General features: G+C 35.7%; 6 protein-coding genes across 7 annotated transcripts; 3 read left to right on the top strand and 3 right to left on the bottom strand.

Moving 5' to 3' along the window:
- Positions 1 to 518: 518 nt before the first annotated feature.
- ABCI10 (ABC transporter family protein) lies at positions 519 to 7,496 on the bottom strand. Its single transcript, XM_088944802.1, has 6 exons — positions 7,217 to 7,496; positions 6,946 to 7,114; positions 6,674 to 6,760; positions 5,407 to 5,532; positions 5,187 to 5,309; positions 519 to 820 (listed from the first exon to the last, which is right to left on the bottom strand). Exons 1-6 carry the CDS (start codon positions 7,285 to 7,287, stop codon positions 608 to 610), a joined length of 789 nt encoding a protein of 262 aa, XP_088800928.1. The 5' UTR covers positions 7,288 to 7,496; the 3' UTR covers positions 519 to 607.
- A 182-nt stretch (positions 7,497 to 7,678) lies between these two features.
- Positions 7,679 to 10,952, top strand: NDHO (NAD(P)H:plastoquinone dehydrogenase complex subunit O). Its single transcript, XM_088944803.1, has 6 exons — positions 7,679 to 8,040; positions 8,117 to 8,172; positions 9,205 to 9,270; positions 9,498 to 9,539; positions 10,269 to 10,328; positions 10,655 to 10,952. Exons 1-6 carry the CDS (start codon positions 7,818 to 7,820, stop codon positions 10,682 to 10,684), a joined length of 477 nt encoding a protein of 158 aa, XP_088800929.1. The 5' UTR covers positions 7,679 to 7,817; the 3' UTR covers positions 10,685 to 10,952.
- Positions 10,953 to 12,015: 1,063 nt separating this feature from the next.
- Positions 12,016 to 14,566, bottom strand: LOC148851783 (dihydroneopterin aldolase 1-like). The gene is made up of 3 exons (XM_088944804.1): positions 14,347 to 14,566; positions 13,635 to 13,839; positions 12,016 to 12,305 (listed from the first exon to the last, which is right to left on the bottom strand). Exons 2-3 carry the CDS (start codon positions 13,829 to 13,831, stop codon positions 12,104 to 12,106), a joined length of 399 nt encoding a protein of 132 aa, XP_088800930.1. The 5' UTR covers positions 13,832 to 13,839; positions 14,347 to 14,566; the 3' UTR covers positions 12,016 to 12,103.
- A 9,047-nt stretch (positions 14,567 to 23,613) lies between these two features.
- LOC148851784 (sequence-specific DNA binding transcription factor) lies at positions 23,614 to 26,901 on the top strand. Its single transcript, XM_088944276.1, has 5 exons — positions 23,614 to 23,994; positions 24,180 to 24,309; positions 24,469 to 24,669; positions 25,891 to 26,058; positions 26,284 to 26,901. The coding sequence occupies exons 1-5, from the start codon at positions 23,861 to 23,863 to the stop codon at positions 26,722 to 26,724; spliced, it is 1,074 nt and encodes a 357-aa protein (XP_088800402.1). The 5' UTR covers positions 23,614 to 23,860; the 3' UTR covers positions 26,725 to 26,901.
- Positions 26,902 to 27,049: 148 nt separating this feature from the next.
- On the bottom strand, positions 27,050 to 35,602 carry LOC148851785 (DNA repair metallo-beta-lactamase family protein). Of its 2 annotated transcripts, XM_088944275.1 has the most exons (5): positions 35,248 to 35,264; positions 35,043 to 35,148; positions 32,699 to 33,331; positions 28,781 to 28,992; positions 27,050 to 28,231 (listed from the first exon to the last, which is right to left on the bottom strand). In XM_088944275.1, the coding sequence occupies exons 4-5, from the start codon at positions 28,982 to 28,984 to the stop codon at positions 27,098 to 27,100; spliced, it is 1,338 nt and encodes a 445-aa protein (XP_088800401.1). In that variant the 5' UTR covers positions 28,985 to 28,992; positions 32,699 to 33,331; positions 35,043 to 35,148; positions 35,248 to 35,264; the 3' UTR covers positions 27,050 to 27,097. The 2 variants fall into 2 exon arrangements, with proteins under 2 accessions (XP_088800401.1, XP_088800400.1); XM_088944274.1 differs by lacking the exon at positions 32,699 to 33,331 and having other exon boundaries at positions 35,248 to 35,602.
- An 18,645-nt stretch (positions 35,603 to 54,247) lies between these two features.
- LOC148851786 (receptor-like protein 1) lies at positions 54,248 to 62,649 on the top strand. The gene is made up of 6 exons (XM_088945708.1): positions 54,248 to 54,530; positions 54,743 to 54,901; positions 54,985 to 55,170; positions 55,277 to 55,444; positions 55,551 to 55,715; positions 60,881 to 62,649. Exons 1-6 carry the CDS (start codon positions 54,248 to 54,250, stop codon positions 62,647 to 62,649), a joined length of 2,730 nt encoding a protein of 909 aa, XP_088801834.1.
- The last annotated feature ends 8,937 nt before the right edge of the window (positions 62,650 to 71,586 follow it).

Consider the following 71,586-nt stretch of genomic DNA (forward strand, 5'->3'; position numbering starts at 1 on the left):
AGACACTCGAATTTCTTAGGCCTTTTAACCAGAAATGCTGAATTGGTGCTTATGTGGCACTGTTTTTCTAGGAAATGGCAATGATACCAAGCATACCCTAAGTGGGAAAATATCCTTTGGTTGCTCACGTTTCCACGTTCTATTGGTTCATTGGTTGGTCAATTGGAGTAGAAGTGATTAAATCTTAGAAATTCTTTTCAAGACCTTTCGTGTGCAGAAAGGTCAAGACAGTGGCATCAAGGCTGAGTAATTTTTTTCCTGTTCTATTAGCTCCTTAGTTCAGCTAATTCCTCAATCCATTTCCCTGTCAAGTGGAGTTAATAAGAAAGGTTTGTTTTGAGAAGAAAGAATATCTGTGTTGTGAGTCCCAGTCCCCAGCATGATCCTGGGTTTATGGACACCTGTTAAGATGAACCAGGACAGTTCATTGAACACAGTCTAATTAGCATGGAATCTTATCTCTTCGCATTTCATTTCCGGTTTTGAAGAAGAAAGGTACTCTATAAAGTAGAAGAAAATTGACCAGGAAACAGAAAGGGAGTTATTTTTTTCTTTTTTTTTTTTTTGCAATTTCCATTAAACTATATATACAAACTGAGAAGATATTTTATGAAGAATTTATCCAATCAACATAAGAAGCTTGCCTCTCTTTAATGAAACCCATGATGGTAGAAGCATCACTATGCATTATAACCCTCCCATCTTCCATGTAGACAGCACCATCTGCATACTCCAGTTCTTCCAAGCGATGAGTAACCCACAATGCTGTAACATCTCCAGAAACACCCAAAGAACTTTTAACAGCCTTTATCACCCCAACCTGATAAACAACAGAATCCCATTTTGTCAAACAAATGGTGGCAGTACCATGAAGTATTTTTATGTACTTGGCAACATAATTGGCTACTTGATCAAGAATTTCAAAGAGAACATAAATGGCGGATGCATCATTAAAGTGATAACTGTCAGTGTGCATGTATGGAGTTATACATTTCTAAAGTCCTCTGCTCAAAGAAGTAAAGATGTTAGGATACATGGTAGGATCAAATTGAACATGTAACAGTTTCTTTTTTTAGTACTCCCTATAAAGAAAACTATTTTAAGATTTACAAAATGATCTATATACAGTGACTATACAAAGTATGAAGCATCTCTTCTCTTATCTTACAATTTGAAACTTAGACAAAAATAAAAAATAAAAAAAAAGTTTTCCACAAGGTGGCAAATGAAAGGACTAACACAATAAAAAAATTGAATGTGAATGGTCACCTTGTGGATAAAAGCGACGAGATAAAGAAGGTAGTTGCGGATTTCTATAAGAATCTCTATTCCGAACCCATGTGGTGCAGACCGAGATTAGATGGTTTGCAGTTTTCTCATCTTTCAGTGGTTCAGGTAGCAGAGTTGGAGAAGCCGTTCTCAGAAGAAAGAGGTGTTAAAGGTGTTGAAGGAGATGGAAGGGGATAAGGCTCCAGGTCCAGATGGTTTTACCATTTTATTTTATAAAAAATTCTGGGAGGTATTAAAAGAGGATTTGATGAAGGTGTTGCTGGAGTTTCACTCTTCTGCTGCTTTAGAAAGAAGTCTCAATTCCACTTTTATCACATTGATCCCTAAGAAAAAAGGAGCCTTCAAGCTTAAAGATTATATGCTGATTAGCTTATTAGGGAGTATGTATAAAATCATTGCAAAGCTTTTGGCCTCAAGATTGAGCATGGTGCTGGGGTCCCTTATATCTTCTTCTCAAGGTGCTTTTGTTCTTAACAAACATATTCAGGATGGAGTGTCGATTGCCAATGAAATAATTGATTCTAGAAAAAGGAGTGACAAGAAGAGGCTTGTGTGCAAAATTGATTTAGAGAAAGCCTACGACCATGTTAATTGGGCTTTCCTAGATTATATGTTGAAGATGATGCATTTTGGTCAAACTTGGATAAAAGGTTTGTGTCTCCACGCCTAGATACTCAATTCTGCTAAATGGTCCTGCAAAAGGTAATTTTAAAAGCTTTAGAGGTCTTAGGCAAGGAGATCCCCTATCCCCTTCTATTCCTCATTGTTTTGGAAGGCCTGAGTAAGATGATTGATATAGCCATGGATTGAAGATGGGCTGCCTAGAAGGATTTCAAACAGCCAACAATGGGGTAGAAATTCCCCTACGTCAATTTGTGGATGAAGATACACTTTTTTTTTTTTTTGCAGTGCTAAAGCAGAGCAAGTAATCTATTTGAGCTACATTCTGTGTTGGTTCGAAGTGGTGTCAGGGTTAAAGATCAATTTGGCAAAGAGTGAAATGGTGGCTGTTGGAGAGGTTGCAAACTTGCAGTCCTTGGCAGATTTGTTGGGTTGTAAGGTAGGTGCTCTTCCCTCTTCCTACTTGGGGCTGCCTTTAGGGGCCAAGTGCACTTCTAAAAGCATTTGGTCTTCTGTGGTGGTGAAATTGTTCGGTAAACTAGCTTCATGGAAGGCAAGGTACTTGTCTAAAGGGGGTAAGCTAACTCTTCTAAGGAGTGTGTTGACCAGCATCCTTGTTTACTATATGTCTTTGTTTCAATTCCCTCAGAGATGGCTTTGAAGTTGGAGAAAATTATGAGACTTCCTTTGGGTGGGTTGGAAAGACTAAAATGTTCCATTTGGTCAATTGGAACCAGATTTGTAAACTTATCAAATATGGTGGTCTGGGAATTAGAAAACTGAAACATTTCAATCTGGCCCTTCTTGGTAAATGGTTCTGGAGGTTCCTCAAGGAGCCCAATGAGCTTCTGAGGCAAGTTATAGCACAGAAGTATGGTATTCACATTAACAGGTGGGATGCAGCTGAGTCTAACCTCTCTTATGGATGTGGGGTGTGGAAGGGGATCTATAAGGCTTATCCTCATTTTGTTAAAGGAATTAAGTGTAAGGTTGGGAATGGCACAAGGCTGAATTTTTGGCATGACAGTTGGTGCTCAGACTGCCCTTTGAAAGACTTGTTCCCAGAATTATTTCTCATGGCTGCTGATAAGGAAGCCAAGGTAGCTGAGCACTGTGTTGAAACTGTGAATTCTCTTCAAGAATCAGGAATCATTTTGTTAAGGCCATTCACTCTTCCTCCTGCATGCTTAATTCTGTCAAGTCCCTTCTTGAGAGCTGGAAAGTTGAAGGTATGAGCAAAAAGGGTAGGATCTTGTGGAATGCAATTCCTTTGGCAGTTTTGTGGTCCATTTGGAGGGAGAGAAATAGGAGGATCTTTGATCAAAAGCAGCTCCAAGTAGAACAGGTGATAAAATTCAGTGATAGATTATTTGAGAGGGTGGTTGAGTTCATATGCGGTTCAAAAGGGATGTATCAAGTGCTTGTGTAATGGTTAATTTTTTTGAAGGTTTCTAAGGTGGTTCTTTTGCACAGCCTTTGTGTAGTGAACTCCTTCCTGTATCCATCTTTTATTTATTTAATAACATCTTACTTTACCTCTTAAAAAAAATATTAACAGAATATGCCTCTGATGAGCACACAGCTAGTAGAAAGTTCTGAATAGACACAAAACAAACTGAATAATAACAAAATCTTTTCAAAGATGTTCCCTTAGATACTGAATAGGAATCCCCCTAGCATGAACATATAGCTGTGCACGACATTCCTACTAAACGTTGAAGAATAACCTATGATACCTGGATATCTATGCAACTGCAAGGTTGTGGTATTGTCTCAGATACTTCAGTTATTAGTATAAATTCCATGCCCAACATCTTGTCCAGTGATTTCCTGGTCTTATCTGAGTAAGATGAGAACAACATCCAAATATTCTGTAGTTTCTTCATTGATTTTGAATATATCTGAAGAATCTTCTGTTGAAATTTGGTAGAACAATATTCTTCATTCTTGCCTCTCACAATAGAAATATCATGGGATCTTGCATGAATACTTTAAATATTTCATTCTAGAGAGAAGAACATGGAAACTGGGAGAGGAAAGGAAGACAGATCAAACTTTGATACTAAATGATTGACAAATGGAGTAAGAACTTGAAGACAATAAACCACTGACCCATTTATTACTGATTATAAGGTCATGTTGGTTTGAAAGAAAAGGTAGGGAAACCTATACAAGGTTTGTACATGTTTCCCTACCTTCCCCTTCCTTTCCTTTCTTCTCTTTCAAACCAAACGCAACCCAAGTGACAAGGTAGCAGGAGGAACAGAAAAATTGAGGTGCACAGATGAGTTTTAGTCTCAGATCAATGGGAGAGTTTCCTGATGTAATTATTCAATGGTTAATCCATCACCTCTTTTTTTTTTTTTTTTTGATCAGTAAAATGGTTAATCCATCACATGGAAGATAAGAGGAATTGGTAAGACTTGACATATGAAGAGTTAAACACTTGGGAAGAAATAACCACTGTAGTTTGACACCTGGAAATCAAAATTTGCAGCTCGGTAGACTTCTTAGTTCCTATTACTTTCTCTAATGGTTGTGATGGAATTATTTAGTTTTTTCTTGAAACAATACTTTCTCAATCATATTGGAGAATGCTGGCATAATGCTTGACTGTTTCTGTTGACTATGATGACTATCAATTCTTGTTTCTTTAATATACAAAAAATGCATTAAAATGGGGGGAACATACTTCTTATGAGCTTAAGGACATCAATAGACAAAGGGAGAAAGTCTTGGCTTCTGTGCATTGACTTGAACTTCATTCTGAAATAAGAGAATAACTAGGGGTTGATATGAAAACATATAAGAACTCACTTAACATAACCACCAAGCAGAGATATGAAACATAACATAGGTACAGCACTACAGCTATAGAGAACTCCAACATGGTTTGGACTGAACTGATCACAAAACAGACAATTAGCCAATTGGGTTTTGAGCAACTACAATCTTATTTTTTTGGATACTAGAATTATGACTTTCGCAATCAGTAAAAAGGAACTACCAATTATTAATTGCTCAAGAACAAAGGGAGTTTATGAAACAGTCTTCAATGGATTTTCATTGAGGCCAATTGGGTTTTGAGCAACTACAATCTTATTTTTTTGGATACTAGAATTATGACTTTTGCAATCAGTAAAAAGGAACTACCAATTATTAATTGCTCAAGAACAAAGGGAGTTTATGAAACAGTCTTCAATGGATTTTCATTGAGGTTATCAATCCAAAAATTGACAGAGAAAATAAAGTTATGAAAAGAAAAAAGGTAATACCTGATCATTTTCATCCAAAAATGTTGTCAGCTCATCTAATAACAGTACTTTGCATGCTTCAGCTAAAGCACCAGCAATGGCAACCCTTTGTTTCTGCCCACCACTGAGAGTTTGGACTGGTCTCTGAGAAACACAATAAAAGGAATCTATCCATCAGTTTTATGTAATCTTCCAACATAAAAATATCAAAATAAAAAGTTGTTACACAACTGCAACCTACTCGCAAGTAATCAGACATGCCCACAGAATCTAAAGCTTTTGCCACTCTGGACCTAACTTCCTCTTTGGTCAGGTTGAACTTACCAAGACCAAATGCAACATCAGCTTCTACAGTAGGCATCACTACCTGCATAGGAGAAGCAATGCTTTTAATAATTTCATAAGAGACATTTTCTTTATAGTTTCAATTTCCAAAGAACTGATATCTTCCCTATGGACATTATAACTTCGCTAGAACCATAAGAGCAAGCTAAGATGCCACAGCCACACCAACCACAGATGTTTAAGTAAGCTAATCGAAGGGATAATGCTATACACTTCTCTTGAAACTTCTTCATTACTTCCAGATTCAAACTAATAGCCCATAATAAAGGCATAAATACATTTCAACAAGATGATCACTATTTCCCACTAAACATTACCTCTTCCTTTACCACAGTGGACATTTGAATTAGCAAGATATGTGCATGGAACATTCAAGGGTTTTAATTATGTCAAACTCAGTGCTACAACTGAAACAAATTGTGTTTTCATTTGCCCCATAAATTGTCTTTTAATTGTGTTTCCATCTTTAGTTCTGTCTCAAAATTGTCCTTGCAATTACCCCAAAAATTACATAAACTGGAAGGCTGCTGGAAATTGAATAAACATATAAATCGAATCAGGTCCTTGGCTTTGAGGTATTTTTTTTCTCTAGATGCAAGGTTTCTGCACTTTGGTGTTCTTTATTTCCTTTTTTTTTTTTCTTTTAGTGTTGTTTCTTTTCACTTTTTTTTCCCTTTTTTCTCCTAGGTCCAAGACTATTTTCTTATGTTTCTTCTGTTGTAGTGGGATACTCTTTAGGCTTTTCATAGGGAAGATGCAGTGGGATGTTGGTATGAGACATTTACTTCCTGTTTCATCTTTCTTGGATTTGTTTATGATATAAGCTATATAGTTCTCGTGCTGATTAGAAAAAAAGAACCCTAAAATTGGGAATACCAACTTTCATCTAATAAATAGTTTTAAGGAAGATAAACAAGAATATGAAAACACATTGTTTTTGGATATCCTTAAGAATTCATAATTTTGACCCAAGAAATGGGAAGAAGTATGGGTAATTCTAAGGAAGAAGACTACCCGTAATATCATCTGATAATACCATGCTATTCTTAATTTTCTTAACCTTTGAATACACATAAATCACAGAAAAAGGAAAAAGTATAAAAATGCTATCCAACTGTAAGAGGATGGAAGTGCTAGGAAGAATGAAAGACAAAAGTATCAACCTGGTGGTCCGGATTTTGGAAAACATAGCTCTTGGGCCTCTCCACATATATAGTTCCATGAGTTGGATTCAGTAGTCCAGCTAAGACCTGAACCATTGACACATCAGTAATTACTAAGTTTGGGTTGACACTTAGTGGCATTGAACCTATAGAAAAAATTCTGCAGATATTCCGTTGTTGAACATTTACAGAACTTTAGTTATATCTCTTCTCAATAAACTAACCAGTAGAATCAATGAAACCATCAATAGAGTGAAAATGCGAAGAAATACCTTTAACAGTGTAGATTTTCCACAGCCATTGGGTCCAAGAAGCATCCACAACTGCCCCGCAGGAATCCGAAGCGAGCAGTCCTTGAGAATTGGAACCCACTTCCCATGCTTCGTTGTAACTGAATAATTCACATTCCGCCCTTCAATGGCGAATTTCTGAGTATCAAAACTGCAACGCATACAAAAAGAAACAGAGAAAGAGAACTACATAAAAGGAAAAAAGAAAAAAAAATGCAAACTTGAAGTCTGAAACCTAGTTAACGTGCCGTACCTCGTAAGATGGGTAGGATTTAGGGGAGGAACATTAGAGATTGAGGCTCGAATAAGAGCAGAGTGATTCATCTCGTAAAAAACTTATTCAACCTTTCTTCCAACAAACAACTACCCAACTTCAATAGAAATTGAGAGAAACATTAGACAGAGAGAAGATAGCCAACGCTATTGCCAGGAACAGAAATGAATCAGGATTTCCTGTTAATCAATGAAAGTTTCAGGCTTTCCTGTTAATCTATGTCCAACTCTGGTAGACCCAAATGACGGTCTACTATCCTAATTCCTACATAGTGCAAATCAATATATCCATCCACATGGACAAAGGGCAGGATTGTAACTGTAGGACCCATCAGCTTTTTTGACGGTTGAAAATAACGTTATAGATCAACTACTTTTGGCCGTCTGATCGGGATAACGATCTGTTGTCAGCTTTTTATCTACGAGTTCAAAATCTGGCGGTAACGATCTTTTGTCAGTTTGGAAAAGAAGCTGTTCTTTCTTATCTCGAAGCCTGAGAAATCAATGGCTGAGAAGAAACAAGTTTTCATCTACAGAGTGGTTCAGGGACCGAGTAATCGAACCCATCAATCCTTCCTCCCATGGCCTTCTCTGCAACTCTCCCTCACAGTTCCTTCTCGTGCCTTCCTTCATTGCCACAAGCTCTAAGGGGAAATCATCTTCGGAGGCTAACAATAAGAGCTGTGAGTGCAGATGGTTCAGGAAAGGAGAAGCCCGAACAGTCGGCAACCGGGGAGGCCTCTAAGTCTAAGACCGAGCCTTCGACAAAGACAATAAAGTTACCCAAGAAGCCAGTCTACTCTAGTATGCTCAGAATCTTTTCTCTCTGATGTTTTAACAGTAATGAATCTGTAAACGATATAATTTCTTATTGTTGCAGTGAAGAAAGGTCAGATTGTTAGAGTGGACAAAGAGAAATATCTTAGTAGTGTCAACGTAAGTGAAGCTCAATTCGAAGTTAGGTTCTTAAGGGTTTCTATTTTGCATACTAAATCATTTACAGAGTTTCTAAGCTTTTTTTTTTTCTGCACTGAAGTGTATCTTGATGATGATATTGCCATTCAGAAGGCACAGATCAAAACGGACAAGTACATTAACCAAAACCTAGATTATATTTACACAGAGTAACCGGGGAGTAACCTTGATTCTTTACATGGGTTTTTGCATCATTTATTGCCAATAATCCTATTATAACTTCTGCATTGGTTGCAAGCAAAAGCATGTTCGTCAACAACCTTCAAATTTTTGTGCTCGCCAACAATTTGCCTCTGAATTCATCTAATCAATGAATTCTATTCTCTCCTCCTCTTCCCTCTTTGGTTGAAGAAAGGGGGACGCTCTAAAATGTGTACTCACTTTAAAATCTACAGGGAATATCATTTTGGTAACATCCATCAATGCAATTCTGCAATTCATCCTTTCAATCCAATTCGGTGGCACCATGAAGGCTGAAGCAGAAGTCTGTCATCAGAGAATGGTCAATTAGACATTCTAGAGAGAGAACAGTGATTAGACATCTAATCCGTGCATGCACAAGTTCGTATTATTTTTTTCTTCCTAAGCTGATACAGTATTAGTTTACCCATGAAGAAAGAAAGATCCATACACATTAATGAGTTCACTACACCAGAGAACAACAGAAAGATCTTACAAATCTTATAAAAAAAATGCAGTATAATGAATTAACATAAAATAGATATGAGGGATGGTATATGGAAACTGTGCTAGCTATTTGAAGGCGATTAGATATATATATATATATATATATATATATATGTATATATGTGATAATATGACCTGAGCTATACATAAAATTTTCAATCAGTTCTATTGCGATTTCTTTACCACAAATGTTTCTTTCCCCAGTAAATAAATTACAGAGGGTTTATTATTCACTTTATTTGGTTTGGTTCTGATTTCTGAAGTCAATAGTATACTATGTGCCTGATGTCATCTTTCTAATTTCAGTATTTGTCCGTCGGACATCCACCTTATTACAAAGGTTTGGACTATATTTATGAAGACAGAGGAGAGGTACTTCTGTAACTTCTGGAGCAAAACTTATCAAAAACAACTTCCATTAACTTTATCTGTATGTTTTATTTTGCTGTATGAAGCCCTTCATTTGGTTATTAACTTATTATGCCATTCTAGCTCTGTGCATCCCAACTTTAACTTGTACAAATATAAACCAAGTAATCTCTATTTGTTTCCACCATAATCTGCTTTTCACTTAGTTGACTGCACAACTCTGTTATCAGGTCTTGGACATACGTATTTTCGAAACAGGAGAATATGCACTTGTAAGTTACATTTCTTTCCATCTTCTGGTCTTTCTTACGTCGTCTTGTTTGCATGCCTGTTTATTACTTGGTATAATTTCTCGATTCAGTAAGTCATGAGTGCAAAGATTTGAAACTGTGATACTGAGATACCTGTAAATGCCTAATGCATCATCATTGGACACGATACTTACACGATACAACACCAGATAATCCACAACTCTTTTAGAGTATATACTGTTGACATCTTTTAGGATATGTAAATTTGAATGTTTTAACATATCATAGTTTATAAAACCTGTATATGTTAGAAGCTTAATTACATTTGGTAGGAAATTTGTATTGGAAAAGCTACATATAAAAGCATGATATAAGCATATATAACAAATTTTATACTCATACCCACATCCATCATCCATGTCAGAAAACTAATGAAATGGATAGTTGTAGCCTTGTTTCTTGTATCCGTGTCCGTGCCGATTACTGTATCTGTATTTGGGTTCATAGATTTGAGGATATGCTTTAGTAGAACACCTTTCCCCAGATGGTAATGGTGGTGTTTACAGATCTGACACTCAAAGCTATTTGAAACTTGAGCATCAAATGCGTATTATTCTTACCTGATTAATGCAGGTTTTAAGATCAACCGGTGGTTGTGGTCTGAAATTGCAGAAATTTTAATTGTATGCAGTGAGTCTTCAGTCCATTTACAACTTCAGTTCACCTGACTTGCCAATTCTTTGTTTACAGATTGCATGGGTTGGAATCCCAACTGCACCAGCTTGGCTACCTACAGACATGCTTATTAAGGTATTTCACTATTTCTATCTCTAGGAACTTGGAAGTTTTGACATCAATTTGTCAAGAGCAAAAACTAAAATCCAGATATAATCCCATAAAATATCTGTGGATTGACACAACATATGAAGGTTAAATCATTAGGAGTGCAATCTTTTACATGCCAACCATCAGAATGAAACCTCCATTGGAAATGTTACTAAGACGAGTATAGAGAATTGGTCTACTACCAAAAATGTTGAGAGGATTGGTGTCACCTTTGAAAATATTTGAAACTTGATTTCTGATAAAATTATTCGATGGTTACTATTGTGATGATTTTCCTGTGCCCATTGCAGTCAGATAAGCTCAATTACGAGAGAATCTAATTCAAGTTCTGAAGGCAGAATTCCCCCAAATCAGTTGATGGATGCACCTGGTTCTGATCTTGCTATAAATACTTTCTGAACTGTCATTGTGTTTTTCCATCATGAGTTCATGACCATATGTTCCTTTTGTATGTATCATCAGTTTATTTCAATGAATGTATCCATCGAAAAGTTGGCATTCAAGGATCCCATCATGTATCAATCAGGAACTACTAAACAATGTCCATCCTCAAATTTTGATTCTACAGAGAAGATCTTCATCTCTCTAGAACTTCTCTTAGATGTTATTGACTGATGATTTGTTTCAGTCATATTTCCATTAACAAGTGGGTTTATTCTACCAGTTGCCGGAAGAACCCAAAAGCTGCTAAAATTGCTTAATTGATTATAATCAAATAGTAACAAAGCTGTAGAAGTGTACAACACCTGTTAGAAAAAAAATGATATGTTACAAGTTGTAGGGGATAGGACTAGGAGTGGACCGAAAGGACTTAGGTGGAAGTAATAAGAAATGACTTCAGTGCACATAATATAATGATGGATGTAGCAGTGAACAGAATGGAATGATAAAAAAGGTTTCATGTAGCCAGCCCGATATAAGTGGGACGGCTTAGATGATGAATTGATGATGGTGATAAAGCTGACGACTGAAGACCGTTTAATCCTTTTGATCTAAAGATAAGAATCATTAATTGGTATGCTTGCGGTTAACAATTAAGCATTCATTTACTGATAAAAAAATTGCATCCATTTATGTGTGAGGTACCATAGAAAGACCATTTTATTTATTTATTTTTTGATGACCCAGTGCTCTCAAATGCAATGGAAAACCATAAAGTATCATTTTTCCAGTACTCCATTTAAGTAAATGACTGAAGAGATGATCTTTAAACTTATGGGAACTGTTATAGACTGCTGGGATTCATTTTATCAATACATTACTGAAATCATATGCAAATATTGAGAGCTTCATTTAATGTGAAAAAAATCTATGTAATGGAACAAGTTTTTCGCTTGGTCAGTGCTTCACTTTCTCTTACTTTGCACCAATTACTTTCATGGCTCAATACACTAATGCTCAGTTTGGAAGGAGTACAAATACAGATATGTACTGTTCAAATACATACAAAATAATATAAAATACAAGGTTTTGCACTTTTGTACTCCTCCCAAACTGAGCCTAAAGAGTGCAAAAATCATGCTTAATGGTCAGATTGGAAGGAGTACAAATACAAGTATGTAGAGTGCGAAACTTTATATTTGTATTATTTTGTATGTATTTGACTATTTGTACTCCTTCCAAACTGAGCCTAAAGAACAGAGAACTTATATTCGACAAATAAAATCTAAAAGTAATGCATAGTCAGCCAGTTTTCAACTTAAAAAAAAAAAAATCAACCAAAGCAGTGACATAAAGATTTATTGTTGCACGTCACTTCTTTTTCTAAGAATCTCAACTCCCAAGTAATCAACAGGGCCAGGAACACTAACATGAGGTTTCCCCACTTTCACTCGGACAGCTGATATCTGAGGAAACTTGGTTAGCGTGGTGGATGCAATGAGATGAGCCACAGATTCGAGGAGATTCTGGGGTGGGCCCTCCACAATATCCTTAACTATTCTGCTATTCCATGCAGAACAAAACAGTTAATGATACCTGCACCCACACCCATCCAATCCCCCCCCCCCCTCCAATATATATATATATATATATATATATATATAGATAGATAGAGAGAGAGAGAGAGAGAGAGAGAGAGAACAAGCATACATACAAAGAAAAAAAAAGCAATACATAGAAAGTACACATCCATGCGCAAGCACTTAGAAATGAAGGCACTGTAGATAAATAAATGGATAGATACAAGAATTGTATATTTGTGTACATGATACACAATAATATAAACAAAATAACTAATCCTATCCTATCAAAAAAAAAAAAATCCTATCTGTGCAGTTTTAATACTGGTTTACACCAACTCTTTAAAGGTGTTTTTGTTGCTTATTCATTTCAAGTGGTGTGCCATATTTTGCCTTTAATGTATATAAGAAATGGAGTCTGGAGCATTCCAGTTAGCTAGGGTAGACCATGTCATTCTGAATTTCATTCCATTCTCTCAGCAAAAAGGCCATTACCCAGTGCTGGTCCTGGAGATACAGGGCCTTGGGAGGGATGGAACTAGGAGTAGGAACAGTCAATTCTAATCTCTAGTTTTTTTTTTTTTTGTTCTCTTCCTTCTTTTTTCTCACAAAGTGGCTGCCCTTAAATCTGGAACCCCCATTCACATGCTTTTCAGCCCAATATTTTCCAATGTTTTACCATCAGATCAAGCAATGATCAATCCCAAAAATTCCTCAGATAGCCAATGAACAAGGAAAGCTACCTTAAAAATTGAAGATTTTTGAACTTAAGGTACTGCCTGTTAAAAGGATAAAATGATCTTCACTTGAATAAGATATAAAAAGTTCTAGCAAGAACTGATTTAACTGATACTAAAGCATTCATCTCTGTTTTGAGAGCACAGCATAGTGCAAGTAGGTGAAGTGATTGATGAAACTAACCATGTAGATGTCCTATGTTTGTATTTATAACTGAACCTTGGAATAATATGCAAACTTTTTATGGCCAATAAATGAAATATTTGCATGATTCACATGCCAATGGACTTCAGGATCTACCATTTGCTGGCTCTCAGCACACACCCGAAGAACTCTTAAATGGATATAAATTGCTAGCATGCTCTTTAGATTAATCAATGTAGTTAAGGTAAAAATTCCACTAATCTATAATGATATTTTGTTTTTCAGATGGTAACAAGTATACATTGACTAGGCTAAAAGATACACATTGAATATAGGTCTTTGGTCTCTCTCCTGATGCAGACATGCCATATGCATATGACTAATATATCTGAAATTGATACATTAGTTAATGAATCATATTACTTACCGATAGATGTCAGTGTAACTAACTGAGTCAACTAAATTATCAGATTTACCGGCTGCACGAAGATCTAACCAAGCATCCACTTCTACCAAGAACTTCTGCCCCAATTTCCTCTCTTCTGGTTTCACCCCATGAAATCCATGGAACATCAAACCCCTGAGTATAAGTTTGTCTCCCTTAACAATCTCTTCATCATCCATCAATGAACCTAAACATGATGAAGAAAGTTCATTTTCATTTTCGTTTTCATTTCTCCTCTTTTTTTTTTTTTTACTTTGTATGTTCAAGAACAATGTATCCTTCTAGTTACCAACATACAAAATCAAGAAACTCATACTTTCCAGTACCACATTGATACTCCGAAAACATAATTTCTATTCCACACATGGTGAGACGTAAAAAGATGAACCCATGAAAATCATCAAAAAATCAACATGTATTCATGATTTGTAATGGTAAATAGTTTTTGCAGATATTGATTCTTATCAACCGCATAAGACAAAATGATTGATTTTGGACTTCAGATTCCTGATCATGGGACCATAAAAACAGATTTTTGTATTTCCATAGCACACGACTGTTTCCAATTGCCCTCACCACACCCATGACGAACGAACAAACCCATTTAATTTAAAGCTTCAGTATTAAGATTAAGAGGTTCTCAACTTCTGCAAACACAAGACCCAGAAAGAAAATTGAAAACAGAACTACATACCTGTTCAATGGAATCTCGGATGTGTGGATGTTGAAAGGTGTCCGGAGTTCTTAAACTATCCGAGGATATGGAGAGAGATTCGTATAGAAGGAGCTGAGGAGTGAGGAAAGTAGTAGACAGTTTCCTACACTTGTATCTAAAGCAGGGGAATCAAAAGATGGGGATGGAGAGAGATCACTCTATGACTCTACGTGGTGCGATACCATATAAACGGCTCCCATAGAAACCGTGTAGGCACGGTTATTAAGGGTAATGGTGCAAATCGGGTGGGTTGGGCCGGGTTTATGGTCAACCCAGGCCCGGTCCTAAAATTTGAACCTAAGACCCGAGCCTGAGATCAAGCCTGATTTTTCCAACTCAAGTCCAGCCCGCCGCATTCAAGTTGGGCTCTGGCCTAGGCCAGGCTCGGGTTGGTCAATGAATTCACTCTAAAAGTATACATATATAAATATATTTATGCAAATATATGCATATATTTACTTATGTATGTGAATATGTATGCAACGTTTACATATGTGTATATGTATAAATGTATATAATTAGGCTGGGTTCGGGCTACTTAAGGGTTAGGCCCAAGCCTGGCCCGAAAAATATAAAAGCCTGACTCCTTGAATTCAAGCCCAGCCTGAAAATCCAAGTCCACCCCATGTAAAATTTCGAATTGAGCCAATTCAGGCTCAAATTGGGCCCGCCCAAATTGCACCCCTATTAAGAGGCTTTGGCATGACATCCCTAGACGGGGCGGGAGAGTCGTTCACTGAAGTAATAGCCCATCTAGAAGATGGAAAAATAGAAAAGGATAAATTATAAGGACCCCTGTACCATGGGGTCAATAATATAGACCCTCTGTACTTTTCTTTGCGACCAAGACTCCTCTGAACTTTATCCGTTAGACAAAGATCTTCTTCGGTTAATTAATTTTGAGAAAAAGATTCTTATCTGTTTTAAATTTTCTAAATGTCCAAATTACACTTTAGGCAACATTGCCCCCAAATTACAAAAAACCTGAGAGCCCACAATGACTACTCAAAATCCAAAAACATGGCTTTTCGTTGAAGTAGATGGCCCGTAGACAGTCCAGAAAATGGTTGATCGCTTATTTTATTTGGGCTCTCTAGATTTTTCACCATATAGAACCCACCTTGGAAAGTCAAAAGTTGCCCTCCCAAACATTATGGTTTCTCTAAAACAGCTCAACCAATGCTTCAGGGCTCGTTTCAATTGGTCATCATTGCCACCTCACCCATCACTACTGGTTTTCAGCTAAAAGTGAACAAGGGTGGAGAGGCTCTATAATTGCTACAACTACATCTTTTGATTTACTTTCTTGGTCTCAAATTGAATTAATATTTTTTCTAAGAAATCCGCTAGGTTTATTCGTTGGGTTGGGCTCCTGAAAAGAATTGAATTGTCAATACATCACAAGATGGGAGGTTAATTTTGTGGAATGTGTTAGAACTCATTCAACAAGTTCATAGTGGTTTGAGGTGAATAAAAAATTGGGACCCAGTAGTGCCTAGAGCTAGCTACTGAAATGGCAAGTTGTTCTGGAAGCCCACCTAAGGCTTCTACTAAGAGAGGGAGAGCATGGTTTCAGATTTATTGGTTTGTAAAACAAAGGTTGATGGAGCCTCTGATTTTTGCAATTCCTTAACCATGAAGGAAGGCCTCTTTCTAGGCGGTTTGGGCTCTATAAATAACCCCTCCTCCCCAACACACACACACACACAAATCATCCATTGGTTGAGAGAAACCGTGACTAGAGAGAAGAGTCTCCCTTGTGCTCTGTTTTTCAGTTTTGTAGTTCAGCAAGGAGAAAAGGGTTCTCCGATTCGGTTTCTTGTAGAGAAGAGTAAAAGAGAAAGTGACAAAGCCAAGGAGGTGTTTCTGAAGGTCTTTAATGCCAGAATAGAGCTATGGATGCCAGTTTTACCTCAATAGCTCAAGGTCGGTGTTTACTTATTTCAGTTCGCTTCTAGAGCTTAGAATGCTCTTATGATGATCCTTTCATGTTTAGAAGTCATCTCTCTATCTATTAAAGGGGTTTTTGACCTCCGATTTGGCTGAAATTTTGTGGGCCCCCACTAGACCCTAAGACCCTCTTGCGTGTGAAATTTTAAATAAAAACTCTCTTTGGATAAGGAGATATTGTACCAGTTCATTGACTGATCATTATCATAAAAACTCTCTTGCGTGTGAAATTTTGTGGGCCCCCACCGGTTCATTATCATATTGATAACTTTTGGAAGCCGGTTATAGGGTTTCTAACCTTGGATTGAACTGAAATTTGGAGGGATCATAGAGGACCATATTTTCTATTATTTTCCAAAATGTCATTCAAAACTAACCTATAGATATGCCTATTTCATTATGGTTAGCAATTATTCTGCTAGTTTTTTTTTTTTTTGTAGTTTTGCATAATTTGAAATGCCTGTTATTTGCTCACTTGAAAAGGCATGTGATAATGATTATTATGCATATATATTGTCTTTATTTGGGGTATTTTTGTGAGGCTCTCCTCCATAAATGAATCATGTATTTGCACCTAACTATGATGGGCAACGGGTTGACCCAATGGAAGGACACACTTTGAATAGTTAGTGGGATGGAAAGACTAAATAAGGGGTTCTATTTGGGAAAACTCGTAACCCAACAGTGATGGGCTTATCCAACCAACGGAATTACTTAATTAGTCTGGACCATTGAAATCATTTGTAGAATTATCATTCAACCCAACAGATGAATGATATTCTGCATCGATCTTGGGTCAATACATAATCATGATTATGCAATGGTCATTATGAAATTTAGCTGATGATTACTCCATTTTGAGTTAGATTATTGATATGTGTGTTTTATGTGACATGACATTTTTGTGCATTTATTCTAAAACTTGTAGTTGTTAATCCAACAATGGTAATTAGTTACTTATCTAGCATTGAAATATTAGTTGGTACAAACTTTAACAAGTGGAAAGACCATATTATAATTGTTCTAGGGTGCATGGATATTGACTTTGCAATTAGAATAGACAAACTCGCTGAAATCACTGGTGCCAGTATTGGTGAGCAAAAGGCACTTTATGAAAAGTGTGAACGTTCTAATTGCATGAGTCTCATGATCATAAGAAACACCATTTCCATTGCAATTTGTGGTGCAATTCCTGAAAAGGAAAACACAATGGATTATTTAAAGGAAGTATAAGAACATTTTGCTCTGACTCCACAAAAAACATTAGCAAGTACCCTTATGATCAAAATGATCACCATGAAATACGATGGTCGCAATGGGGTATGTGAGCACATTATGAAAATGAGTGACATGGCGAACTAGGTAAAAGGAATGGATATAGAAATATTTGAAGGTTTCCTGGTGCAATTCATCATGACTTCTCTTCCTGTACAATTTGGTCCATTTAAAATCAACTATAATACATAGAAAGAGAAATGGAAAATGAGCGAGCTAATTGCTATGTGTGTTCAAGAAGAAAAAAGGCTTAAAAGTGAAATGCTTGAAAGTGCTCACCTAACCACTGGAGCACATAAGAGACATTTCAGGAGGAAAGGTCAAAGGAAGGGCAAAGAAAATGCCGTAACTGCAAATATGCGGCATGGCTCGAAAAGAAAGGTAAGAATTTTGCCTTTTTGTTTTCTGAATCATTTTTTGTTAGCACACCATCTAATACTTGGTGGGTGGATACAGACGCTACAACTCATGTCATAGTTTCTTTCAATGCTTTTTGACAAGCCGACGACTGCATAAGGGGGAATGCACCATAGCTGTTGGCTATGGAATAGAGATAGATGTTGAAGCAATAGGGACATATTGTCTCATTTTGGATACCAACTTTCATCCAGACTAAGTAGATACACTATATGTACTTATATTTAAGACAAATCTAATTCCAATTCCTAAACTTGATTCCTCAGGCTTTGAATTTAAGCTTAAGAACAAAAGTTTCACTTTACTCCATAATTCCATTAAAGTTGGGTGTAGTGTGTTATGTGGAAATCTTTATAAGATTATGATGATTCATCCATTCTGTGGCATAAAAGATTAGGCCACATTTCTAAAGAAAGAATGGAATGTCTCACAAAAGATGGAGTCATCAATTTACTAGACTATTCTGACTTTGACATATGTGTGGATTGCATAAAGGGAAAATTCACTAAGACCAATAAAAGGGTGGGAGCCACAAGATGTATAGGGTTACTAGAAGCAATACATATAGATATTTGTGGACTCTTCCCTACTTCTACTATAGGAGGACATATATACTTCATTACCTTTATAGATGATTTTTTGCAAATACAGTTCCATGTATTTGATTCATGAAAAATTAGAAACACTTGATGTTTTTAAGATCTTCAAGACAAAAGTTGAAAATCAAATCTATAAGAAGATCAAAAGTATATAGTCTAATATATGAAGTGAATATTATGGTAGATACATCAAAATAGGCCAAAGTGCCTTGGCCTTTGGAATAATAGGTAGACTTGAGTAGAATGGAATAGTAGAGTGACAAAATCGTACTCTCATGGATATGGTAAGAAGTATGTTGTATAATTCAAGTTACTTGAGAATTTGTGGGGAGAAGCCTTAAAGACAATTGTAGCTGTACATATTCTCAACAAGGTTCCTAATAAAATAATCCTTAATTTTCCAAATGAATTGTGGATTGGTAAGAGACCCAAATTGGGATATTTGCGTATTTGGGGTTGTCCAGTTGATGTAAAAGTACATAATTTGCAATAAGGTAAACATGATCCCAAAACAATTAGTGGTTATTTTGTTGGTTACCCTAAAAGATCTAAGGGTTACAGATTCTTTTGCCCTACTTTGAATACTAGAATTGTGGAATGTAGGCAAGCCAAATTTCTAAATTTGGGAATTCTAGTGGGGTTCTGGATCTAGGCAGATCATCGTTCAAGAAAATCCGGTGATCATACCTGTACCAATCATACAGGAAAGAGGTGTACCAATTAAAACTCTTGAGACTAATATACAATGTGTCCAAAATAATGAAATTGCTGAAAATACAACACTAGAAAAATAAATCACACTAAGAAGATCTCAAAGAGTCTAGAGATCGACAATATCAAATGACTATGAAATCTATTTAAATGAGTGTGAGCATGAGTTGAATTTGGAAAATGATCCTATATCATTTACTAGGCCATCAACTTAAAGGAATCAACTTATTAGTCAGAAGCTATGAAGAATTCCCAAATTCTTCTTGAAAGAGTCAAGCCAATAGGCTATAATTGGCTTTTAAAACTAAACAAGACGGAAACATTGAAAGATATAAAGCTCACATCATTGCAAAAGAATACACTTAAAAATAAGGAATAGACTATACAAACCTTCTCTCCATTATCAAAGAATGACCCATTTGGGATAGTCATGGCCCTAGTTGCTCATTTTGATCTAGAACTACACTAGATAGATGTCAAGACAACATTTCTAAACGGAGGTCTACAAGAAGTTTACATGCAACAACCGGAAGGTTTTGAAGTAGAATGGAAGAAAGGTTTAATCTGTAAATTAAAAAAATCCATTTATGGACTAAAGTAGGCATCTTGGCAATGATACCTAAAATTCTATAATATTTTGTGTAATTATGGACTTAAGGAAAATATTATTGACCAATGTATATACCTAAAGGTTAGTGGGAGCAATTACATCATCTTAACCTTATATGTTGATGATATCTTACTTGTTAGTAATAATCTTGCAATGTTACACGAGTCCAAAAGGTTTTTATCAAACAATTTTGATATGAAGGATCTTGGTGAAGCCTCTTATGTTTTAGGCATTCAGATTTTTTGAGATCGGGCTCGTAGTATCTTGGATTTATCCTAAAAAGCATATAGAGAAAAAGTACTTAAAGGGTTTAACATGTAAAATTGTGGTAGTATTGCTGCCAATGTGGTAAAAGGAGATAAATTTATTTTGCTTCAATGCCCTAAGATCCAGTTAGAGCAAGAGCAAATGAACAACATTCCCTATGCATTGGCCGTGGAAAGTCTTAATTATGTAGATGCATGTACCCGTCCTGATATAGCATTTATAGTTGGTATGCTTGGAAGATACCAAAAGAATCCCGGTATCGATCATTGGAAGGCAGCCAAGAAAGTCATGCGCTATTTGCAAGGGACTAAGAATTATATGCTCACTTATAAGCACTCAAAAAACTTAGAAGTAATAGGGTATATAGATTCTGACTTTGCCGGATGTCGGGATACTCGTGCATATACCTCTAGTTATATCTTCATGATGATAGGAGGGCTTATTTCATGAAGAAGTACAAAACAAACTACAAGAACTACTTCATCTACTATGGAAGCAAAATTCATAGCCTGTTATGAACCAACCAATCATGCCATATGGTTGCATAATTTTATCTCAGGTCTTCGAGTAGTGGACTCTATACAGAGATCAATGAGGATTTATTGTGATAATGTTGTTGTCGTATTTTTCTCAAAGAATAACAAGACAAGAATAGGGTCGAGACATCAAGTACCTCATTATGAGGGAAAAGGGTTTAGGATTAGATTGTATCAATAGAACATATTAGTTCTACACTCATGTTGGTTGATCCATTAGAGAAAGGACTTCCACCCAAGCTCTTTTTGGAGCATGTAGTGCGCATAGGGTTAGTGGACAGTTTTGATAAATTGGATTTATATTGGGTATGATGGTTTTTATTGACACCATTGTATGTGATCACAATAAAGTTATTAATTCTGATAAATATATCTCTATTTTTCTCTCAATTTAAGTGTATACACATAACATAAGACAAAGATATGTGCACTGTGCTTAGGTTTTCTAACCATTGTATGCAGTTTGTTCATGTTGGTTTTGCTAACCTCTATAACCATTGATAGTCTTGAGTCAAATTGAGAGAACTCAAGTGACTTTGATGATGTGGGGATAGTCGTTTCAATTGAATGGATTCGGATACCCTTAGGTTTACCATACTGGGTCATTGATGGCCATATAAAGTTAAATAGAAAGATTCATCTCAACCAAGTGGGAGATTGTTAGAACTCATTCAACAAGTTCATAGTGGCTTGAGGTGAATCAGAAACCGGGACCCATAGTGTCTGTCTGGAGCTAATTGCTGAAATGGCAAGCTATTCTAGAAGCCCACCTAAGGCTCCCATTGAGAGAGGGACAACATGGTTTCGGATTTAATGGTTTGTAAAACAGAGGTTGATGGAGCCTCTGGTTTTTGCAATTCCTTAACCATGAAGGAAGACCCCTCTTTAGGCGGTTTGGGTTCTATAAATAGAACTCCATACACACACACACACACACACACAATCATCCATCGGTTGAGAGCAATTGTGACTAGAGAGAAGAGCCTCCCTTGTGCTTTATTTTCAGTTTTGTAGTTCAACAAGTAGAAAAGTGTTCTTCGGTTCGATTTCTTGTAGAGAAGAGTAAAAGAGAAAGTGACAAAGCCAAGGAGGTGTTTTTGAAGGTCTCTAACTCTGAAATAGAACCATGGATGCCAATTTTACCTCAATAGCTCAAGGTCTATGTTTACTTATTTTAATTCATTTTTAGAGCTTAAATGCTCCTATGATGATTCTTTTATGTTTAGAAGTCATTTCTCTATCTATCAGAATGCTTTAATAAGCCAGAAAACTCATGCTATTAAGATACCATGTGCATGGGTCATGGCATGTGCTTTTTCCCGAAATGGTCAGAGTCTGTTCCATGTGGTGGTGTTGATAGTGCCTGCTTTATCTTCAATTTGAACTCTCCATTTGACAAGGATGGGAATTTACCAGTAAGGATGTTAACCGGGCATAAGGGTTACGTATGTTCATGTCAGTATATTCCAGATGAAGATACTCACCTAATAACCAATTCTGGTGATCAAATGCACGTTTTGTGGGATATTACCACATGCCAAAGGCTTTCTGTGTTTGGAGGTGAATTTCCATCAAGACATACAACTGATGTACTAAAGTGTGTATAAAGACCATGTCCATGAATTCTGAGTTGAAGAATTGGGAATGACTTCAAAACAAAAACCACAAATAACAAAGCTCATAACAAGTAGCAGATCGCAAATCCATTAATATATATTTGAATAAACTCCTTTGGACCAAATTTTGTAAAGAATAAAAAATGAAAAATCATGATGATTTTGGTTGGAAATGCAATTCACAAGCAAATAAAACCTGGTAGCGAGTATTTTGTCCCCAAAATACTGGAACGTCCCAGTTCCACCGTCTCAAACTTTTGCAATCTTTAACCCATATGGCTGCAAACTTCAACTCATACTCCCTGTACTGTTCTTCTGCATATCCACCTTCACCTCCGCCATCTGCTTTCAATGGATCAGATTTAGTAGCGAATGCTTTAGCAACGAAAACTGATGATTTTCTCACCTGGGTATTACAGATATAGATTGAGGAGTTCAAGAATGAGTAGTTCTTAGAAAAATAATAGCTGCAAGGAAAGGTGAGGTAAGGATTTTGCTGGGAGGGAGCTGTTCTTGGCAAAGGCATGGGTAGCTTCTTGGAGATATAGACATGATCAACGCACTGTAAGTGGAATTCAAGGTTGGAGAGTTTTAAGTAGGGGTGTTTACAGTTTGGTTAATCGAACCATGGCCCATTTTTGTAAATTGAATCGGTGGTACCAGTTTTTTCATTTAGCTAAGTCGAAACTGAACTGGTACTATCGGTTAAGCAGTCCGCTGGTTTTAATTTTTGACCGGTCCGGATCTTTGGTTTTTCAGTTTATTATATTTATAATATATATTATATAAATATATGTATAATTTTATATTATAAATAATAAATGATATATAATATATTATAAATATTTTAAAAATATATAATATATTTATAAATAGATCATTATAAATATAATATAAGTATATATTTATATGTATAATGAATATATATTTATATATAATACATAGAAAATATAAAATATGTGACATATATTAAATATATATATACCAGTCGGTTTGATTAACTGCCGGTTTTTTGTAGGTTAACCGAAAATTAAATTGGTCCTTCGGTTTTTCAAAAAGTCTGAATTGAAACCGAATCGATCGATTCAATTAACCACATTTTGCAATTTAATTTTCTCCGTTCGGTTTGATTTTTCATGGACATCCCACTTTTAAGAGAAAATGACAAAAAAAAGAAAATAGTGAAAATTTAATGGGATATTTTGGTAATTTAAAGTTTTCCGTCATCTAATTTAACAACTGAGGGATATTTGTCCCAATGTAAAAGTTTGAAGGGTCTTATCGCAAAAGAAAAGTACAGGGGTCTTTGTAATTTACCCATGGAAAAATTGAAACGACACAATAGAACAACAAGAAGTTCTTAGAAGGTTAAGAGGGGGGATAGAACAGAGACAGAAGTTCTTAATCGAATCGAAGGGACGCGACGGCAAGTAACAAAACGTCTTCTATATAGTTTCTCTCTGTGAAAAGTTTCATGGTTTTGGATTGAGAGAGAGAGAGAGAGAGAGAGAGATGTCGAAGTCATTGGTTCAGCCGATAGGGCAGAAGAGATTGACGAACGTGGCGGTGGTTCGTCTGAAGAAGCATGGAATGCGATTCGAGATCGCCTGCTACAAGAACAAGGTCCTCTCATGGCGTTCTGGCGTGTAAGCCCTCCTCTCTTCCCGAAACCCTTGTTTGTTTATTGCGGTGCAGTGTGTTTTGTAGTTTAGCCCCTGTTCATTTTGATTGTTATTACAGAATTTGGTAAAGCACTTAGAGCTTTTGGAATGATAAACAAGAACTGAAAAAGATGTGTTTTTTTTTTTTTTCTTTTAATTTATTGGTACAGAGAGAAGGATTTGGATGAAGTTTTGCAGTCTCAGACTGTTTATTCGAATGTCTCAAAAGGAGTTCTTGCCAAGTCGAAAGATTTGATCGCGGCCTTTGGGACTGACAATCAGACGGAGATATGCTTAGAGGTTGGCCAAATAGTCTTTCTATTTAGCGTTTTCCATTCATTCCATTTCCATTTGGAAATTTTATGTTTTGCAAGTTCTGCTAAAGCTTTAGGCTTAATTCGTAAAGAGTGAATTGTTTCATAAAACATGCGTTTTAACTAATAATTCTGTGGGCTGCAGATTTTGAAAAAGGGAGAGCTTCAAGTTGCAGGGAAGGAAAGGGAGTCTCAGCTATCAAGTCAATTCCGGGATATCGCAACTATAGTCATGCAGAAGACCATAAACCCCGAAACTCAACGCCCTTATACCATTAGCATGATTGAACGGCTTATGCATGAAATTCATTTTGCAGTTGATCCTCATAGCAGCTCGAAGAAACAGGTGATTGTCTCTGCTACTCTAATTTTCTTCTCTAACCCCCCACTCCCAATCTGTATAAGTATAGTCTTGGGTCTGTGCACCTAAAGTAAGTGAAGAGAAACTGCAAACATTGCACTCACCCCAAAAAAACACTTTGAATTGTGGACTTTGTGGATATGGCTTTAAATAGAACGGATTGGGATAAGGCATGGATGATGATGCTGATAATGACTCTGAATTATTGTAGTTTTTTCACATAACCGAGTAATGCATTCTGAACCCTCATTTATCAGTATCTTGCATTCTTGCCTTTAACAGGTTACCTAGCTTGATGCTGATCTAAAATGGAAAAAATAAAGGTTGCCCAGATGAAAAATGAATGTGTAAACGGAAAATAATCCATTCCCAATTTATGGCTCTTTTCTTGATCATGTATGGATTTTGATTCCTTGGTTATGGATTGGCTATTGATTCTGCCAATGTACTGGCAAAAATTGTTGTGTTTGTAGAATATATGTGTAATTTGTAGTCTTTTAATAGTAGATACCTCTTTGTTTTTGTACATGTTCCTTTATCTTATCACCCTAGTCATCGTAAATCTGATATCTTATTTTTATACATATTTATTTATAAAAAGCATGTTTGTTGTCTTCTCATTACCACACCACCACTACCCAAAACTGATTACAGTTAAGTTCAAACATTTACAAAGTAGTACTATATTTTTAACTAGGGGATGATGAGCATAAAGTTTTTTTTTTCTTTTTTTTTTAAATGAGCAGAAGCATTGCTTATTTGGTCTTATGGTTATGTTTATTTGTTTCATTTTTTTTATGAAACTATTTTCTATTCCTGAGGATATTGCACATTCTTTTTGGAGCTGGAGTTCTGGTACATTACATTAGAGAGAATATGCATTGTTTTAGTGAAAGCCAAAATCTACCAATGGCCTTGGTAAGGGTGAGGCTGTGGACGATGATTTCTATCAATTTCTCATGTTTGTAGGATTGTCTGTGCTCTCAAGGCTTATTTATTTGGTTTTCAGCTTTCCTTTCTCTTTTTTATGTTTTATTGTGGCATTTGAGGCTTGGTCCACCTTTTGGACTTGGGTCATCCATTATTGCATGGACACGCTGCATGTTGAGGATGGTACTATGGTATATTGGTGTTTGCATTATTCCAATTTACTTGTCTTTTTCTCCTTCATCATCTTTTTACTATTTTTATGGCTATCTTCTACAGGCCCTGGAAGTTATTCATGAACTTCAGAAACACTTCCCCATTAAACGATCCCCAATGAGAATACGGCTCACGGTACTAGAGAAAAACTTTTCTTCTATTATGGATAAGCTCAATGCCTGCAATGCCAGCATTGTTTCAAAAGATGAGTCTGGGAATCAGCTGTCTGTGGTAAGTCTGAGGAGTGAGGTCCGGTCCGTATGCTTTGAAAAGAAGTACTGCATCAACTTATAATAGTAAAACTCATTTCACAATACGTACCTGACACCGCTAAGGCGCTAACCAAAAGGGACAAAGCTCTGGTTGATGATATTCAACTCAACTCAACTAAACCTTAATCACAAGACATTTCCTTACTCAACTTGCAGTGTTCAACCTTCTTATTTCTTGTTGCAGGTTTGTGAACTGGAACCTAGTTTATTCCGAGACTGTGATGGCTATGTGCGGACTCTGCAGGGAAGATTGGACATACTCGCTGTTTCAGTGCATGTTGAAGGGGATACCCACGTTGATAACTATGATGATCATGAGGACATTCCATCAAGCCATGCAAAGGAGCAAATTGATTCTGTGGCACAACTGAGCGAGAAATTAGAGAAACAAAAAATTTCCACTGGAAATGGGAATGCCGAAGGGGAGGTCAAGCAGAACAAGTGTAACACATGCAATGCATTAGTGGGGGATGCGAAGCAGTACAGGGAACACTTCAAAAGTGACTGGCACAAGCATAACATGAGGCGCAAGGCCAGACAACTTCCTCCCCTATCTGCAGAAGAATGCATTGCTGACATGGAACTGGTTGACCTGAAGGCGGATTTGAAGGACTATTCATTTTGAGCGACTGATTTTGGTTCAGTGAAATGTATACTTGAAATACAAAGTAAGCAAGCCTACTATTGCACCAAATAAATTTGTTTTTTTTCTGACATTATTGTATTTAAAATAGGGGCCGAGTTTGTTTCTAAATGCACTCAAATATAAAACTGAACCATGTTCGCGTTCTTTTTGACCAAATTTGTTTGTACACATAAGTGTACAAACTGAAGCATGAGAATCTCTCTCTGAATCTTCGTGTATGCCATTTTGCCATGCAATTGAACTTTAACACCTCAGGTAAGCCATTATATACAGTTAGACGTCTCCACCATAACAATCACAAGAATGTAAAAGATTCTCATGCTCATCTTTATTCAAGCTGTAGCCAGTAGGACTAAAAATGGATCCTCCTCTTGGCTCGTTTTTTGCCATCCATAAGTTCCACTAGTGATGGAAGAGGTTGAGGCACTGGAACTCTCATGGATCTGTAAAGCTTCCTCAAACTTTCACTCAAGTCATTTGATGGTCCGCTGCGAGAGTGAGGGAACCTCTTTTCCATCTTCACTTCACTTTCCTCTAGTTTCTCTAATTGTAATTCAAGAACACCAGACTCTTGCAAGGATGATTCTTGTTCTCTTTCAGTGATTACAATGGGAGAAGGATCAATTTTGGTAGAGACAGTTTTCTCTTCTTGGAACAGAACATCAGACTCTCTGCGGCCAAGTCTTGCTCTTCCAAACAATGTGATGGATGATGTTGTGCTGGGGGGAGACAAATTCAAGCAAAGATCTATCTGCTTGGTAGGCAGACTCTTTAAGCGTAACTGCTTGGATTCTGCAAAATCTGGTAACTGTCCTTTAACTGCAGAAAAGGAGATGTCACCCTCAACGGGGACTTGTGAAAAAGTAGAAGCTTTTGGGGAAGTGGATCCCTCTTCTGTATTAATGTCCAGAATATTCCATAAAGGATCATTTGGCATTACAAGAGCACCAAAACAGTTGTTCTTAACATAAGGCAACTCCATAGCCCGACAACTTGGGGTTGTTGAAACAACCCTCTTAGGATGCATTAGTTGCAAAGCCCATTCCAACTCTTCTCGAGATGAGTGCATAGAGTAACATACATGCCAAACACCAAATGAATCCCTCTCCGCCTCCTTGAATCTCTGCTTTCTTTGCTTTTTAGGTTCTAAAGTCTCTTCTTCACAAGCATACCACTGTGCAGATGGTCGAATAATAACAGGCTCAGGCTGGGATTTAGTTTGGGCTTCTATGAGCTTTGCTTTTGCTCTTTCATATAATTTAGGAAATCCTTCGAACAACTGGAAGCGAGAAGACTCATCTTCACATAGAATATTAGGAGCTATGAGCGTGAGTGCTTGGAAATATTCTGCACTTGTAACCTTGTTGACATATATCTTGGACCCAAATGTTCTGGATACCTCCACAAGTATGTCTTCCTGACCAAGAAGATCGCATGCCAGGTACACCACAGGAGCATCTGGGTGCTTCCAAATGCAATTGATCACCTGCTTCATACATACCAATACAAGTGTTACATGGACTTGGTTTAACACCGTGTGAAACCAACTTGTAAACCACACTAACACCTCTAAGCAAATAAACTAAAAGAATGACATTTTGAAAATATACTAGTAGTAGTAATAGCGAAAATTAAAATAATATAAAATTCAAGATTAAAAAACATAAAAACTGACTAGGAACATTTAATTGACATTAAAACTCTACATCCTTCTCAAGTAGTCCAGTTTCCTGGATAAACATAGTATCTGCTTGGAACCTTGTATGGTAGAATTGACACTGTACATCCAATTAAAAACCATTACATTTTCCTTCTACCAATTAGGTTTTTATCTACTTGGAGAGTTGCATGGTAGAATTGACACTGTACAACTAATTAAAATCAATCACATTTTCCTTCTACTAATTAGGTTCTTACAACATCTAGATACATGTAATAGCATATAATAGCTACTCTAAGAAAAAGCATATAATAGCTGAAAGCATGAAAAGAAATGTAACAATATGGTGTTTCAAGTTTGTCCAAACTGGAGTACCTGTTGAATTGCCGAATGCTTGTTTGGAATCTGTAAGGAGAACTTCCCAAATGTACAATCAAGGAAAACATAGTCAAGCCGGCACCTGGGTTCTCTTCCTTTCTTTCCTATGTATTTTTCTGGTAGATTTTGAAGACACTCAAGGGTGAGCCTGCAATCTCCTGTGTGAAGGATATTTCCATAGTTGCCTTCAAACAAGAACATGACAGCTCCTGAAGATTACAAGTCCATGAAAAAAGAAGATCATCCACTCAAGTATCATTCTAGATTGTTTATGCAAATTAAAACATAAACAACTATATGCATGTGGAGTGTATTATACCTCAAGTTATACCAACTAACTTGCACAAAGGATTTGCTTCCAAAAAGGTAAGCATATTCTTATATCTTCTTCCTTTTTTTTGCAACATTCTAACTTCCCCAATCCCGAATATATCATTTTCTTTAATAAGTGGAAGTGAATCAAACAGTTCTTTATGGACAAACACCAAGTATAATTTAGTTTATAGTTCCAAAAAGAGAATAAGAATTGAACAAAAGACGGAGATGACATTAGAATTAAAATGAAAAAGAAAAACAAATGAGAACTGCAGCCAAAGCATCACATTGAGTTGAAAATGAGATTTAATCAGATTAAACAGCATATTATTATTTGGGGTGTCTATATGATTTATTTTTTAGTGGGACTTACAAGTTGTTTTATAAATTCATTAACTGAGCAGTACAATAATATGTAATCATTGATCATCAAGAAACATGAAGTGGCAGGACCAAAATAACAACATTATCCTTCTCTTTTCCTTGTTCTATCTAGTAATTGTATTAAAGACTGGGAAAGACTTCCAAGAGTTACACAGTATACACAGCCCATGATAGAGCAGATAGGGTATAGGTGCTATACAACAACACTAAATGGAAAGAGATGTCTCAAATTTTCCAATAAGAAAAAAGAGATGAAAAAGCTTCCCCCAAATTCTTTCTACTATGGTTTTAAAGGACCTGGGTTGATTCTTCAATGTTCTAAGATTCCTCCCCTTACTCACCTAAGGAGTGAGGAAGAACCTTCAGGCCATCTGAAGAAAGAGAGTTTAGTTTCATGATTGGAAGTTCAACATGAAGCTCCATCAAAATATAGAGGTTGAAGAAGTAAGGAATTAACAGGGAAAGCGCAAATCGGTCTGGGTTTTCAAGAGCCATGCCCATGAACCAAGACCTATAAATGAGCCAAATGCAGCCCAACCTTTGAATTCAATAGCATGGGCTGGACCCAAAGCTGATTCTTCATGTCATGACTGACTATTAGACCCTAAAGGAGACCCGGTTCAATATCTCTGATCTTGTACTGGAGAAATGAAGGCATGAATGTTTTGGTTATTTTTTTTTTTTTTTAGGAAAGGTAAAGTATCATTGTATTGATGTAAAGGTCCTTTGTACAATGAGAAGCTGTACACACCAAAAAGAAGGACCTCAAAAAAAAAGTCCATCCTCAAAAAATTACAATCAGATGTATCCCCTTTAAATTCAGTAAGTATAGACAACCAACTTCTAACAAAACCTACAGCCAAATTGACGACTTTAGAGGTTTTAAGATCAACAAATCTTTCCTTTCTTAGTCATCCCTCAGATCTGCCAAGCCTCCAAGCAGGCTTTAACTGAGGCTGGCATACACCAGCTTACCTTCAGACTTCTTAAGAAATGGCACCAGATCTCAGGCAAAAATGCAGTGTAAGAACAAATGGTTTACTGATTCTGTTTCCCCACCACAGAAGCTACACCTCAGGTCTGCAGTTAAAACCTTTTCTTACCAGCTTCTCTTTGGTGAGACATTTCTCCAAGGCTGCCCCCCATGCAATAAACTCTACTTTGGAGGGAGCTACTGTCCCCCAAATGGCCCATCTTGGAAAGGGGGTTTCAAAACCTCCCCTTATGGCGTTGTAGAAGGATTTGACTGAAAACTCCCCACTTTTGTTCCCTTTCCACACTAGTGCATCCCCAGTCTGCAAATTCAAAACCTGGGACTGAAGCAAAACCAAGATCTTCGCCACCTTCTGAATCTCCCAATCATTGAAGTCCCTTCTAAAGGTTGGAGCCCAGCAAAAAGCAGTATCCCTTAACACAAATGAATATGCTACCACTGCTTCTTTATCTTCAGCCAAATTGAACAGGGTAGGAAACATATCCTTAAGGGAATTCTCCCGTCCAAGCATCCAACCAAAACTTAATCCTTCTCCAATTCCCAACTTTAAATCTAACTTCCCTTCTGAAAAAGTTCTAAGCTTTGCATATACCTTTCCACAGACTGCATCCATAGGTTGACATGGGTGGACCACTACCCCAACCACTTTTATCCAGCCCGTATTTTTCTGATATTACTATTCTCCATAGGTTGTCAGGTTCAGCAGCAAACCTCCATAGCCAACTTACTAGTAGAGCTAGATTGAAGGATTTTAATCTCCTTAACCCCAACCCCCCTTGAGAAGTTGAGATAGGGGTTTACAAATCTGACCCCAGTTAACATGATGATATTTATGTGAATCCTTCCATCCCACTCACAAAAAAGTCTCTCATCTTTTTTTCTAAAATCTCTGCCACTTCCGAAGGGGTAGGAAATAGAGTCATGAAGTACGTAGGCAAGCTTGCTAGGGCACTCTTGATAAGTGCTACCTTTCCACCTTTGGAGAGATACCTTGCTTTCCAAGCGACCAATTTCTGATCCATTCTTTCTATTATTGGATTCCAAATGGTTTTTGAATTGCATTTGGCTCCCAGAGGCAACCCTAAATAATTTGATGGCAGCTGACCGACCTTGCAGCCTAACAAGTCTGCCATACCCTGGATGTTATAAACATCACCCACAGCTATTATCTCACTTTTTTCTAGGTTTACATTCAGACTTGAAATAATCTCAAACCAGTAAAGAATGTACTTCAAATTCAGAACTTGCTCCTCTGAAGCCTTGCAAAAGAAGAGAGTGTCACCAGCATATTGTAGAATTGGAATGGAAACCCATTGGGCTTCACCTGAAAGCCTTCCAGCAGCTCCCTCTCCACAGCTCTATCTACCAACTTGCTTAAACCTTCCATTGCTATTAGAAAGAGAAAAGGAGACAATGGGGTTTCCTTTAGCAATCCCATTTACAAGCACTGAGAATCTAGGGGTTGAGTAGCAGACCTTTATCCAATTTCTCCACTTGGAGCCAAAGTGCATTATTTTCAACAAATAATCCAAGAAAGACCAGTTAACATGGTCATAAGCCTTTTCTAAGTCACTTTTGCAGATTATACCACTTTCTCCACCTCTTATTCTTGAGTTTAATAGTTCATTAGCTATGAGAACTACATCCTGAATGTGCTTGTTGTGGACAAATATCCCTTGGTTAGGGGTGATAAAAAAAAAACGAACCAACCGAAACTGAATCGAAAATTCGATTAACCAAACCGGTAGGTTCAGTTTCGGTTAACCAAAATAGAAAACCAGCAGTTAATTGAACTAACCGGTATACATATATTTATATATATTATGTATGTTTATATTATATATTTTATATTTTCTATACATTATAAATTAACAAATATGCATTATATATAAATATATATATATATATATATATATTTTGTAATATATAATTTATTATTTATTGTTTAAAATATAATATTATATACATATTTCTAGTATTTTATTATATGCTTATATATTTTTCTATAATAAATATTGTAAATAATAAAAAACCAAAAAACTGACGGTTTACAGTTAACCAAACCGGTCAACCGGTTAACCGATCGGCTTCGGTTCGGTTTTGGTTACCGGTTTTCCAAAAACTGGTAGCCCCGGTTCAGTTTCAAAAATTAGCCCACAGTTCGGTTAACTGAACCATGAGCACCCCTACCCTTGGTACTTAGAGATTAAAGAATCCATCACCTTCCTTAATCTGGTGGCCAGAATTTTAGATAGGATCTTGTAGACACTTCCAACCAAGCTGATTGGCCTAAAATCTTTCAGCTCATTTGCTCCTTTCTTCTTGGGCATCAGTGATATAAAAGTAGCATTTAAGCTTCTCTCGAGGGCAGCAGAATCATGGAATTCCGCCAAAACCCTTAGCAAATCTGTTTTAAAGAGCTCCCAGAACTTCTTAAAAAACAATAATGTGAAACCATCCGGGCCCAGTGCCTTCTCCCCTTCCAAATCTTCTATAACCTTCTTTACCTCTTCTTATGAGAAGGGTTTTTCCAGTTCTGAAACCTACACCTCAGTCAAACAATTAAAGATCAAACCATCCAGTCTTGGTCTTCTCTTGCAAGGTTCCTTCAACAACTCTTTATAGAAATAAATAAAAGCATCTGCTGTCTTCCTCATCTAGTACTACCTTTCCTTCTACCTTCAACTTTTGAATAGAATTAACTCTCTCTTGCATTGGCCATCTTGTGGAAAAAAGCAGTATTATTAACACCTGCTTTCAGCCACATTGCCCGAGCTCTTTGCCTCCATTTGACTTCAGCTTCAGCTTGGTGCAACATAGTATCTAGCGTCTTCTTAGCAATAAGCCTTCTTCTCCTGTGGAAAAAAGGCATGACTATTTTGTTGCTGCACATAATATAGATTTTATGAACAGCTAGTGTGAGGGAATGTGCTATGCACGTGTGCAAATAAAGAGTACAAATATAAGTTCAGGTTATACAATCAAATTTAACATTTTATGACCTGCACCAAAACCAAGGCAAGTATCTGATTTATAATAGTATAGGTGATATCAAATTCTGACATGAAGAATAAAACAGGAACTAAAATGAGCTCTTAACTTCATTTATTGATGTTCCTCTTTACCATAAGCCTAAGCAAACCACTAAAACGATCTCAAAAGTCCCAATAGAATGTGATTAGTTGAAACACATTCCTATGGATGTATGACACACAAAAAAAAAACCTACCCTAAGGCAAACACAACTGAAGAAGTCACAACTTCAACAACCTATTGAAAGCATTTTACATTGTAACATCATAACAAACACAAAAGACAACATGGAGACCAGTCTTGGAAATTCTCTGCAAAATCCAACGTATGATCACTCATAAAAAGGCATTAACACGCCAATCCAGCCAGAGGCATCATTATGGTCCTGAGAATCTCTTTTTTGCCTTCATTCATGAAGAACCAAGGAATAACACAGAGCAATAAAATGAAAGAAAGGAAATGGCCATAACCCTTTTCCACTCAATACCCCATTCCCATAATGGTCCATACTTACAGTAACAAATATGAAATCAATGCACATGGTCTATGTGGGATCCCTTAGATTCACAAATAAAGGGATGAGAGAATGCTCAGGCACTTTGAGGCAAAATTAGAGTTCAGTCTTATGGGGTGAGTTCAATCACATGGGATCACCAAAAATGAAGTCCACAACAATGATTGAAGCTAGGAAAAGCATGGAATCTTTTTGTAAGGCCAACAAGGGAAAATTCAGACCAGACTGAGTCTTCAAAAGAAGACATTTGGGTCATGACCTGTAGACAAGCCACTGCTAGTAGGAGCCCCATCATGTGTTAGAACTACAAAGACCCAATCTCTCGACCTTCATTTAAAATTGTGATGATTTCTAGAGGGGTGTAAGTTCAACCATTTTGTTAGGACAGAGAATATATAACTTGTAATTAGTCCTGGTTAATTTAAATTGTATGAAATAGAAATGCCAAGTTTTGAAATGAATATTGAAGCATCGGTTCAAATTGCCTCCTACATAAACATGTCTCTTGACCAGAAGCCTGAAAAAGACAACTAATATAATCTCAAAAGCCTTCTAGGAGTCTCATAAGCCAAAATCAGTTCAAAGTTTTGTTATACAAAAAGAAACACTACTGAACTTCAGAATATAGTGGGAAAACAACCGGAAAGAAAGATGAGCCACAATCTCAGCAGAAAGGTGGAAAAATAACATGATGGCTAGAATATGGTAGTTTACCAAACCAAAAGTATGAACGAAAATTAAAGCCTTAAAAACTAAACAGGACCGGTACTTGCAAATAACCTACCAACAACAGTATTTGCAAATAATCTACCCAGTACCCACAGCAGTAAATCTTCATAAAAACATAATCAAAGCGGCAAAGATAATCAGGATAGAAAAACACTTAAGGTCCAACTGGAAGCAACGGACAACATCGCATGTAAAATGTTGCAGAGTTTCCTCCAAACCACAAAAACAAAAGCAAACAAATAACAAGAAAATAATGAATACATTAATAAACATTTAGGGAAAAAAGGTACCAGGGCAATGATTGGCATCAAAAGCCGTAACGGAAAAAGCTCCATCCGGGTCATCAATAACCACCGACTGACCAATCTCGATACAAACAAACAAAGAATCGTCGAGCTGCAAAACAATTAAGCAACCCAGTTTCGGAATAATTTAGAAGACAATAAGAACATCAATCAAATAGGTATGCCACAAATACAGGAGGAGAAAGAAAACCTGAGGGAATTGTTGAAGAACCAAAGTTTTGGTTAAATGGGTACAATAAATTGGGTAAGAGGAATAGAGAGTAATTCCAGTGGAGTGGTCTTTGTGGGCGTGAGTGAGGAAATGATGTCTCTTCTTCTTCGATGACGGTGTCCACGTATCCACAGAGAAAGGAAGGCCTTTGGGCATCTCTATTGTCATTCTCTCTCCGTTTCAAAGATTGTAGTGGAGTGATGATGAGATGCGAAGAGAGAGAAACAGAGATGTAAGGTAAACAACTTCAAAAAAAGTTGAAAGCTGTAAGCTTCTCTTGCAAGGAAGGGAAATAATCGGGAGTTTGTGTTTAACAGGGGAGGGAAATGAGGAGAATACCGCTTTGCGATGGTTTCTAAATACCCTCATGTTTAATGACATAATATCCCTAATAATGTTGTTCGAATTCAAATCCAATCCACGGTCCGATCAAATTCCAATCCGATCGAATTCCAATCGAATATTTGAATTCGAATTTCATTAAAAAATTTAATTCGATTCAATATCCGATGAATATTAAAAATTAATATTTGAATTTGAATTTAATTAAATATTTGAATATTCGATTTGATTAATTAATTATTTTAGATAATTAATAAATATATAAAATAAATATTTTTATTTATATAAAGTATATAAATATATAAATTATTTATATAATTTAATTATTATATATATAAATTATGTAAAACATTTAAAAAATTTATATATTATATATAAGAATTAAATAATTGCTCGAATTTGGATATTTATCAAATCAAATTAGATCATATCCGAATTCATATATGATTAATTATTGGGTATGAATAGGATATCCAAATTTGACCAATTAGATATTCGAATTATCCAAATTCGATTCGATTATGTTGAATCTCGAATTCAAAATCAGTCGGTTCGAATACCATTGAGACCCCTGATTTTAATGTCAACCAAGTCCAACATTAAGAATTGGGTTTAATGATGGAGCCCAATTAAGTTTAAGGTCAAAGTTTGAATTATCCAATCAAAGCTTAGCTTGCGCCAAAATTTGATGAATTTGAAATGGGCTTGGACTCGGTCCACGCTTAGGTTTGTCAATCATTCCATGCTAAAAACTGTGATACATGTATGTATATATTTGTAGTTTATTAAAAAATTATACACATATACATGTATGCAGTCAAACATGTCTTTTATCGGTAGATCTGGCTTTTATCGGTAGATCTGGCTGTTAGGTTGGGTGGGTAAGGTTCGGGTTGGGTCAAGACACTTTGGGTTGATTTGGGTTGGTTAAACTTCAGGCTGGATTGTTAAATGCTTGACCCTAATCTTAATTGTTCGGGTTAGGATTGACCCATGGGTTAATTCGGTTCACCCAAAAAATAATTGAAATTTTAAAAAGGGGTCAACTATGATATGGTAAAGATATGATATCTGAAAAAATGTCTCACCAATCAATTGGAAACATAAACATGGTAGCCAATAAAGTCTTATTTATCAAACTTAATGGGTGGGTTTTGATTAGTCAAAATTCTTTTTATACCATGTCTTTTCCACTTTATAGATTTTCTCTTTTAAAAAATAAATAAAAATATGTGAAAATACCCAAATTAAAGAATTAACCTTAAAATTTAAAAAACAAACTAAAAAACTTGAACATTTAACAATTCAAAGAGTAAACAATAAAGAGTAAAGACTAAATAGTAAAAAATAAATAGTAGAAACTTCTAACAATGCATAAATAATCCCAATTAGACATAACAATTGGGTCAACGGGTTGACCCATGGCCCAACCCAACCCAGTTTTCACTAGGTTAGGTCGAGTCAGGACATTCTCATATTCAGGTTGCTGAATATGAAACCCTAACCCTATTTTTTCGGGTTGGTTGGATTGGGTTCACAGGCTGGGTCAACTTTTTGCCAAGTCTACTTATTGGGCTGGTCTTGGATTGGGATAAGGTCAGTCTGAACCAAGCCCAGCCTATATAAAATTACAGACTGAATTGGCCCAGGCTTTAGTTGGACCCACCCAAGTTGCACCCCTAGTTATCAATCAAATTTATTTGCTAGGAATGCTGTGGAGAGCAACCATCATCCTTTTTTCTTGTCTAGTTATTAGGCCTGTGTGGTTTGCCTCTAATTTCTCTCTTAGGATCAGTTTGGAAGGAGTACAAATACAAATATATACAAAGTAAATACATATAAAATACAAGGCTTTGCACTCTATAAATTTGTATTTGTATTCTTTCCAAATTGAGCCTTCCAAACTTAGGCTCAGTTTGAAAGGAGTACAAATGCAAATATGTACAGTGCAAATACATACAAAATATAAGGTTTTGCACTCTACATATTTGTAATTGTACTCCTTCCAAACTGAGCCTTAGAGTTGGTGATCATGGATACTCAACACTTCACGTATGGATGATAGATTAGTTCCATCATAACAACCAATTGGTTCTTTAGAAGTAGTTATTCTCACTCTTAAATGAAAGCTTTTTTTTCCTCAAACAAGTGTCTATCTATTCAAATGTAGGATCCATTGAAAAGAAAGAACAAATAAAATCAAAAGCTAATTTCACATAATGTAGGATCTATAAATTGAGATATTGTTTAGAAATAAAGCTTGATTTAAGCATTTTATCAATAAAGAGCATCTTAAAAGTGGTTTACTCCCACTCCTAACAAAAAACTTCTTAAACATGTTTCTATCCATTCAAATGGTAGTTACCACCACTCCCCAAAAAAAGTTAGTGGTTTTTAAGTCCCTTGATTTAATGGCTTAAATTAAATAACAAATCTCTATATAAAATCAAATAAAATAATAATCTAAATTTACAACATAGCAATTGGGTGTCAAACAAAATTTAGGGTCAATTTGGTTCGAGGGAATAGGAGCCTAGAATCAGAATCGGAATGGGCCATTCTGATTCCCATTGTTTGGTTGACGGGAATGGGATTCCCATTCCCATTCTAGGCGGATTGTCTCAGCTACCAACACGAATTCTGATTATCATTCATTTTTTTAATATTTTCTCCATACATGCACTTGTTAGCAGGTTGTCAATGTGTGTTTGTTGAAAATATATAATAAGTGGGTTGTTTTGAGATTTTTTTAATAGGAGCAGAATTAGAAAATTTGGCTGATTCTGATTCCAGTTTCAAATTGAACCAAACAGTGACAACCAACATCGGATTCTGATTCATTACTGAACCAAACAAGTGTCAGGAATAGGTGATTCCAATTCCAATTCTGGCCCTGTCCATGAACCAAATGGATCCTATATTAGAAAACATAAATAACAAAATATGAGAATATTGGCCTCATGTGGCATATATAGAAGATGCAGTGTAAATCTGTGATGGAGCAAAGAAGATTTGAACCATTGAGGGTGGTATTCATGGCTGAGCTTCAAAAGCATTTAACTTACAGATCTTCTCCGGTCTTCAATCTTGCTCCTCCCTCCTCTACTATACAAGTTCATTGGTGCAAACCAACTTCTCAATTTGTTAAACTTTGATGGTGCTTCCTCCTCTACTCTTCATGGTGGAGTAGGAATTGAATTATTACTTAGGACCATTGTGGTGATTTTTGCTATGGGAGAGCACAGAAAGTTCCATTGGTCTATGGTCTCCAATTCGCTCTTGAGGGTGATTCCAAAATTGTTGTTGAGAGTCTGCTGGAGGTTAATATTGATCTTCCTTTGTGTGTAGATCTTTGGTTGTAGACTGCAGACTCCTTATGCTTCGTAGCTTAGGTTCCCTCACTGTTTATTTAATTGGACTTAAAGATTGGGTAACAAAGGTTAAAATTGATTATTTTAATAATCAATTTTATTTGATTATTAAAATTGATTATTTAACAATGGAATATTAAATTGATTATTTTAATAAGTAAAAGTAATTTTGTTATTTAAAATATTTATTTTAATTTTAATAATTACAATAACCATTTCAATCATCAGTTATTATTCAAGTAATTAAATAAATTAACAATTATTTAAAAATACTAATATAAAATAAAAATTATAATTACATAATTAAATAGTTAACATAATTAAAATATCTTAATTATTTTATAATTAGGATGATTATATTAAGTCTTCATTTTTAATTGTCTAAACATTCAAATAGATATTAAAACTAAATAATCAATTGTTGAAGTAGTTTATTTATTATTTATTTAATAATTAACTATTAAAATAATTAATTTAGTAAATATTATAAAATAAAATAATTATGTTAAATATTTTATTATATATTAATGATATTTTATTACATTTTCAGTTATTGAATAATTATTATTTACTTATTTAATTTTTATCAAATAATTAATAAAATATTATGAACTAAATATCTATTAATAATTAATTAATTAATTACTTAATATTAATTGTTTAAGTACTTAATAATTAATCATTTTTCATTATTATTAATGAATTGTATAATTACAAATTGAGTACCTATTAAAATAATTATTTATAACTAATTATTAATAATTAATATTATTTATAAATAATAATTAATATTAATTCTAATTATTAATAATTAATTAATTATTATTTTTCAATTTCTATATTATTAATATTTTATATTTTATCTAACTAATTTGTTAAATATTTAAACAAACATTTTCATATCCAAGGTTAAAATGGTCAATTGTCATTTTTCTAAACTCAACATTTAGATTTTCAAACAACATTTTCTACATTCGCACTTCAGAACCGACTATAATACACCTCTATAAGTAAATATTATAGTTTTAAAGACATCAAATATTAGATTTTAATGAAAACAAACATGCCCTTCATCTCTTTCACTTAATAGCATTTTCCCATTATATAATGGTGTACTTCAACTAGGAAGTTGTTTGCAATCCAACTATACAAATGTGGAAAAGGAAGAAGTAGAAAAAGAGAATAAAAAATAGAGAGCAACCTTCCAAAAATCTAGAAGAGATGATTAATGTCTCTTGCAAGACGGGTTTGTTGGAAGTGTGTTGGGAGCAGAAGCACAAGGGCAAAATTACATAAATGCATTCCATGCATCCATGCACTTTTATGATCCAAGGGAATTGTCGTTGAAGGGATATAAGCTTAGCACTTTGGAAAGGTGTGGATAGAAGGGAGTCATCCCCCTTCCCCCTCACAATCCCGATTTATATCCCACTTATATCTTGGCCTCCCATCCATATTTATTAACTTTTGGCCCCTAAGAAAAAGAGTAAATTATAAATAGGTATCTTGTACTTTGGGAGTAGTATCACTTCAAGGTGTAAATTTTCAAATGTGCCACTTTAGTACTTGAACTTCCAAAAATATACATTTAAGTCCAATTATATTAAACTTGCATTACAATGAGTGTAAAAGTACAAAAATACCCATGTTCAAACTCTCTTTTTTTAAATGTTCATATTTCTTCTATCTTTGGACTTTGGACACAAACCAATGGCAACAAAGTGTGGGACAATGGATATACATCCAAGGGTAAAGAGGTAAAACCCCTCTAGCATGGACAACTAGATTTATGATAACGACAAAACTAATGACTAATGGCACATAGAAACATAACAATACACCCCCATGAGGTAGAAGAGAGATTTACAAGATCTCAAAAGAGTAGTAATCAAACATTTGTGATCAAGATAGTTTGACTTTGTGAACTAGTCTTGTGAGGCAAAGTCAATTTGGCCTTGTGAGCCAACCCAAACGAGGCAAGGATAATTTGGCTTTTCAAACCAAACTTCACAAGGCAAAACTAATTTCACCTTATGAGGTAAATCAAAACCCCCTAATCCAGTTGAACCTCATGGGATCAAATTAGGGGTACAAAGTGTGAGAATGGCTTTGAGGGTATAAGATGCGTGATTAATGACTCAAGGAAGTGATGGCCAGTTGTACCTGAGTGTTGTATTAACACACATCACCCTTGAAGGAAACTTGGGAACATGCTCTAACAACCTTGTTATTAGCATCTAATTTTTGCTTAGTCTTCCACTTGAAACCCAAATTCACCCAAAACACCTAATTAAATCCTTTGAATCCCTTTAAAACACCCAAATATACCAAAACCTAACTTTCAGTCCAAATGCCCTTAAATCTACCGTTGAATCTACCCATTACCAATCTGATGACCCTAATAAATCCCCATCCACATAATCCACTCATAGATTAAACACTACCATTAAACCCTAAATATCCCAAAACTTTCACCCATAAAGTTTCAACCTAAAATTCTAACGTTTACTCCTCCATCAAGCAAAGATTCTATTTTAATCAATCAGACTACATCATTGAACTCCAAAAGCATCAAAACCCATAATGTTTCAACCCAAGTTTCTCCCGTTTACCCTTATAGTAAACCAAGATTCTGTTTTGGACCCTCTCATTGACCCAAATTCCTAGGATCTTAATCCCTTGAACCAATTAGATATTACCACCAGATCTTGGATACCACCTGTAAAATTTTAGACCAAAATACCTTTGTTTGCTCCTTCATCATGTCAAGATTCCATTTTGAAGCCTCAGATTGATCAAATCATTACCCTTCTATATCAGTCCAATTCGGACCCAGTTGGGCTAATCCAACCCTACCAATCAATACAAAATGCTTAAAAACCCTATCCTATGAAATTTCAACCAAAAATACCCTTGTTTACCCTCTCATCCAAAAGGATTCCAGTTCTACCAATCTTGTTAGCCCATACACACAAACCACTCTCTGCACTTAGGGCCGTTTCCACCCTCCGATTTTTGGCCCAAAATCTCACCATTCAATCAGCATGAAGTGACTTGTTTTTCTAAAATTATGAAAATACCCTTAGATTTTCCAAAAATTACCAAAATGCCATTAACCCCATTATAAAAACCAACCTTAATGTATTTAAACAAGACCCCCAAATACCACTTGGGATTTCCTTACCCACTCTCTATCTGTCATGAATTGGAGTCACACATCTCTATTATGAATTCAAAGATGTGTGGCTCCAATTCACTATAGGTAGAGAGTGGGTAAGAAAAGTGAGTAGGAAATCTGGGCTCTATTCAGAAATTCATTTGGCTTCCTTTGAGCTCTATTTTTGTTGAAGATAATTGTTGTTTGAAGATAAAAACCTAAAGTTGAAGCATATCTAAATCTCCCTTGTTATAGATCATCCTCAGGCCGAAAGCCATACCAAAGTCGATTGTAATGATCGTTTTCGAAACCTCATTAGGAAATGATATCTCTTTGGACATGGCATGGACCTTCGCGCATATCCTTTAAACTTGAAATCATCTCATCTTACCCTCCCGAAAAGTAGCTACATAATTTGCGAATCATTCTAGGTACATCAATTTATCAAAACTGAAGCCATCCCTGTTGGAGGACCGGCAATCTATAACCGAAGCAACCAAATCTTCCCACATTTCATCTATTAGTTTCAGGCCGAAATTCAATTTGGTGAGTTTGCTTCTCTTGTTTAATTGCTCAAAGATAATATTAGCTACCCCTTTGCAATTTTAAGTATTTATTCTTGTCAGTGATGCCAAAGATCAATTGGTCACTCATTTTATTACATTCTTCTGTTCTTTTCTAGTTGAAACAGATAGGAATGACATTCTAGACACCATTGTTTTCTTTTTAGAATTTCTTTGGAAGTAAGACATGTTTTGTTCTATAAGTTGAGGATCGATTTAATCATGGTTCTTTGTGTTTGTCATCAGCGGTGGAATGGATGAGCCTAAATGGAAGAACCTAACTGATTTAAGGGGTGTTCTATAGTGTAGATGAGAAATTGGGTAATGTGTTTTCATCCACACCATGGGTGTAGTGTGGATGAAAACAAACCACACTCCAACAAGGTAGTTGTTCTACACCATGGACAAAAATGTGTGGACTTATCCACACCACACCTCCATGGGCGTTCTGCAAGGTGTGGCATATTTTATTCTACACATTGCATTTGATTCTATGCATCTCAACTACAACATTTGAGATAATCTATGTCATTAATCATTCAAAAACAATATATTATTTTTTGTAATATACACAATAGAAAAATATTAGTAAATTGCTAAGGATTTTAATTAGTAATAATTAATAATATTAAGTAACAAATAATGATACTAATATCAACTAAAAATGAGTAGTAATATTAATGATGATAATATTAACAATAATTTCAATAATATTTAATAATAATTAATAATATCAATAACAATTAATATTAATTTTTAATATTAATAAAAGTAATATTTGAAACTTAATAATTAATAAAATAATATTAATGTTAATTAATAAACATGAGTAGCAGTGGTGAGTGGTTGAAATATAAAAGAGTAATATAGCATGAGAATAAAAAAAGGATGAATACTTACTAGTTACCATCGACGATCTGATGCGACAATAGTCAGAGGAGGAGTGGTGAGTGGTTCAAACTAGCTTTTTTAGTAATACTCAAAAATCCAAGGCCTAATCTAAACTCCGATTCTATTATTTCATATTCAAATGATGTATTTATGTAATTGGATTGGATGCAGATGTTACAATCTACATCCGATTAATAATCAGATTGGATTCGGGTTTGACCCCATCCAATCCGATTAAAATATGAAACTAATTATTATAATACTTATTAATTTTACTATAAAAATTTTATATGGTTGTATTTAAAATTAAAAAAATATATTCTATATATTATATTATATATGAATTTATATATAATAATTTAGTATGTCATATTTATATTAATTTATTATATATAAAAGTTGAAAAATAAATAAATTTTATTTTTTTTTATTTTAGAAAATTTATAGCAGAGTCAAATTAAATCTTGATCCAATTTGAGTCTGTTAGGATTTGAATTCGAATCCAAGGCAATTGGATTCAGATGTAGGCTATCAGTTATTAGATTGAATGTGGGTTTCGTTGCATCTAATATGAGTCCAATCCAATTATAGCCATAGTTCAAATAAAGAAGAATAACAATGAGGAGTAGAGAAGAATAGGGGTGCTCATGGTTCAGTTATTGGACCAAACTGGTGCCACCAATTTTTGGAAAACCAATAATCAAAACCGAACCAAAACTAGTTGATTAACTGGTTAACTAGTTCAGTTAATCATCGTTTTTTGTTTTTAGATCTTTATAATATATATTATAAAAGTATATAGTAAAAAAATATATTTTAATTAATAAATAATATATTATATTATATATATTTATATTTATATATAATGCATATTTGTTAATTTATAATATATATAAAATATATAGAAATATACGTATATCGGTCAGTTCAGTTAACTGTCGGTTTTCTATTTTGGTTAATCGAAATCGAACTAGTACCTTCATTTTTTTAAAAACACCAAACTAAAACCAAACTAAATTCGGTCTGTTTGGTTTTTCAATTTTTTTTGCTCGCCCCTAGAGAAGAATAATAATGACGAGGTCACAAAAAAGTGTTGCAATGGTAAAAAGAAAAGTCTTATACTAGAGTTAAACATCCATGTGAAGTATGTGATCGTTATTCCATATGCAAAACAGTGTGGTGTAGAAGCTTCCATGAGATAAACCCGTGGATGACAAAATGGACTGTGATGTGGAGCAATCCACGAGATAGTGTGGACCAATCCACACTACAGCCAACTGAATGCATGGCATAGAGGTGATGTGGATTGAAACTGAACATATCATGGTCAATCCACACCAATGAGCACCACCTTAGTTTCTCTAAACTGAGATGATGGATTTTCGGGCTAGTTGATCATATTGGTGATAGAGGAAGACTGTGGTTAATGCCTCTTAGTGTGATGAGTTAGAGTGAAGAGAGTAAGTGATCGGGGAGGACAATTTAACCCGATCACTAAAGATGGAAAATTAAAAAAATATAAAATAATAAAATAATAAAACAATAAGCAAATTGGGCAAGGGTGAAATGGGCATACCAGCATTATTAGGTTTGGACATACTTAGGAAACATGGGAAAATAAGCCACTGAAAGAGGAACAATAATAAAATGTGAAAAAAATATATAAATAAAAATCAAAAAATAAGAAAAATAAAAAAGAGTTGGAGCATAAAAAAAATTATATAACATAAAATAAATATACAAATAGGGTATAATGGGAAAATAACAAAAAATATATAAATAATTAATAAAATTAAACAAGAAAAGGTAAAAATGAGATATAAGAATAAAAAATAAGAAAATAATAAAAATCATAAAAAACAATAATAGTAATAATAAAAATAGAGAGTTTTTTTCTTTTTGATGTTGGTTCGATTTTGTGCTTGCTTTCTTTGTTGTTATCTAGTTAATGTATGCCTACTTGTTTGGAATCCCATGTGGGTCCCACTTATTGGACCCAGGAGAGGCATGCTTAACCCTTTCCCTCTCCCATTTGAGTCTTTCCGATGCTTATACTTGTAGTGTTAAGAAGCATATGTCTTATATGGTATATTTATAATAATGATAAATTATGGGAACCTACATATATTTATGAGAGAAAAAGGAACTTATGTATATTTTTTATGTATTTTGATCTTCTACTTATTTAAGCAAGTGGTTGTGTGATATTAGTGGGGGAGAGAGAGAGAGAGAGCATAGTTGTCAAGGTGATGCCTAGGTGACAAGGTGCCCTTGGTGGCTCGCCTTGCCTAATCGCCAAACAGTTTTTTTATAGCATGTTATAAAAAATTTTTATGTTCTTAATTTTTTGAGGTTATAATTATAAAATAGACATTTTAAACTAAAATATTTATTCTGTGTGTTTATATACTAATTTTTTTTATTATTTTCTTTTTTGTTAGGGTTTAATCAACACAAACATTGCTAAATATTGTATTGAACCCTCAAAGACTTCAAAAAATAAGCAATGAAAAACTTAAAATGTTGTCCAATTAACACATTTTTTTTCTTTTTTTACTAATTTTGTGAGTTTATATACTAATTTCTTCTTCTTCTTCTTCTTCTTCTTCTTCTGCTTCCACCTTTTGTTTACTTCTTTTCCTATAATATAAATAAGGGTTCAACCCTTATGTTTTTTGAATTTTCTTTTCTTTCTTCTTTTTCTTCTCATGAATATGTTGAAATATGTTGATTTTCTAAACTTTAACTTGAAGTTTATACTTTTCTTATGAAAATTATGGATATTTATTAAAGAAATATGATTACAGAACCTATGGAAGTACCCTAGGATACATGTTTTTATTTTAAAAAAAAAATTCATCGCCTAGGTGACTAGGCAACAAGATGCCCCCTTGTCGCCTAGCCTCGGCTTGACACCTTGAAAACTATGAGAGGGAGTTGTATATCTTATTCTCATAGTAGATATGTTTTCTTTTCTTTCATGGATGTAGGCTACTAAGTTGAATCATGGATATGTTTTCTCTTCTCATCAATGTGACGAGTGTATGGTTTGGTATAGATTAGAGAGGTTTGTGGAACTCTTCCATATTGAGTCCTTTTGGTGTCAGCGATCATGTGTTAGAGTTGTTGCATTGTTAGAGAAGTGATAGTGAGGTCTTGCATCATATTTTGCATGGTGACATGATCATGCTCTTTTTGTTGTTGCTTTTGCTACTCTTGGAGGTTGGGAGTCTTTGGAGGAGTGGATCCTAAAGGATGGAAAGGTCATTGACTAGACTTTGGTTGGCAGTTTTGTATCTCCAGTTCATTCATCAATAAGACAATCTAGAGATCTTTCTCAACTTTGGAACTCTTGAGGTTGTCAATGCCTTCAATCATCTTTTAGAGTATTTCTTCCACCGTCGTGGTTTTTGTTATTATTGCCGGTATGATGCCACTAGAAGTAGAGTGGGAATTGTATGATGGAGAGAAGTAAGACGAAGTAAGACTCTATGCTTGATGCACTACCGGATTGATCATTTGAGAGAAAATGTTTTTCTCAATGATCAAATATATACATCAATGGTGAAAAAGAAGTAGAAGAAAATGAAGCAACGACTTGTGGATATGGTCTTTTTTATTGAGTTGGTTAGTTTTTCTTATTTTTATCGTATTTTATGTTTAAAAAGAATAAATTATATATAAGATAATTTTGGTTAAAATTAAAACACATGATTTATTAACATAAAATAAAAAATTTCAATCATTTTTATTAAGGTTGTGTTATTAAAAATGAAGAATTTAAGTCATTACTAAGATAGATAATTATAGGTTTCACTATTTCTGTAAAAATTGATTATAGCTAATAGGGTTCAGACCCAATTATCTCAATTAATAATTGGGATGATTCTGGATCCAACGTGAACTACACGTTGATGTCACTAGTCAATAGTCATAGTGCTTTCATAGTTTATTTTCTATTATCACACTCTCACACTCTCATCCAGGAATTCTATGACCCAACGTGAATTATACAGCATCAAATGCATTTTTCTGGGCTCTCCTATGCATAAATAATAAAAAAGATATAAATTGAGCTAAAATTAGAAGAAATTATTAAAAATAGAAATTCATCAAAATCAAAAGAAATGATGAAAAAATAAAAGACAATATATTTTACAGTATTTTAACCTTGCAAAATAACATGTATTTTTTGTTAAAAGTAGCAAAAATTAGGAAAAAAACGCAGGAATTGTTCTGTTTGAGTATTTCTGAATTCTTTGCTTCAAGTTCAGATCTGTTGACCACAACATATATAACTCTAGCCATAGGACTGCAAGCCTACAACCACACATGTGCTCCCTATCAATAAAATATTTAATGTACGTTTGAGTTGCATCTCAAAAGCCTTCCCAAAGGAGCGCAGAGATTAAATTTGAGAAATAAGTCCAAATAAGTATTTATTCCTGAAATAAGTACTTGCTCGACAAGTTCAAATTTTAAATGATTATTCAATAATTATTTATTTTTTTCAAAAAAGTACATTTTATTATATATCTATAAAAATTCAAAATGTCAAACATTCCCATTCTATATATCAAAGAACCTACCCCAATTGTATTTTGGGCCTATAAATTCTGATTGTGGACTAAACCATACTTAAACCATGATTCTCCCTATGTCTTTTCTAGCTTGTCTTAGCCCACTATATCATTTAAAAAATAAAACAAAATTTTTCAGTCATTTTTATTAAAAGTGAAGTATTTAAGTTATTAATAAGATATATAATTATAGGTTGCACTAATCCGGTAAATAGGGTTCAGACCCAATTATCCCAATTAATTATTGGGATGGTTCTGGATCCAACGTGAATTACAAGTTGATTTCACAAGTCAATAGTCATAGCGCTTTCATAGTTTATTTTCTATTAAAACTCTCATCCTGGAATTCAATGACCCAACGTGAATTACACGGCATCAAATGCATCTCCTTTATGCATAAATAATTATAAAGATATAAATTGAGCAAAAATTAGTAGAAATTGCTAAAAATAAAAATTCATCAGAACCAAAAGAAATAATAAAAAAACAAAAGACAATATATTTTACAGTATTTTAAGCTTGCAAAATACCAAGTATTTTTTTTTGTTAAAATCAGCAAAAATTAGAAAAAAAAAACACAGGAATTGTATAAAAGCACACAAATTGAAGAAAAAAATCTAGAATTAATAAAAACTTTAATTTCTTCCCGAGACACATAAGCTCCCATGCAATCTTGAAGACTTGGAATTGTTAATTTCTTCCCAAAAGTCATTCAGAGTGACCATCGATCTGCCCTTAATTAATCAGGGAGTTGGATTTACCGGCTTGACCTTGACCTCCTTAAAGTCATTTCATTTCGAGTGAGCATCGATCTGCAATAATAAATCATGGAGTTGGATTTACCGGCTTGACCTTGACCTCCCCAAAGTCATTTCATAAGGAGTGAGCATCGGTCTGCAGTAATTAATCATGGAGTTGGATTTACCGGCTTGACCTTGACCTCCCCAAAGTCATTTGGAGTGAGCATCGGTCTGCATTAATTAATCATGGAGTTGGATTTACCGGCTTGACCTTGACCTCCACAAAGTCATTTGGTGTGAGCATCGGTCTGCAATAATTAATCTAGGAATTGGATTTATCCGCTTGACCTTGACCTCCCCAAAGTCATTTGGAGTGAGCATCGGTCTACATTAATTAATCATGGAGTTGGATTTACCGGCTCGACCTTGACCTCCCCAAAGTCGTTTCATTTGGAGTGAGCATCGGTCTGAATTAATTAATCATGGAGTTGAATTTACCGGTTTGACCTTGACCTCCCCAATGTCATTTCATTTGGAATGAGCATCGGTCTGCATTAATTAATCATGGAATTGGATTTACCGGTTTGACCTTGATCTCCCCAAAGTCATTTGGTGTGAGCATCGCTCTGTAATAATTAATCTTGGAGTTGGATTTATCCGCTTGACCTCGACCTCCCCAAAGTCATTTGGAGTGAGAACCAGTCTGCATAAATTAATCATGGAGTTGGATTTACCGGTTTGACCTTGACCTCCCCAAAGTCATTTCATTTGGAGTGAGCATCGGTCTGCAATAATTAATCATGGAGTTGGATTTACCAGCTTGACCTTGACCTCCCCAAAATCATTTCATTTGGAGTGAGCATCGGACTGCAATAATTAATCATGGAGTTGGATTTACCAGCTTGTCTTTGACTTTCCGAAAGTCATTTGGAGTGAGCATCGGTCTGCAATAACTAATTTTGGAGTTGCATTTATCCGCCTGACCTTGACCTCCCCAAAGTCATTTCATTTGGAGTGAGCATTGGTCTGCATTAATTAATCATGGAGTTGGATTTCCCGGTTTGACCTTGACCTCCCCAAAGTCATTTCATTTGGAGTGAGCATCTGTCTGCATTAATTAATCATGGAGTTGGATTTATCGGCTTGTCCTTGACCTCCCAAAAGTCATTTGGAGTGAGTATCGGTCTGCAATAACTAATTTTGGAGTTGGATTTATCTGCTTGACCTTGGCCTCCCCAAAGTCATTTGGAGTGAGCATCAGTCTGCATTAATTAATCATGGAGTTGGATTTCCCGGTTTGACCTTGACCTCCCCAAAGTCATTTCATTTGGAGTGAGCATCTGTCTGCATTAATTAATAATGGAGTTGGATTTACCGGCTTGTCCTTGACCTCCCCAAAGTCATTTGGAGTGAGCATCAGTCTGCATTAATTAATCATGGAGTTGGATTTCCCGGTTTGACCTTGACCTCTCCAAAGTCATTTCATTTGGAGTGAGCATCGGTCTGCAATAACTAATTTTGGAGTTGGATTTATCCGCTTGACCTTGGCCTCCCCAAAGTCATTTGGAGTGAGCATCAGTTTGCATTAATTAATCATGGAGTTGGATTTCCCGGTTTGACCTTGACCTCCCCAAAGTCATTTCATTTGGAGTGAGCATCTGTCTGCATTAATTAATAATGGAGTTGGATTTACCGGCTTGTCCTTGACCTCCCCAAAGTCATTTGGAGTGAGCACCAGCATAAATTAATCATGGAGTTGGATTTCCCAGTTTGACTTTGACCTCCCCAAAATCATTTCATTTGGTGTGAGCATCGGTCTGCAATAATTAATTTTGGAGTTGGATTTATCCGCTTGACCTTGACCTCCCCAAAGTCATTTGGAGTGAGCATCGGTCGGCATTAATTAATCATGGAGTTGGATTTCTGGTTTGACCTTGACCTCCCCAAAGTCGTTTCATTTGGAGTGAGCATCGGTCTGAATTAATTAATTATGGAGTTGGATTTACCGGTTTGTCCTTGACCTCCCAAATGTCATTTCATTTGGAGTGAGTATCGGTCTGCATTAATTAATTTTGGAGTTGGATTTATCCGTTTGACCTTGATCTCCCCAAAGTCATTTGGTGTGAGCATCGGTCTGTAATAATTAATCTTGGAGTTGGATTTATCCGCTTGACCTCGACCTCCCCAAAGTCATTTGGAGTGAGAACCAGTCTGCATAAATTAATCATGGAGTTGGATTTACTGGTTTGACCTTGACCTCCCCAAAGTCATTTCATTTGGAGTGAGCATCGGTCTGCAATAATTAATCATGGAGTTGGATTTACCAGCTTGACCTTGACCTCCCCAAAATCATTTCATTTGGAGTGAGCATCGGACTGCAATAATTAATCATGGAGTTGGATTTACCAGCTTGTCTTTGACTTTCCGAAAGTCATTTGGAGTGAGCATCGGTCTGCAATAACTAATTTTTGAGTTGCATTTATCCGCTTGACCTTGACCTCCCCAAAGTCATTTGGAGTGAGCATTGGTCTGCATTAATTAATCATGGAGTTGGATTTCCCGGTTTGACCTTGACCTCCCCAAAGTCATTTCATTTGGAGTGAGCATCTGTCTGCATTAATTAATCATGGAGTTGGATTTACCGGCTTGTCCTTGACCTCCCAAAAGTCATTTGGAGTGAGTATCGGTCTGCAATAACTAATTTTGGAGTTGGATTTATCCGCTTGACCTTGACCTCCCCAAAGTCATTTGGAGTGAGCATCAGTCTGCATTAATTAATCATGGAGTTGGATTTCCCGGTTTGACCTTGACCTCCCCAAAGTCATTTCATTTGGAGTGAGCATCTGTCTGCATTAATTAATAATGGAGTTGGATTTACTGGCTTGTCCTTGACCTCCCCAAAGTCATTTGGAGTGAGCATCAGTCTGCATTAATTAATCATGGAGTTGGATTTCCCGGTTTGACCTTGACCTCCCCAAAGTCATTTCATTTGGAGTGAGCATCTGTCTGCATTAATTAATAATGGAGTTGGATTTACCGGCTTGTCCTTGACCTCCCAAAAGTCATTTGGAGTGAGTATCGGTCTGCAATAACTAATTTTGGAGTTGGATTTATCCGCTTGACCTTGACCTCCCCAAAGTCATTTGGAGTGAGCATCGATCGGCATTAATTAATCATGGAGTTTGATTTCCCGGTTTGACCTTGACCTCCCCAAAGTCATTTCATTTGGAGTGAGCATCGGACTGCAATAATTAATCATGGAGTTGGATTTACCAGCTTGTCTTTGACTTTCCGAAAGTCATTTGGAGTGAACATCGGTCTGCAATAACTAATTTTGGAGTTGCATTTATCCGCTTGACCTTGACCTCCCCAAAGTCATTTGGAGTGAGCATTGGTCTGCATTAATTAATCATGGAGTTGGATTTCCCGGTTTGACCTTGACCTCCCCAAAGTCATTTCATTTGGAGTGAGCATCTGTCTACATTAATTAATCATGGAGTTGGATTTACCGGCTTGTCCTTGACCTCCCAAAAGTCATTTGGAGTGAGTATCGGTCTGCAATAACTAATTTTGGAGTTGGATTTATCCGCTTGACCTTGACCTCCCCAAAGTCATTTGGAGTGAGCATCAGTCTGCATTAATTAATCATGGAGTTGGATTTCCCGGTTTGACCTTGACCTCCCCAAAGTCATTTCATTTGGAGTGAGCATCTATCTGCATTAATTAATAATGGAGTTGGATTTACCGGCTTGTCCTTGACCTCCCCAAAGTCATTTGGAGTGAGCATCAGTCTGCATTAATTAATCATGGAGTTGGATTTCCCGATTTGACCTTGACCTCCCCAAAGTCATTTCATTTGGAGTGAGCATCTGTCTGCATTAATTAATAATGGAGTTGGATTTACCGGCTTGTCCTTGACCTCCCAAAAGTCATTTGGAGTGAGTATCGGTCTGCAATAACTAATTTTGGAGTTGGATTTATCCGCTTGACCTTGACCTCCCCAAAGTCATTTGGAGTGAGCATCGATCGGCATTAATTAATCATGGAGTTTGATTTCCCGGTTTGACCTTGACCTCCCCAAAGTCATTTCAATTGGAGTGAGCATCTGTCTGCATTAATTAATAATGGAGTTGGATTTACCGGCTTGTCCTTGACCTCCCCAAAGTCATTTGGAGTGAGCATCAGTCTGCATTAATTAATCATAGAGTTGGATTTCCCGGTTTGACCTTGACCTCCCCAAAGTCATTTCATTTGGAGTGAGCATCTGTCTGCATTAATTAATAATGGAGTTGGATTTACCGGCTTGTCCTTGACCTCCCAAAAGTCATTTGGAGTGAGTATCGGTCTGCAATAACTAATTTTGGAGTTGGATTTATCCGCTTGACCTTGACCTCCCCAAAGTCATTTGGAGTGAGCATCGATCGGCATTAATTAATCATGGAGTTTGATTTCCCGGTTTGACCTTGACCTCCCCAAAGTCATTTCAATTGGAGTGAGCATCTGTCTGCATTAATTAATAATGGAGTTGGATTTACCGGCTTGTCCTTGACCTCCCGAAAGTCATTTCATTTCGAGTGAGCATCGGTCTGCAATAATTAATCATGGAGTTGGATTTACCAGCTTGACCTTGACCTCCCCAAAATCATTTCATTTGGAGTGAGCATCGATCGGCATTAATTAATCATGGAGTTGGATTTCTCGGTTTGACCTTGACCTCCCCAAAGTCATTTCATTTGGAGTGAGTATCGGTCTGCAATAACTAATTTTGGAGTTGGATTTATCTGCTTGACCTTGGCCTCCCCAAAGTCATTTGGAGTGAGCATCAGTCTGCATTAATTAATCCTGGAGTTGGATTTCCCGGTTTGACCTTGACCTCTCCAAAGTCATTTCATTTGGAGTGAGCATCTGTCTGCATTAATTAATAATGGAGTTGGATTTACCAGCTTGTACTTGACCTCCCAAAAGTCATTTGGAGTGAGTATCGGTCCGCAATAATTAATTTTGGAGTTGAATTTATCCGCTTAACCTTGACCTCCCCAAAGTCATTTGGAGTGAGCATCTGTCTGCTATAATTAATCTTGGAGTTGGATCTATCTGATGAATGAGCATTGGTCTGCAATAATTAATCTTGGGATTGGAATTATAAAACCCACCCTTTTAATTTAACTGAAAGTGAAGGCGATCATCGAGTATGGAGATGAGGTGTTGGTGTTGGTGTAAGAAGATGGTGAGGTTGTATGCTGTCACCCTCCTCCTTCTTCTCTCTAATTACTTTGGTGGTGGATTATTATGCCAAGGCCAAGAAGCCTACTCCTACTGTTTGGAGGAGGAAACGATGGATCTCTTACAACTCAGAGACTCGCTACACGATAATAACCATCCTCCACATCCATCTTCCGATATGTATTCGTGGGTTGGAGACAATTGTTGTGAATGGGGAGGGGTGACATGTGATGAATCCTCGGTCGTGATTCGAATTGATATTTCTGGTGAAATGGTATACGCTACAGGTGTAGTAGGAAAATGGTACCCAAATGCTACCATTTTCACTCACTTCCAACACCTGCAATTCCTAGATCTATCTTACAACGACATTGGAGGTTGGATTATGCCACAAGGTAATTACTAATTAATATTATTTTGCTTCTCCTACTCCCAGTAAGTAATAGAATTAAAGCATAATGCTCTTGTGGGTTTAATTAATGATCGGATTTTCCATTATTTAAATTTTTATGGAGGCCAACTGTTGGTGGATTAGATACATATTCCATATTCCAGAACAAATAATGCTTAATTGAAGGATATTTATCTATTTGAATGGCTTGCACAGCATTGTGTCAACTACGCAATCTTAAAGCATTGGATCTGTCATGGACCGATCTTGGCCATGATGGACTCCCTGGCTGTCTAGGGCGTGCTCTCCCTTCCTTACAAGCAGTATACTTATCAATTAAGCAACGTAATATGTCTTCATCATCACTATTAACAGGTAAGTAATTATGCATTAATTAAGTATTGATTTGCTTAATTAATTATATTTAATTTGTTTTTGGTGCATGGTGTATGTCTTAGCATTATGTGGAGCCAGGAATCTCTCGCTACTTCTAGATGTAACCGAACCAAGTGATAACAGCTTACTCCCTTGCCTTCTATTCGACAAGAATGTTGGCTCACCATCATCATCATCATCAATTCAAATTCATCTCGCTTTATCTATCACTAACAATAACATCCAGGGCTGGCCCGGTGTCCTAAACGGTATGTTTATATGTATTTATATATTTATATGTATAAAGAGGAATTATATAAGAAAAATACAATGATAATTGATGATAATCACAATTGTATTTTTCATTGCTTGCAGATGTATGCAAAGCCACCAATGTCAAAGAATTGAGGCTACGGGGAAATGATGATGATCTTGGAAGTGTACTACTACTTCTACCAGCAGGGTGCCAGTTATTCCATAATCTTGAATCACTTGATTTAACAGATCTCAATCTCAATGCCTCGTCACCTGTTGTAATTAAGGGTATGGTATAAATTAAAATTTATATATTAATATGATCTTAATTGTGGGTTCATATATGCATTGCATTGGGATATAACACTACTACTACTCATGTCTTTTATTGCAGCACTATGCCAAGCAACCAATCTTAAAGAGTTGGAACTCTCTGGAAACAATTTGGGTAATATTGGAAGTAATAGCAAAGCATTACTATGCCTACGTAATTTGACGTCGCTGGAAAGGCTTGATTTATCAAACAATAATCTCAAAGCTTCCTCAGCATTTCTAAAGGGTATAATTAATACACGAACAAGCATGTATTCCCCTTCTTTATATATCTTGGATCCTTAATTAATTACAAATTATTTTAATTATACACTAATATATGAATTTAAATTTACCGGTGCGTTCATGCTATACATCAGCAATATGTCAAATCAGCAATCTTATGGTTTAGTTAATTATCCGTAATCAATATTTTAAAATTATAATCATTATAAAAATAATGATTATGTGGATTGTTAATAAATAAATTCTCTTATTTAATTAAGCCCTGTTTACGTAGTTACAATAATTAATATTTAATATATATATATATATATATATATATATATATATATATATATATATATATATATATATATATATATATATATATATATATATGTGGTGCATTTACATTTGCAGGATTGGATGGACTGAAGAATCTCAAGGAATTGGATCTAGACGATAACTCTCTAACCAATGAAGGCCTACCCTCAGGCCTTTTGAATAATCTCTCTTCACTGGAAATACTCGATATTTACTGGAACAAGCTCACAAGTTTACCAACAGGTACCAATTATATCAATCTTACCTACTCTTTATTTGAAAGTTTCTTTTATATATGCAAATTGGTTTGAGTGAGACCAAGTTCGACCCAAGCATTATCCTTTGGTTATGTATTGTAGGTAAATTTATTTTAACTTTATTATTTTTATCACCTTCTATTAATTTTAGTATTTAGTGCTATAAGTTTTCAACTAGTCATAATTATTTTATAATTGATTTTTAATTTTATTATATTACTGGATTTTATTAAATATTTCTCAAATATATTTAATATTATTAATTATCATTCTATTTTATATTATTATTTTTATTATTTCAAATGAAATTAACTGATATGAAATTGTAAAAACTAATTTTCAAACAAATAATTCTTACAATTTCAATAATTTCTAATAATTTACCCATAATTAAAAATGATTTACTGTTAATTATTGGAAATAATATAATGATGATAATTTACTGATAAATTTTATTGTAAATTTTACACATTTTGAAATTTCAATAATTATCCTACTACTAAAATTACAAAAAAAATTAATAATTATTGTTGTTATTATATAATTTTCAATAATTTTGAAATTATCAGGAATTTCTATGGAACCGGTAATTGTAGTATTATTATGAAATTACTGAAATAAAAAATTATTGAATAACAAATTTTTTCATAGGCAAAAGAATATTTTAATCATCAATAATTATTAATAATTATCAATAATGTTTTTATTGTAGAATTATTTAATGATATGAATGGTAAATTAAAATAATTATTGTCAATTTTTGTTAACACCTGACACCACGTAACAGCTTTGTGACCATTGTTCAGAGAAGAACAAAACCTTCCTCAAAAGCCTTGTCTCAGCTTTGTGACCAAATCCCAACCTACAACTCTCGAATTCAAATTAGAAACAAAAAGCCTTGTCTTAGCTTTAACAAGTCTCACTGGCTAAAAGAAAACGATTCTATTTCAAATGATAAAAACCTAGGTCAACGAGCGGTTCTATTTCAGATTATAAAAGAAAAGGTTACACTGGTTAAAAGGAAACACATCGAGGGATTTGAGAGTATCTTATATACCAGCAATGTTTTATTTCAGAAACAGTAGGGATACTGTAAGACAATAGTTAAAATAATAATATTTATAATTAGGGGTGAGCAAGAAAAATCAAAACTGAACAAAAAATTCGGTTAATCGAATTGGTTGGTTCAGTTTCGGTTTGGTATTTTTTAAAGCCCAAAGGTACTGGTTCATTTACGGATAACCAAAATAGAAAACCAAATCTGACATATATATATATGTATATATATATTACATACATCTATGTATATTTTTATATATATTATAAATTAATAAATATGCATTATATATGAATATGTATTTATAATATATAATATATAATATATTATTTAAAATATAACATTATATATTTCTAGTTTTTTATTATATATTTATATATTACTTTATAATATATATTGTAAATATAAAAACTGAAAAATCGATGAATCGAATCGGTCAATCGGTTAATTGGTTTGGCTTTGGTTGAATTTCAGTTACTTGTTTTCCCAAAACCGATAACCCCAGTTCAGTTTCAAAAATGGGCCCACAATTCGGTTAACGAACTGTGAGCAACCCTAGGTACAATTTGACAAGTAGCTAAATAGTAGGGGTAGTTTAAGAAATTTATCCTAATAATTATGGATAATTTATAATTTAAAATTATAGATAATTATTTTTAATAATGACTAATAAATTGATAACAACAATTACTGAAATTATGAAATTATCCTTATGGTTTAGTTATTTATCCGTAATCAATATTTTAAAATTATATTCATTATAAAAATAATGACTATAAACTATCTATAATTATTAGGAAAGTTTTCCTAAACTACCCTTATAGTTAGTTAATTGACTAACTCTACCCTTATTGTTTACATATTGTCTAGAATACCTAAGTTTTCTAACAATTATCTAAAACATCTCTTACCGTTATCTTTCCTCACACTCCTTCACTTCACTTGCAATATCAGGTGACCGTTACTTTTTTTGGAAAATTCTGAAAAAACCCTTCTACCTCTATTTAGATGATTGTCCATCACACTCCCTGCCATAGGTTCAGTAGGGAGAGACCCATTACTTTTTGAAGTTTGACGAAGGAGGGCAGCCAGATGGGTTCACGTGTGGACTGATCCAGTGAAGAAACTAGGAGTAACTCTGGTTGAAGAGGAATTGAGTGAGGGATCTGTGAAGGTTGAGTTCGATTCATCTTTGTTGTTTGTAATGGTAGAATCACTGTATTCATAGTTTTGGTGGCAGAGAAATCAGTTTTTTTCTCTGTCCTTCCATCAGTTGCAGAGAAATCAGCTTTTCGCTTCCTTGCATGCTGAGCTTGAGCGCGCCAGTTTCTAGGTCATAATGAACCCACTACTACTCGAACTAGACTGTCTTCCGCTACCACGACAATGAGAAACTGGGCTCCCTATGAATAACAACCGCATCTATTGAAGGCAATTTCTATTTCTTACTTACTTTACCTGTGGTCGTGGATTAAAATCTCCGATTAATCCAAAAGGAGAATTTCAAAGGCAACCGCATCATTCTATTTCTCTCTTTCGAAATACATCAGGCAACCGACCTTCTTCTCTCTTTAGATTCTCCTGTCTATTGCTGGTAGGGTTTCTTAGGAGGCAAAAATGGTGTTTCAGATCTGTAGCTCCCTCTTTTTTTTCACCAATGCTTTTTGAATCCAAACAAGTTTGAACTCCGAACTGGAATCTCCCTCCATCTTTCTTGTACGTTCTGTGATTTTAGCGCCACAATAGCTATGTTCCATGGTTGTCTGGCTCTCAAGGTGGGGGAAAGCCGCCCGACGTCTCAATGGAAAATGTGTTCGTTGAGCATTCTCAGCCACAGATTGGTGAGTTATCCAACATAATCCTTTACCCACCTCACAAATTGAACAAAATTACAGAAACCCAGTTGCATTTTTTAGTAATTCCGAGACCCTTTTCTCCATTCACCGTTTTCAATCCATCCAAGCCGAAACACAACATGATTCACGCCACGGTACGATGAACATGAAAATCAGGTACAAATTTGACATAGTTGATTCCGACAGGTTAAACAACCACTGGTCCCACCCGATATTTGAATTCTCGGCCGGAAGAGCTGATGACGAACACTGGCTCCCACCAGATGCGTTGCTCTATGTGCTTTGACTTCTAGCATCAATCGCCTTGTTAGGGTCCACTTTGACAGACTGTTTCTAAACACTGGTAGCTAGGATAGAGACGTCATTCCATTTGTAAACCTCTTGCTCCGACCGAGTAGACTACAAACCACAAAAGAGGATTTGAGGCTGATTTGAGGTTGTGTAGTCAAGCTAGGTTTATGCTGCTTCGTCTTTTTTTCCATTTTGAAAAAATAGAAATAGAGTGGTGGTTGTTTCCATTTTGATAATTTAAGGAGGATTGAAGGGTAAAATAGTCTTTTCAATTTTCTTGTTAATGATAACCAACGATTGTCAATTGTCCAAAAACTTTGGGATAGGGGTGGGTGAGTAAATTTACTAAACCTTAGTGGTACTTTAGGCTCAGTTTGGAAGGAGTATAAATGCAAATATGTAGAATACAAAACCTTATATTTTATATTATTCTGTATGCATTTGCATTCTACATATTTGTATTTGTGAGCCTAAGAAATTTGCCCTAATATCACTAACATCATGAAAATTTTTATTGAAAATATAACATTAATGATTTGTAATTCAAAAATAATAATATTATCAAAATTATTATTGTAAATTTGACATAGTTTTGCAAATTTATAAATAATTATTGAATAATAAATTTACTGTAATTAGTGAAATTCTCTTATTGATCAAATTTATGAAATAACAAAAAATAATAAACGAAATTATTGAATAATAAAAATTATTTAAAAAATTTGTAATCACTTTTATTATTTAATTTTGTTAATTTTCGTTGTTAAAATTATTGTACTTAATATGATTATTTAATAATTGTTATTGTGTTTATTTAAAAAAATTATTATTATTACTATTCAAATAATACTTGTTAATATTACTAGTTTTCTCAAATTAATAATTTCCACCTTTTATTTTCAAAAATTACAGCTAATTTCTCAAATTAATAATTCGGAGATCTCCTGTTCACCTGTTTGTAAAGCACCTATTTGAGTTTGAACTCTGCACATTCACATGGGTGGTTTCTAGATATATGTTTTATTGGGAATAATATCTCAAAGAAAGAGAAACTTAGAATCAGTTTGAGGAAGATATGATGCAAGGATGATTTGTTGCCAAGTTTAATATATTATGGTATCAAGCATAGGAAGAAAGAGAAAATGGATTATTGAACTTCTAAAATTACTTTTTTTTTTCTTTTAAACTAGAACTTCTTCTAGTTTCAGATATATTATGGTATCATCTTTTCTTAAACAAAAACTTCTTCTAGGTCCAATTAATAGTACTCAATAATGAATGCCATGCCATTTAGTGAAAGAAAAGCTCTAACTCGTAGTTGATTGAGAAATGCTAGCTTGTTATATGAAATATAGTATAATACATCTTCATACTTATGGATACGTCTCTTATATTCTCTTTACAGGGCTCTGTCAATTGAGGAACTTACAATTATTGGATATTTCTGATAATCAAATTACAAGCAACATTGCTCCTTGGATTTTCAACAACCTAACTTCACTAGAGTCCCTTTATCTTTCAAATAACCAGTTTTCTGGAGAGCTCTCCTTCTCTATGTTTGCTAATCTCTCCCAATTAACTGAAATTTATCTTTCCAACAATTATAAGTTGGATGTTGATACTGAGTCACCATCTTGGATTCCATCTTTCCAACTAAATTATTTAAATCTAGACAATTGCAACCTCAATAGGAAGAGTCGTAATGTCATTCCAAATTTCCTCTCCACTCAATACAAGTTAACAAAAGTGTCTTTAGCTCATACCTCTCTTCAAGGAACCATTGCTCCCTGGTTGTTGTACAATAATACTTCACCAAAACACTTGTCCTTAAGGGGTAACCATTTAGTTGGCCAACTTCCAGAAATGCCTTTCCAAAATGAAACAACAAGACTGACCATTCTTGACATTTCTGACAACCAAATCAAAGGGCAGCTTCCTACAAAAATCGGTGACTTCTTTCCCGGCCTACATTTTCTTAACATGTCAATGAATAAACTTGAAGGCAAGATTCCGTCTTCGTTCAGTAGGATGTGGCAATTACAAATGCTAGACTTGTCTAACAATGCCCTAACAGGAGAAGTGCCCAATGGATTATCCCAAAACAAAACCATCTTATCACAATTAATCTTATCAAACAACAAGTTGCGTGGTATGCCAATATTTTCCAAAATGGATAGATTAGTTGATTTACATCTTGGAGGAAATTGCTTCACAAAACCCATCATAATCAATGCATCAAGTGCCCCATCTCTTCACATGTTGGATCTAAGTGGGAACTATTTGCTTGGCTATCTTCCAAATCATCTGCCAGTTCTTCCAAATTTGGGTGTTCTTCACTTAAGAGGAAACCATTTTTTTGGCCAAATACCAGAGTTATTATGCCAAATGACAAAGTTGCACACATTAGATCTTTCAAATAACCATTTGTCAGGGAGCATACCTTCTTGTCTCAACAGCATTATATCATGGAAGGAAAAATCTGCACTTGAAGAGTTTCTCCCTTATTTTGATCAAGGCTACCAAATGGGCAGTGAAGTCGAAATCAATTTTGCCACCAAGGGCAACATGCACACTTACCAGGGTGATCCTCTGCGTTACATGACTGGGATTGATTTGTCAATGAACCAACTAACAGGTCAAATTCCAATAGAAATAGGAGACCTGAGAGAACTCCACTCATTGAACCTTTCCAATAATCTTTTGGTAGGCCATATCCCTGAATCCTTTCAAAATCTAGAACAAGTGGAAAGTTTGGATCTTTCTCACAACAAACTTGAAGGAAGGATCCCACATCAAATAACCAAACTCAATTTTCTTTCGTCCTTCAACGTGGCCTTCAATAACCTCTCAGGCAGGATCCCTTATGAAGATCACTTCACTACTTTTGATAACAATAGTTATATTGGTAATGATGAACTCTGTGGACCACCGCTACAAAAGAATTGTTCCTTGTTCGGGAACCAGCCACCACGGCCTAAAGGCAATGACTTTGGAGGTGGGAAGAAGAAATTGTTAGCCAAGGTCATGGATGAAGACTTGTTTTTCTATTCATATGTGGCTATTTGTTATGCATTGGGTTTTTGGGGTGTTATTATCCCGCTGATTTTGAGCAAGAATTGGCGCCGGAAGTACTATGGAGTCATTAATGGGTGCATTGACAGGTGTAGGGAGTGATTGTTAGGATTTTCATTTTATGTACATAATTATTTTTAATTTCCAATGTTGATGTTTATACTTTATTTGGTAGTAAGAAAACATCCAAACAAGATGGATATTTATATTTCTTGAAGTAAAACTATAGTAGTTTTTACATAATCAAATGTAAAAGAATCCTTGTTAAGGAGTCTTTAAGCCTAAGTTTGACAAGTGATGAGGCGGTTCTTGTTAACTAGCAAGGAAAGCTCTTCTTAGAGCTTAATTTCCCAACAAAGTTTATGTATACCTACAAGTGTCTTTTCTTCCCAGGGAAAATCTGATAATGAGAAATGTGAAATATTAGATTATCAGAAAGCCTAATATGAGCAGTAGGTTCATTACCATAAAGCCTAATATGAGCAGTAGTTTCGACTATGATACCTAAAAGACACAATACCAGAAAAACTTGCAGCATGCTGTAATCCGATAACTTATTTTTGTCTTTGTAATGGCTTACAAATAGAAGGCACGGTAATTGGGTTTGGGGTTGGGATGATAATATATATATATATATATATATATATATATATATATATATATAATACCCAGCCCTGCCCTGGCTTGTTGCCATTCCTACAAATAGGTAGTTGCTCTCTTATGTGTCTTCGGTGTTATTGCTACAACAACAATTTGAATTCTTTGGGATGATATATAAAAAAACGTCTAGATGTAGTGATCATCATCTCATCATTACCTGATGGTGTTTTCAACCTGTCATTGGTCTGAACAATTGAGTTGTTTGAACCATCACCTGGCCATGATTCTTTTGTCCGGTTCTCCTAAAACCTAGGGATTGGTAAAAAATTGTCCAACTCGGCTAGTTGAACCGTTGACCTATTCAACATGGCCACTAGGTCGTGGGCTGTACACTAAATTAATATAAAAACTTTCGAAAGCCATAATTTTGTGTTCAGTTGCTAATTGATGATGTTGATAGGATCTTTGACTTATTAGAGACTTGGGATCAAATACCACTATCAATAAGGTTGGGGGTTAAGGGGATGGGGAATGGGCTGACACCATTAAAAAAACATAATCTTTCTAGTGGATCCTTAGTAGTTCTATTTGCATGCCACTTAATATTTGATTGGTTTGTGCTTTGCTACCTCCATGAAAACTAGATCTGGACCATTGGAACATTCCCCTGACCCCTGACCCAAATTGGCGATGTATGGAACAAGAACAACTGCATCGGAATAAGTTTGCGTATGAAGGTAGAAGAAAGGTTTTAAAAAGCTAAAAGTGTAATTTTGAGGCATAGTGGCCTAAAATAGTGAGACATAAGTCTCAATGTGATGTAAGATATTAGTCTCAAAATTTAAGAAAAAATTAATTAAATTTTATAAGTGATAAAAATAACATGTAATATGTAATGTTTGAATGGCAGAAGGTACAAATATCCATAAAATAGAAGTTTATAAACAATAAGTTTTAAATTTTAAGCATTAAATAAAATAATAATTAATGGTATAACAATTATAAGGTTTCAAACCAAAATTGTAAAGCTTAAGCCTTAGAACAAAATCTAAATGCCTCACCTCAAGGCATACGCCTCGCGCCTCGAAGCTTAAGCGTTTTTAGAAAATGGGTTTCGTAGATTGAGAAATAACTGAGCACACTTTCACTTTTCAAACACTGGATTGGATTAATGATTCTCAGAGGGTTTCATTGAAAAAAGGGGGCATTTAGCGATTCAGATTTTTACGTTCGAAACCCAAAACACGTTCAAAATATCAGTAAAATATCAGTAGTCTTTGACACTTGTGTATCAAGAGCGTATAGAAACTATGTTCTGTATTTACTACTTTTAGGCTTTGACAATTTGAGAATGTATAGCCCTTATTAAGGATTAAAACAATTACAACCTGAAATATCATGATATTTTAAACCTTGTAAAATATCATATAATTTGTCAAAAAATAATAAGAATTGAAAAAATAAATTATAGAAAAAATGCATGTAGAGGCCGGAATCCCTAGAGACTACAATCCAAATCGCCCTTCTACTGCAAGGATCATTGACTGTGCGAACTTAGATTCAGTCCTCACAAAACCGTATTCACACTGTCCTCACAGTCAAATGCAATTGTGCATAACCATGTACTCAAGCATAGTTCTAGAAATCAACAAATAGAATTAAAGCTTCAACAAATATGAGTGTATAAAACAAGACAAAATTACAACGTCCACCTTGACTTCTTTTTATAGCCAACCATAGAGATCCCCAGTTACAACCTTTGTAGTGCATCCGATAAAAAGACCAATAGGTAGGCATTTCTAGTTATACCCAAATTTTACAATCAGCTTCCGCAAAATGTGAAGTAGGACTAATTTAATATATTATGATTAATCTAGTATAGAAAGAAAGAAAAGAATTTTGTCTGGTTTCGATGGTAGCTCATTACAGATTTAGGGGTATACTGATGCCGACTTCCAATCAGATCCAGATGATAGAAAGTCTACATCTGGGTATATTTTCACGATAGAATCATGTGTTGTTTGCTAGAGGGGTCCACGGCGGATTCCACAACCGAAACCAAATACATTGCCGCAAGTGAAGCTGCCAAAGAAGCCGTATAGATGAAAAGTTCATTCATGAATTGAGAGTGGTTCCATCCAGTACATCATCTATTCCGTTGTTGTGTGACAACAATGGAGATATCGCTCAGGCTAAGGAGCCACGAGCCCACTCAAAGTCAAAGCACATCGAGAGGAAGTACCATGTACTGCGGAAGATAGTTGGAAGAGGGGACGTCCTGATTCAGAAAGTTGCATCAGCGGAGAATGTAGCAGACCCATTGATTAAGCCATTGACACAGAAAGTGTTTGAGAAACATGTGGAAAGTATGGGACTCCGGCTTATACCAAATTGGACCTAAGTGCAAATGGGAGCTGTTAGACAGTGTATGCCCTTAGCTCCAGCAAGAATGATGTACATTATGACATTTATTGTAAATGAATAAAGTACATATTTGGTTCATGTTATTGTGGTATGTTTCTGTGTAATACCCTTAAACTGGATACATATGAGACGTCCTAGTTTAGAATCCTCACAATCATTGGATTGATCTGGGGAGATCTATCCTGCCAAGACTGACACTGATGTGCCGCCAAGTAGGTTGGTGTAGCTTGTCTCAGCTGCCAGGGTGAGACCCGAGGTACATGCAGTGTGAGTTTACTTGAAACCCTGAACCGGACTAGAATTCTAGTATTGCCCTGGACCTTGGAGATTAGTGGGCAAAACTGGAGTGTTACACCTGACACTTAGACTCGATTATGATACTACACTAGGTGCCGGATTGGGTTGTCTTTGATATGCCAATCAGTGAGATCCTTAGAGGGGGTCAAAACTTGGGTATGTTGGGATAGTCCGAGAATTCATCTGAGTGGGTGATCATAGTGACAGGATCAGCCCCTTTTTGGACAAAGTGATTGATTGGAGATGCACTCTCTCCGATGGAAACCAAAGCTGCCGATAGCCGATTTCAATCGTTGAAATTTGATTTGCAAAATATATTTATATAGAGATATACATATATATATATATATATATATATTACGGTTTCAAAATGTTTGCAAAATGTTTTAATTTCCTGGATCCATGTGATTAGAGAGTGCAGCACTGTACCTTGCAGTCGAGGGAGAGGTTCTCTCTTGTTGGGTAGTGTTTGATCATTATGGGCTGAGAGGTTAAGTCTAAGACCATTGAGGGTAATACCTGATGGGCTAATCTTGCATCTGCCCACAGTCCTTCGGTTATTATAAGGTGGCTTGGCCCAGGGGCCACTTAGTGTAAGTGTTGGGCCCATTAAGAGCCCATGGTGATGGGCTCAGGGTTTCACTGTATTTTTTAGTGGATTCAGCCAAGCCTTGTAACAGAGGCTAGGTTGAACCCATGTGGCTGATGTGTAGATCAATGTTTGGGTCCCATGCCATACAAGGATACCCAACTAGGCAGTAGTTTGGAAGTTAAGTGAGCACACAGACTTCATGGGCCTAAAGCCCAACTTGAACTGGTTTAATTTGATTAATTAAAAGAGGGACGGATCTGGGATTTAGATCAGCAGATAGGATAAGGAGTTATCCCTATCCACTCAAAGAGTCCAAATCCAAATAAGGATTTGGATTATGAAACTCCTAATAAGATTAGCAGGGCTGATCTTTATCTGCAAATAAGATAAGGGATTATCCTTATCTCTTAAAGAAAGTCCAGATCCAAATAAAGATTTGGATTAGGAAACATCTAATGGGATTATGAGAATCTCTCTTTAAGGCTATAAATAGAGGATGAGGGTGAACCCCAATTCATCCAATTCATATTACAGATACAAGAGAGAAGACAACTCCAGTAAGACTGATGCCATCTTCTGCTCTTGCCTTCTCCTCCTCCTGCCGCCATTGCCAATTCATTCTCCACCTGTAAGAGTGATCAAGAAGTGTTCTTGAAATCAGTTTTTGGTGAAAAACTAATATGAAATCGTGCTCACTCACCCTACCGATTCTGCTCCACCCTACGCTGTGTCATCTTTAGTTGGAGCAGTCTTTAGCGTTTTTCTTTGGCATGAACACCTTCATTGGGAGTTACTGTTTCTCCGTATCAGGTATATCCCTCTCCTACCTTTTGGTTTCAGATCTAGTCTGGTTAAAGTTCCAAGATTGATATTCGAAAATGCAGTTTTCTAAAACATGGAATGTGATTCTTAGATGAGAGAGAGAAATTTTTGAAATTTTTCCCTACCTACCTACAGGGTTCGGCTATCCATATGATGGACCTCTCATCCCTTAAGTGTAGAAACTTTCTTTGTTAAAATGATTCTAAGGAGTATTCCTCAAATATAGACATGTGAAAATTGTCAATTTTCGCAGTTTTCACTCTCAATTCCCTTTTCAATTTGGGTGGGGGTGGCCTCACCAATGGATTACTTTCCCTGCAAATGTCTCTTTTATTTAACAAGTTTATTTAAAATTTCTTTGTTGTTATAAAACTATTCCCACTTGACCAATTGTCTTAGGCCAGATATGAAAAGAAGCGAATCTGGAAATGTAATCCAAGGATATTCCTTCTTAGAACATATGGGGGCAGTAAAATTTAGAGTCAAAAAGGTCACAAGCGTACCCTTGAGAGAAGATAATCTAAGTGGAAAATGCCAAAGAAATTGGTGTAGAGTTACTAATTCTAGAATGGGTGTTTTTGTCATTGCATCTATGAAAAGGATGATGCATCAGGGACACTCGTCAATAAAAGTGCATGATGTCTTGCCTTTTTTTAATTTTTACACTAAATGTATAGGAATTCAATCTGATGTAATATTAATAGAAAATTAGGGTTTTTTCTATTTTATTTTATTCAAGATCGAAGCTGATTGCGCAGAAGGAGGAGATTTTGCAGATTGAGATTTCGCTATCTACGATTTGTAGTTTGAGAAACTGCAAACTGTAATCTAACATCTGTTTTGCAGGTAGCAGATGTGCGAATAGTCCTAGTACTGATTTTTTATTGTCTTTAATCAGTAATTTAATTGCAAATCAATTCTTGTATTAAATCTTGAATTAAATCTTGAATTAAAAATCAAACCCTAGACCGATTCGAACCAGATTGGACCAAACTGGTTTGACCGAATCGGTGGTTCGATGGGGGTTGTTCTCAGCCCTAATTTCCCACTCTTGGGTCAAGAGATTGATATTTAATTGCAAGACCTAATTCGGCCCACACCTGTAAAGCTCAGTTTTAAGGTGTTAAAACTACTTAAGCCCACTAACTACATAAAATCTATATGGGCCGAACTGCTCTTTGCTATTCAGCCCATATACTTAGATAATATTAATCAGTAATATTATGGATCATTATGGGCTTTGTTGATGGGCTTTACGGATATTAATTGATTGGATCAATTCTATCCCTGCATGTGATGTATGGATGTGTGATGTGCAACGTTCATGGGCCATAAGTACTTGGCCCATGCAGATACGATAGTGGCTCTTGCGCACACCATGGTTGAATACACATCATTGCCATGGTGTCCCTATAGATCATTGGATGATCTCCCATCATGGTGGGCTCCACACCTCCCTAAGAGGGATCGTGCGGAACCCTAGCCATTTAGGGCCCATAGAAAATTGACTTTATGAAAGTCAATGGGAGCCACTTTGGTTTGACCTAAATTAAAATAGGGCGTAACTATTGTTCCCTCCTGAAATATGGGTGCATGTGATAGGGAGATTCATATGATGAACTCTCCAAAGGCCTTCCATCATTAGCATGAAGATGGGTCATTCAGTAATGAGGAAACGCACCATAAAATTGGGCTATCCATTTGTTACTAGATCTATTGGAATGTTTCTTAAGATGATAGGGGCGTCATAGACCGATGTGGGAGGGGCCCATCCTAAAATGGAAGACTCTATCACGGTACCTTGGCGTTCACGAATATGATGGGTGAGCACTCACTGAAATGGCAATGAACCTTGTCTGACAGAGGCCAAAGGGAAAGCCCATACGATGAGTGGATATGATCCTTCACAGAAAGGTAGTGGGGTTATGCAGCTGAAACAGTTGGCTCAATGCACCCTATGTGATTTTCCACATTTTCAGAGACATAATTAGCAGTCTCCGTCACTGAGATGGGGGGAAATCTCGGAGATGAATAAATGGAAATGGAACATAGATTAAAAGCCATATCTATGTAGATAACATGAATCAAATTAGGTTGTGGAGTAATGTTTGCTTTTTACTAGAAATGTTCGCAAAGTTGTTGGACGACAACAAACTTAAGGGCTCAAACTATGCTAACGGGTACCGTAACCTTATACTGGTCCTAACTTCAGAAAAATTAGACAAAGTAGCTAAGAATCCTGCACATGAGCGTCCGGGTGATAGGGCTTCTGAGGCCCGTAGGAGGGACTACCAGGAATGGGAAGAGAAAAACTCCCTAGCCCACTGCTACATCATTGCCTCCTTGGATAATCCGATACAAAGGTAGTTCGATTAGATCGAATTGTCCAAGGACATATTCGATAGTCTAAGGATGATGTACGAAGAGCAGAATCGTTCTACTCAGTAGAAGGTCTTGAAACAATTCATGACCGCACAGATGTCCAAGAACCAGCAGGTTCATGACCATTGTCTTCGGATGATGGGTTACATCAATGAACTTGAGGCTCTTGGATCCGGGCTGGACCATGTGACCAAGGTAGATACCTTCCTAAATTCTCTACCTCCTTCCTTCAATCAATTCATCATGAACTACAACATGAACAAGCTAAATGTTAGCATTCAGGAACTCAGCAATATGTTATAGAGGGCCGAAGAACTGATTAAGAAGGATGAGCCCATAACCATGCTTGTTGAAGCCGGTAAGTCGGGCAAGAAAAAGAGAAAGGCTAAGAGAAAGCCTCGAAAGAAAGCTGCCAAGTCTAAAAGGCAGAAGAAAGATAGAGCATTGGATGCTTGAAACTTCTACAAGCAGACCGACCACTGGAAGAGGAATTGTCCTCAGTACCTGAAAACCAAGAAACAAGGTAATTTCGAATCCTGTGTCATAGAAACCAATTTGTTGGTAATTTCTACTTCTTGGTGTATTAACTCCGGGACTTCGACTCATGCGTGTAACTTACTACAGGGGTTCGGGATAAGAAAAAGACTGAGTGACGGAGAGGTGACTCTTTACTTGGGGACTTTTGCAAGTGTTGCAGCTGCGGCTATAGGAACCGTAGAGTTAATTTTCAGAGAAGGAACTATTGTACTAAAAGATTGTCTTTATATACAGAATTCGAGAAGAAATTTGATTTCTGTTTCAAAATTGTGTGCGGATGGATATTCTGTTTTCTTTAATAATACGATTACTATCAAAAGAAATAATAAATTCATCGCATACGGAGAACTTGAGAATGGTATCTATGTTCTCCATCCTTCTCTAGAAACTAGCATAGCCGAAACTACATCGGTTGATATCCCCAAGAAAAGGACCCGTGATATAGTTAATCCCACGTGTCTGTGGCATTACCAACTTGGCCATATTAACATATATCGTATCACAAGGTTGGTAAAGGATGGTCCTTTGGATTTTCTAATTGTAGAAGATCTTCTGACTTGTGAACCTTGCCTTCAGGGTAAGAGGACGAAACGACCATTTAACGGTAAGCCTAAAAGATGTATAGGCACGCTTGACCTTATACATACTGATGTATGTGGTCCCATGAGTGTTATGACACATAACCAGCACGTTTATTTCATAACATTCACCGATGATTATTCTCGATATGGTTACGTGTACGTAATGAGATACAAGTATGTATCCTTTGAAAAGTTTAAGGAGTTCAAACAAGAGGTCGAGAAATAGTTAGGGAGAGAAATTAAGACCCTTTGATCGGATCGAAGTGGCGAGTATCTCTCTGACAAATTTAGGGACTACTTGAAGGTCAACGGGCTAGTATCACAGTTAGCTCCTCCTGCTACACCATAGATAAACAGTATTTCAGAGAAGAGGAATAGGACCTTATTGGATATGGTCCGGTCACTTCTCATACACTTAGACTTACCCACATCCTTTTGGGGTTATGCATTAGAGACTGTGATTTACGTGCTGGACTCTAGTAGATCCGCTCCCTAGGGTAAAAGAAATTGGTTGCAAATGGATCTATAAGAGGAAGAAGGGCCCCGATGGAAGGTTGAGACCTACAAGGCTCGTCTGGTGGCGAAAGTGTACACTCAGAAAGAGGGCATCGATTATGAGGAAACTTTTTCGCAAGTGGCAATGCTTAAATCCATTAGGATTCTACTAGCTGTAGCAGCATACCATGATTACGAGATTTGACAAATGGATGTCAAAACTGCGTTCCTGAATGAAGATCTTACTGAAGATATCTACATGTAGCAACTGCAAGGTTTCATAGCTGCAGGTCAGGAACACATGGTATG

Source organism: Nelumbo lutea, chromosome 5 (assembly GCF_056320005.1).
Source record: "Nelumbo lutea isolate HS-2025 chromosome 5, American lotus-T2T, whole genome shotgun sequence".
NCBI classification, from domain to species: Eukaryota; Viridiplantae; Streptophyta; class Magnoliopsida; order Proteales; family Nelumbonaceae; genus Nelumbo; species Nelumbo lutea.

Excerpts from the sequence above, each read along its gene's own strand:
- LOC148851785 (XM_088944274.1), bottom strand. The coding sequence starts at position 35,436 with ATGACAATAGAGATGCCCAAAGGCCTTCCTTTCTCTGTGGATACGTGG. Across the intron at positions 35,149-35,247 it reads TTCTTCAACAATTCCCTCAG|CTCGACGATTCTTTGTTTGT; the intron begins GTTTTCTTTCTC and ends ATTGTTTTGCAG. Across the intron at positions 28,232-28,780 it reads AGCATTCGGCAATTCAACAG|GTGATCAATTGCATTTGGAA; the intron begins GTACTCCAGTTT and ends TGTATGAAGCAG.
- LOC148851783 (XM_088944804.1), bottom strand. The coding sequence starts at position 13,831 with ATGGATGATGAAGAGATTGTTAAGGGAGACAAACTTATACTCAGGGGT. Across the intron at positions 12,306-13,634 it reads AGTTACACTGACATCTATCG|AATAGTTAAGGATATTGTGG; the intron begins GTAAGTAATATG and ends ATGGAATAGCAG.
- NDHO (XM_088944803.1), top strand. The coding sequence starts at position 7,818 with ATGGCCTTCTCTGCAACTCTCCCTCACAGTTCCTTCTCGTGCCTTCCT. Across the intron at positions 8,173-9,204 it reads AATATCTTAGTAGTGTCAAC|TATTTGTCCGTCGGACATCC; the intron begins GTAAGTGAAGCT and ends TTCTAATTTCAG. Across the intron at positions 9,271-9,497 it reads TTTATGAAGACAGAGGAGAG|GTCTTGGACATACGTATTTT; the intron begins GTACTTCTGTAA and ends CTCTGTTATCAG.
- ABCI10 (XM_088944802.1), bottom strand. The coding sequence starts at position 7,287 with ATGAATCACTCTGCTCTTATTCGAGCCTCAATCTCTAATGTTCCTCCC. Across the intron at positions 7,115-7,216 it reads AATCCTACCCATCTTACGAG|TTTTGATACTCAGAAATTCG; the intron begins GTACGGCACGTT and ends TATGCGTTGCAG. Across the intron at positions 6,761-6,945 it reads GAAAATCTACACTGTTAAAG|GTCTTAGCTGGACTACTGAA; the intron begins GTATTTCTTCGC and ends TCAATGGTTCAG.
- LOC148851784 (XM_088944276.1), top strand. The coding sequence starts at position 23,861 with ATGTCGAAGTCATTGGTTCAGCCGATAGGGCAGAAGAGATTGACGAAC. Across the intron at positions 24,670-25,890 it reads ATAGCAGCTCGAAGAAACAG|GCCCTGGAAGTTATTCATGA; the intron begins GTGATTGTCTCT and ends TATCTTCTACAG. Across the intron at positions 26,059-26,283 it reads CTGGGAATCAGCTGTCTGTG|GTTTGTGAACTGGAACCTAG; the intron begins GTAAGTCTGAGG and ends TTCTTGTTGCAG.
- LOC148851786 (XM_088945708.1), top strand. The coding sequence starts at position 54,248 with ATGGATCTCTTACAACTCAGAGACTCGCTACACGATAATAACCATCCT. Across the intron at positions 54,531-54,742 it reads AGGTTGGATTATGCCACAAG|CATTGTGTCAACTACGCAAT; the intron begins GTAATTACTAAT and ends TGGCTTGCACAG. Across the intron at positions 54,902-54,984 it reads TTCATCATCACTATTAACAG|CATTATGTGGAGCCAGGAAT; the intron begins GTAAGTAATTAT and ends TGTATGTCTTAG.